General features: G+C 34.0%; 1 protein-coding gene across 1 annotated transcript; it reads right to left on the bottom strand.

Annotated features, from left to right (window-relative positions):
- Positions 1-23,994: 23,994 nt before the first annotated feature.
- On the bottom strand, positions 23,995-41,818 carry LOC134473530 (F-box/LRR-repeat protein 17-like). Its single transcript, XM_063238123.1, has 3 exons — positions 41,645-41,818; positions 37,878-38,135; positions 23,995-24,215 (listed from the first exon to the last, which is right to left on the bottom strand). The coding sequence occupies exons 1-3, from the start codon at positions 41,801-41,803 to the stop codon at positions 24,033-24,035; spliced, it is 600 nt and encodes a 199-aa protein (XP_063094193.1). The 5' UTR covers positions 41,804-41,818; the 3' UTR covers positions 23,995-24,032.
- Between the last annotated feature and the right edge of the window lie 30,271 nt (positions 41,819-72,089).

Raw genomic sequence — 72,089 nt, 5'->3', positions numbered from 1 at the left:
CAAGCTTTCTTACCTGTAGGGCTACAACTTTTTTTTTGGGGGGGGGGGTACTGGGCCTCGAACTCATGACCTGTGCTTGCCAGGCAGGCACTTATGCCACTGAGCTAAATCCCCAGCCCGGGGCTACAACTTTTGAATCACAAATATTTCCAAAAGATAAAATAAAAGATGGTGAGTTTTTCCAGACGCTAGTGATATACTATCACTTTAGTTCTGCGGAATCATTTGTTATACTACCAACAATTATGTAATAGATGTTCAAAAATAGGATGATGAGTTAGTAAGTACCATATCAATGCCTCCATAGTCACTAGAGACTTTGAAAACTTACTCTATGCAAGGCTCCTTGGAAAAAAGACTAAGATTCAAACTTTAATGCTAATGTATCATTTACTAATTGTGGCTTGAAAAATATACTGTACACATTACATGCAATGGGGGTCAACAAAAATTGATAGAAATTACCCATAATTGACACCATATTCAGGGATAAAAGACTACAAGCTTTTCCTATAACATGAGTAACAAGATAAGGATGCTCCCTTAAGCTACTTCTATTTAATATAATACTCAAAGTCCTTATGAGAGCTAGATACTAAAGTAAAAGACACTCAAATTTAAAAAGAAGAAATCAAATATTTCTATTATAATATTTTGAAAAAACAAAAGCCGAGGCATCACTAGGTATACATTATGCATGCACACGGCTCAGGTTTGATGCCAGCTCTGGGGTCTGGGAAAGAGAGAAAAAAAAAATTTTTAAAAGATCCTACATACATAAGGAAAGCTATTAGAACTAATAAATGGGTTTAGAATACAAAAATCATACAAAAATAGCTGCACTTTTAAACACTAATAATAAACAATCTGAAAAAAAAACACAAAGAAAACAATGCTACTTACAAAAGGAATAAAATACTTAGAAAAAACTTAACCAATGAAACAAGAGACTTGTACAGTGAAAACTACAAAATATTATAGAGAGAAATTTTTTTAAAAATTAGTAAGTGGTTTGTTACCCTGTGTTCATGTACTGTAAGATTTCAAATAGTTAAAATTATATCCAAAGCAATACACAGATTTAATGTAATCCTTACCGATACTCTCAAGGTCTATTTTTCAGAAAAAGAAAAATCTATCATAAGATTTATATGGAATCTTAAGGAACTCCAAACAGATAAAACAATTTTATAAAAGAACAAAGTTGGAGACCTCATATTTCCTACCTACAAAATTTACTACAAAACTACAATAATAAAAATAGTGTGCTACTGGAATAAAGATAGACATATGGGCCAACAGAATAGAGAATCTAAAACTAAAATTTCCCACATGTGGTCAAATGATTTCTGACAAGGTTTCCAAAACCACTCAGTGAAGAAAGACAAATCTCTCAACAAATAATGGTGGAAAACTCGATAGTTAACATGCAAAAGAATGAAATGGAGCCTTACCTATACGGAAAAAGGGACCCTTCTACAGGATTGATTGGAATGTAAACTAGTATAACCACTACTGAAATCAGTTTGGAGAGTCCTCAAAAAGATAATAGAAGCTCCATTTCACCCAGCTATTCTCCTTTCTCAGTATTTTCCTGAGTTAAAGATGCCATGTTACAATGGTACAGGTGTACCCATGTTTATAGCAACAACTCATACTAGGTAAGTCTTGGAGCTGCCTATATCCCCATCAACAGATGATAGATAAAGAAAAGGTGGTATTTATGCACAATGGAAGGCTACTTTGACATAAAGAAGGATAAATTTGAGTCATGTGAATCATTTGTAGGAAAATGCATGCATTGTGAGACCATAATGTCAAGTGAAATAAATCAAACATAAATCAAGCACAAATATTGCAGTTTTCAATATGAAAACACAAAGAATAAATTAAACAGCAAAATTAAAGATAGATGCAATGAGAATCATGGAATGAATTTGTGACCATAATTATAAATTAAGTTTGTGAACCAAGGCACCATTATGATAGGAAGTAAGAAGACAGATCTTTTACAAATGGTAAATAAACCAGTCACAAAAAGATAAACACTGTAAGATCTCATTCAGATGAGACACCTAAAGGTCAAAGTCATTGAGACAGAAAGTAGAATGGTGGCTGTCAAGGAATAAGGGGAAGACTTTCAGTGTCCTAAGAAGACAAGAGTTTTGAAAATTGATTATGCAACAATATGAATGTATTTACCATTACTGAAATGTACACTTGGGAACAGCTAAAATGGTCAAAATTCATTATGTTTGTTTTTTAATTTTTACCTTAAAAATTTAAAATTTAGAGGTAAAAGCTAATAGATAATCCCTCTCCATTTATCACCATCAAATTCAGTCTCTGTATCCAAAATTTCAGCAAAGAAGCAGAATACAAGAATTCTTACTCAAGAAGGACACAATTCAGAGAGACTAAAAACAGAATACTATAAAATAGCAAGATGAGTTATGCAAAAACTTGATCTTAAAAATTAAATTGGAGACCTAAAAATAAGTGAAATTTACTTCAACAGAAAGAAAACTCTGGGAAAATTAAGCAGAACACTTGAAAAATAAGTGACATTTATTTCAGAAGGAAGAAAGGTATTCTGGGAAAAAAAAGATGGAAACTATGGGAAATAAGAACAAAGTGAAGAGAAATATTAACATTATTCACTCCAGAGAAGAGAAGTAATATTACTGAGAAACTAGATGTATCTGATTTGTTTGAAACTGGTTATAGGAAAAGGGAAAGTTGTGGCATCAAGCAAACATAAGAGGACAATGTAATTCAGACATAAAAATAAAGAATCAATATTGATACAACCAAAACTTTTAATAGACTGAAAATTTATACAGACACTTCACCAAAGAACAGAAAAAGTGACTAATACATACATAAAAAGATGCTCACTATCACTATACATAAGGAATAATCAAATAAGATGATCACCACAAAGTCTTTCAGATTGGCTAAAATTAAAAAGCCTAACACCACCAGGTGTTGAAGAGGGACAGTAGAAATGGAGTTCTTAATCATTACCAACAGGAATATAAAAATGGCACATTTTTAAAGATGCTTTGGAAGTTTTTCATAAAATGTAAGCTAAGAATATATTTATCACATGACCAAGCCATTCTGTTTCTAGGTATTTCTCAAGAGAAAATGAAAGCCTTTGTCTTTTAAAGACTTGTTCATCAATGCTCTTAGCAGGTCTGTAATGTAACAGCTGAAAACCAGAAAACAACGCAAATATGCACTGATAGGAAGTAAATCTTTACATAAATTTTTAATGGAATACTTAGATATAAAAAGGAATGAATTATGATACACAAACAACATGCATTTAGGAACTGTCAACAATCTTTGAACCACAAGTGGATCCAAATGTAGATCAAAGGTAACACATTGGTAGTACAAAACTAAGCCAAGAGTCATATGGAGATACTGAATTAAATCAACCCTAAAGCTTGAACTAAAACAGTCCAGTTATAAGCCAATAACCTTATTTTAGTAAGCTGAGTTAGGTTTTGCTACTTGCAATCAAATCAATTATAGAGGTGACTACAACTTATACCTAATGATTTTAATACTTCTCATGTAGTCAGAAAAAAGTTTAACTTATGAATGATAATTCATGGCAAAGAAAATAATAGATACCCAAGGAAAAATCTGATGGACTGGAATAATCAAGTGGGTCAGCTACTATTAAGTAAAAAAAAAAAACTTTTAATTATAAAATATATAACAAGTGTAGGCAAAATTTGCAAAAAACAAGCAAACATTACAGGTTACAGGAGACTTCCAGAAGATCCCCTCAAATACAAAGGCTTATTGTATCCTCTCAAAAACATAAAGCAACTATCTCTTACTTCTCCCCCTTAGAGGAGAGAAATTCTTTCCAATTCAAACTCCAAGGTACTTTCTATATTATAATTACCTATGCAAAGAAGATATTTTAAAGGCAAATGCATTTATGTAAATACTTCTGTTGGTTTTTAGTATATTTCGCTTTCTTCCGAAAAAGAGTTGACAAAGAACTACTAAATGTGTTTACCTAGATTGACTACTATTTGTTTCTTGGCTTCTAAAACGTCAAAGCAAGGAGAGAAAAGATCTATACATCTTTATAAAATGCACAGTATTAACATAGTAAAGGAAAACAATTACAAAAAAGTCTATTTTTATAGAGTACTAATATCAGAGTAAACATTTAGCTGAGGTTTCTCAGTAGACTCTAGGATATAGTGGACAATGTTCTCAACAATAGCTTAGTAAGTAAACATCAACCTGATGGAATAATAACAAACTTCACTTTATTGTATTTAATTCTTCAAATACTGCTACACATCATCTATCCAAGCTCAAGGCAATCAGGTCTTTAACAGTAAATCTTCATAGAAAAGTATCACTGCAAGTCTTTGTAATAAGAACACTATGTTTCATACTATAAAAAAGCTTTTAATTTTAATCTTCAAAATAGTTCATCTTAAACAGGTAGCTATGATGAGATAACTTAGAGGTTATCATCCTAGGAAATTAAGTATTTATGTAAATGGCCATCATTTTCAAATTTTGACTCTTAAAATGTAGTACTTGGTATATGAGAGATTAATAGTCTAGGCTCTAGAAACATGGTTTTGTTTTTTGGGGGGTGTTGTTTTTTTTTGGGGGGAGGGGTAACGGGGGATCAAACTCACAAACTTATGCTTGCTAGGCAGGTGCCTGTGCCATTGAGCTAAGTCCCCAGCCCCTAGAAACATGGTTTTGATGGAGAATCTATCTTTCCCAACAGGAACACTTAGGTTGGTAAATACAAAAGAGAAAATGATTACTCCCCTTAAGAATTACTATAAAGGCCAGGGATACAGCTTAGTGGTATATGTGCCTGCCTGGCAAGTACAAGGTCCTGAATTTGATCCTCAGTACAAAAAAAAAAAAAATTACTATAAAGTAATAGACTCAGGCCAGGGATTTAGCTCAGCAGCATAAGTGCCTGCCTGGCAGGCACGTGGTCATGAGTTTGATCCCTAGTACCAAAATAAATAAATAAATAAACAAATAAAGTAGACTCATATGACACCTTTGAAAAAAGGACCTAGAAATAGAATCTTTTAAACGTTGTCAATCAGTATTTTAATGAGCAAATTGTAGACTGGATTTACAAACAATTATTGATCAATGAAGTTAATTAACCACAAAACAATGAGAATACATTTTCCAGGATGGTATCACCTATAACTATAGCATCATTTACTTCCTGGCTTTCAATACAATTTCTTAGTAACTATACAATGTAATTACTATCCCTTTGTTTTCTCACAAATATCATAAATCCATGAATGTTATAAACCACAGGGTAACTTTTCTCCATTAAATTATCCAAATAATTGATCTACACTGAGAACAACCAAAGGATTATACTGCTATATCTTTATAAAACTGTTTAGCACGTACAGGGAAGATAGTTTCGCATCTTTAGATGTGTCTCACATTCAGAAATAATGAATAGAGCTCAATGCAATGAAATAAGTGAAATTTCTCAAATTATCCCACCTGTATTAGTCATTCATAAGCAATTTCACAAAGATACATTTTTATAGCACATAAATTAATATTCAATATGAACCTCTTAAAATCCTTCATAAAACAATGAAGCAAAAAATAGTATTATTTAATATAAAGAAATAAGAAAACCAAGAACTTCCCTCCCTTTTAAACTCACAATATATTATTCTGAAACTACTTCATCCATTCATATTATTTTGTTAACCAACAAATGCATATAAACACAAATGCACGTGCACCCATACATGCATATTCATGCATGAACTCTCCATTTAGACTTAGAATCTCCTGAAAATGAAGTCTAGTAAAATTATAATTGAAAATTTATTGTTAGTGAAAACATTTATTCTTTATCCCATTTTCTTATTTTCTTGCTATGGAGTTCATACTAACCCTGAATTCACGATATAGCCGATGCTGGCCTCAAACTTTCAGAGATTCTCCTGCTTCAGCCTCCCAAGTGCTGGGATTACAGGTATGTGCTACCACATCCAGTTTATTCCATATTCTTGTAAATATGATAGATCATAATTTGTATCTACTGTAATCAAAGTTAAAATGTGCTTATTTGACTTCCCATAACAATTTATCAATAAGCTCACTCAGTATTTAAAAAAAACAATCACCACTCCAAGAACTATTCTTAATTATAACTAACTATTAATTATAACTAACAAACTATTAGTAGAAGTACAAAGGAAGATACGAACATTTATATTTATTTTACTAAGCCTACATGGTACAAATGGAAACAAGGATCTGTGGCACAGCTGAGTGAAAGACCACTTCCCTACTATGCATGAGGCCCCAGGTTCAAGCTACAGCACTACAAAAAATAAAAATATATGTTAAAAATTCAAACTACAAAAAACCTCATCTCTAGCCAAAACATATGGAGTCATGTATCACTTAACAGCATTCTGGACAAAGTCAGTAACACATTCAACAGTAGTCTCTTAACGTTAAAAAGGAACTAAAAACTTCCAATCATGTAGTGACAAGGCAGACATCATAATAGTATAACAAAATGCATTACTCAAGTTTGTGGCTATACTGGTGTAAACGAATCTATTATACTGCCAGATATATGAGTGTTGCACATACAATTATACTACATACTTGTTAATAATGACTATGTTATCAGTTTATAGATTTACATACTTTTTAAAGTTATTTTATAACATACTTCTTCCATTTATAAATAAGCTTACTATAAAATAGCAAACCACATTACACAGCCACCCATCTCATACATCTCAAGTGACAGACCCCTATTACCCAGTTTTGTGTTTTATGTTGTTCAATACACAAATATCATAGAGTCTAGTTACACAAATCAAAACAGCTATAACATCACTAAAAAATAAAATCTTACGGAATACTTGATGGTGTCAATCGTGGCCAAAACACAGTTATGTAGCACACAACCGTATCTGGTTTGGTTTGACTTCACCAGAACTGTGCATTAGAGGTTTTGAAATCAAAGGAAGTTTTAAAATCAACATCAATATTTAACATAGTTTCTCTTTCTCCCCCAAAAAGCTGTTATTAAATCAATTATGTTTCTGTTTATAAGGAAATTTAGTGCAATAATTTTCTCTATGAAAAAACAACACTGGTTGGACTTATTAAGTTTCTGATAACACTGTAAACTCATAAGTAAACATAAAAGTCATCTGGTAAGCTTAAAATTTGTTTACCTCTACTCTACACTAGTTAATCACTCAGCAATTAGATATTTCCTGCCTAACAACACTTCTTACCTAAAAGAATATAACTTTTCTAACTTCTACATCAAATCACCAGAACTGCTACAACTGCAGCAAATCAAAACTAAGAAAAAAAGATCGCATTTTCTATAAGTATGAATTATAAATAGAAGATACAAGTACAAGCGACCAATACATAGGTATTACATATTTGGTCTAAAGATCTGAAATAAGTAATATGAACATATAGTACAGAATATCTTAAGAAGTTCATTTGCATGGTATCAAGCTTAAATTCAGAAACATATTTCTCTTAACTTACTATACATCTTTCTTGAATAATATATTAAAATAATACTTTTACCAATTCACTAATGACCTCCTTAAAATTTACTTGATTAGGGCAGGGAATAGCTCAGTAGCACAGCACCTGCCTGGCAATCACTAGGTCATGAGTTTGATTTCTAATATAAAAAAAAACTTTATTAAGGTGAAATCTCACTGTTGTTCTGATTTATATTTCTTTTATGTCCAAAGATGCTAACATTGGTTCATGTTCTTACTGGTCTTTGTACTACCTCTTCGGAGAAATGTCTATCATTTCCACTGCCCCCTTTTTATTGAGTCTTTCATTTAAGGGGGAGGTCTATCTTTTTGAGTTCTTTATATGTTCCAAATATTTAACCTCTGTTCAAAAGCAACTGGTAAAAATTTGTTAGCGTTCCACAGGCTGTCTCTTCATTCTGTTCCCTTTGCCCTGTGGAAGTTTATAATTTAACATAATTTATCTGATAACTCTTGGTGTTGAATCTTGTATAAATGTAATCTCCTTTTCAGGAAGTCCTTGCCTATGTCTGTGTCTTCAAGAGATTCACCTATTATTTCTTCCAGCAGATGCTGTGTTTCTATTTTTATAGCTAGATCATTGATTTTTATTTTATTTTAGTACGAGTGAGAGATTCAGTTGGATCCAGATTCATCCTTCTGTTTGTGAATAACCAGTTTTCCCAGCATCATCTGTTAGGGACACTATCTTTTCTTCCTATGTTATTGGTCCCTCTGTCAAAAATTAGATGGCTGAAGATACATAGGGTTGTTTCTGCATTCTTTATTATGCTTCATTAACCAATACATCTGTTTTTACACTGTACAATGCACAAAATAAATTGGAAAGTTAAATATGATTTCTAATATAAAACTCGAAATATAAAGAATTATAAGAGCAAAATGACAGAAAGGTTATGCATTACTGAAGAGTTTATTACTAAAGCTTTGTAGTGTAACTAGAAGTCTGGGATAATAATGCGTCTTGCTTTGCTCTTCTCACTTAGGACTTCTTTTCCTATTCAGGATCTCTTCTGGTTCTATATAAATTTTAAGCTGTTTTTCCAGGGCTCTGAAAAATGCTGATGGTATTTTGATTGGAACTGCATTAAATCTATATACGTCATTTGGTCATATGACCATTTTGACAGTATTGGTTCTGCCTGTCCTTTCCATCTTCTAATGCCGTCTTCAATCATACCACATACTTTTATTATTGAGGTCTTTCACTTCCTGGGTTAATTCCTATACATTCAATTGATACGAAGTTATTGTGAATGGGATTGTTTATTTCTTCTTTGTGGGTTCACTGATAGTGTATAAGAACACTGTAAAAATGACTATCATCAAAGAATCATAAAACAACAAATGTTGGCAAGACAGTGAGGGGGGAGAAACCCTTTTACTCTTTTACATTGCTGGTGCACATAAACTATAGAATATATCTCTATACTATCAGTATAGAGATAATAAAAAACTAAAAATAGAAATTTCATTTGACCCCACCCCCAACTTCTTCTGGACATTTAAAGTTATAAGTTTTCATAGTACAGTGATATATGCAAGCCTGTATTTATAGAAGCACAATTCAAATTACAGTAGTGGCCTATATGCCCATCAATAATAGAATAAAGAAAACATCACATATATGCATTCAATACACACACACATACTATTCAACTGGAAGGGAAAAATCTGAGTCATCTGTAAGAAAATAAATGGATCTTGAGACTGCAACAGAAAGTAAAAAAAAATTAGACACAGAATCTTAAATGTCACATGATTTATTTAATCTAAAAATCCCAAAATATAAGTAATCACAAGAGCAAAACGAAAGAGTGATGAGTAACAAACAAGGAGCTAGACTCTGGAGACAGGAAGAGGGTCTGGGGAAACAGGGAGAAGGAACAGGGAAGTCAAAGTTCAGTATGTGAACGTATCAGTTCCCCAAGAAAAATGCAACCAGTACTAACATACACTAATAATAAATAAAAAATGAAAAATGAATTTCTTAAAAAATAAAAATTAAACAATTTATTGCTTAGGAGTATATATATACACACACACACACACACACACACACACTTTAATGGAAAAGATTGATAAAATTTGTGACAGTGTTCACTTCTCATTATCTCTTCTTATGAAGGAGAAAGTCAAAACAGGAAAGTATTACACAGATAGATGAAAATTACTGATAATACTCTTGTTAATGAATTTAATAGAAGGTACTTCAGCAAATGCTAAATCATTTTAGAGGAATTAATTTTTATAATAAAGTTAGATCATTCCTGGACTAATTACAATAGTATATCATAAATCAAAAAGTATGACTAGTGAAAGTTGTTAAGATTCATTTGAAAAACCTAGTATTTACAGAAATTCATCTTCCCAAGATGTTTCTAAACCTCAATCTGTTTAAGCAAATATTGAGAAAGGGTAAACTGAAGGGATATTCTTAGATTATCAAAATCCAGGATATGTCCTCATTAAATGAGATAATATTAACATTGGTTTTGATTTAGAACCCTTCAGAAGCATATTAGAGCAAACATGTTAAAAACCATGTAAAAACAAATATATATCTATTTATAACTCATTTTTAAAATATAGAAACTTAATTTACTACAAAAACAGTAAAATAATTATATCCAACTCCATGGAAATTTTAGAACATTTACATTGAACTACTATAAAATGAGAATCTAAACAAAAGATATTTAAAAGCACAACTGCTTTATGAGTCAAACAATAAATATCAGTTCTTAAAAGTATGTTCACTATATACTATGAAGTTTTCAATTATAAAACATATTTATAGTTCAAAGTGGTCTACAAACCAAACATTAACTTAATGTGAAAGGAATATAACATAATTTTATATGTAAATTTCTAAAATTTCTATAAAAGAAAAACATTTATGTTATCTCAAAGTATCAAAAACATGAGACTTCAAAGCAAAGTCGAATAGGTAAGACAAATTAGTAAGTTAACAATCACTTTTAAAATGCTGGGGCACTACCATGCTGTAGTTTTCTGATTGGAAAACAAGTAATGTTAAGTAAGTCATTATTAGTGCCATTTGTGGACAAAATGACTACTAATTATTTATGAAGTAGAATGAAATGCAGCACTACTTATATCAAAAGTTAAGACAGTCACTAAATGTAAAATAAAACAATAAAACTTTATAGAAATATGTTTCAATATCCTTGGAGACTTTATACTTCTAAAGATGAAATGGTACGCAAATATCATATATACAAAATCTAAATAAGATCTTCTCTTTAATTTTCCTTTCAATAGAATTGTCTATCTATGGTTACCTTAAAAGTAAATATAATAATAAGTACTTACATACAAAGTATTAACTTAAGTGTATTTGAGATTACTTGTGAGGTAACTTTTCAAAACTTAACAATGAGGGTACCTACAATGTGCTAATCTCAGCAGTACACATTCTATACACAGCACTATAATTATACAAATAATGTGCTACATACTTGAGAAATGAGTTTGATTACTTATAAAGCCAGTCTATACTGTATTAAAACATGTTTATTTATATTATCTTTAAATATACAGGGATAAGCTTTAACAGTGTGCATAAGCTTTAACATTTTATTCATCAGAAAATAGCTTCTATAAGGTATTTATAGGTAAATGAAGAAAAAATTTAAACACACAATTCCCAAGAACTAGGAAGTAAAAATCTTCTGTACTCCAGTTAAGCTTCCATTCTGACTTCTAATTCACTGTACATCAAAGAAAATCAACTTGCCCTGACACACAAGGACTATTCCCTTCAGTGATCAGGCAGGTGTTTAGGCCAGAAAAAGAGCCTATTTTCCACAGCCCTTTACCTTGTTTGATCACTGGTTACTTTTGATCTGACACTGCCCTCTCTCTAGTAATGACTTCCCTCTCATAGACCCTACCTCACGTCTGTCAGAAAGAATAAAGGGCATCAAACTGAGACCTGACAACGCCTATGGGCCATGCGATGTGCTGCCAACAGAATGTTCCCCAGCTCCCACAATTTTTAATTCAGTTTCTTTTGTTCTGGAAGGTACAGGGTTAGGGTACCAATGACAGCAGAAAGGATTATGCACCAACTGTGAAACCAAGCTTTCTTAAATGTGTATCTTTTATCTTTGTTTCTTCATATTCTTAAATGCTGCAAACTTCATGGTGGATACAATGAAATACATATTCAACAAGTGCAATAGAAAGTTTGTTTAAATCCTTTCCAGGAGAATACAAAGGATATAATATATAGTAATTCAACTATAAAGCTTAGTAAAGGCCAGCTGTCAAGCAGCATGTTAATAGTAAATGAAACCACAGAAATATTATGACCACTACTTAATGGACCACTACTAAGTGGGTATTGCCATTCAATATCTAAAATGGAAAGACCCCCTAAAATAATGCATGTACTCAAAAGAAGTAATCACTTCAATTGCCAAACTCACAGTAATTTGATGTATGAATAAGTTTAGTATTCAAAATAAATTCTATTAGTCTTGTTTGTGGTGAGTATATATAAGTTCTTGTGGGCTATTAACCACATTATTAAACATTAGAAATTAGAAAAAATGAACTCAAATACCACTTTGGTAAAATTTTATTCATAATTTTTCAACTACCACTAAATATTTTATGAGTTCTTGAATACAAATACCATCCCCCCCCACTCCATTCCACATACACACAACAAACAATAAAAGAGATTTATTACCAACTACAGGATAAAAGGATTTAGAAGAAGCAGATTTAAAGATCTTCTAAAATTACTTTCAAAGTTACAAAAATATTCTTTTTTAGGAAAAGAGTGAATTTCTTAACTTGGTAAAGGTTTAGAAGCAATTTTTGTAAAAGATTAGAAGTATATGATCAGTAAAATAAATAATCCAATTTAATGTAAATGGAGAATAGTGCACAAAAATAAATAATTAACCTGAAACATATACAAATATCGAAGCTCAAAGGTAAAAGGCAAGCGAGTAGTTAAATGTTGGTTCTAATAACTAGAGAAAACTGATTTCTACAATACTGGAGAAAGATGTCCTTACACAGAAAGAACAGGAAAGGGTACTTGTATCCAAAATACTAACCTATGAAACCAGGCAACTGCATACAACAAACTTAAAATGATTTACCACTATGAAAACTAGTTGCAAAATACTTCCTATTCTTATATTAACCAACAATTTGTATAATTACATCCTTTTTAATAGCTGAACTTAAAAACGAAAGCATTATAACATAAAGTATAGAAAAAAATCAATTTTAAATAGATTTGGATATATGAAAAAGACGATTCCTACATTCTTGAACTAACTGTACTCTTTAAAAAAGCCACATGAGAATAGTAGAAAAAGGTATCACTTCAAAACAGGGAAAAAATGCACCTTAATTCAATATAGCTGACAGAACCAACGCATGCCCAAGGTATATCTCCCCTTCCTCATTCCTCCTGACCCCTTCTCTTCCTTTCTCTCCCTCCCCTCCCCACCCCATTCTCCTTGACAAAATGTCACTTAACCCCTTTCCCACAAAAAATGAAGAATCAAACTGCATTATTCTGCCAAGACAATTATTTATGTGTTTACAGAAGGGGGCATTCTTTTCCCTTGATTCTATAAAACTATTAGAACACAAAGTAAAAATAAAATTTAAAACTAAGAAATTAAAAATGTTTTAAAGCACCTGTCTATAATTTCTGCAAGGTATACTATTCTCAAGATATACAATATTAGAACTGATTTTAAGGCCAATCTGCTTGCTGCATTTTGCTGGAATCAAGCAATGATTTACTTTTTTCTTACTGCAATCATATACTAAAGCTCCTCTAAACACAATCTAAGAAACAACTAATTGTATCTTTTTAAGAACCAGGTAGCAAAAGTATAACTTAGCAAGCTTAAGAAATTTTTGTTAGCTTTTTCTGAGAAAAAAACACACTCACTGGATTTTGTTAGCTTTTTCTGAGAAAAAAACGCACTCACTGGATACTAAAAACCAAACATCCTCAATGGGAAGTAAGCCAAGAAATGAAAATATACATAGGTAATTTACACTTTTAAAGCCATGAATTTCAATTTTCATTTTTAAGAAATCATTCGATTCAATATAAATGCTACATTACTTAATTGTTGAAAAAGATACAGTTACTTGGGGTTACGTATCCTTAAATTATCATTGCCATTCTTTTGATATGAACACTAATGACTAAATCACTTAACACCTCACTATAGTAGCAAACATTTTTCACCAATTCAGGGGCTCATAAAGATAAATTTCTTATAGCTGAAGATATAGTGTATGTATTAAAAAAATATAATCACATTTAAGATTAATGACATGAGCCTCAGTTAAAATAGGACCTTGAAAGACAGCTATGAAAGCCATGAGCATTCCTCGTATTGAAAAGAATTTTCCCAGAACTAAAACAAAAATTGACTTAAATATATAATGGTTCATCTTTACTGAAAGACATTTTTAGAAAACTTACAAATTTTGTACAGACAAAACTTCATTTTTAAGAAGCTCCAGTAACTTTCCATTTAGTCAAAATACTGAAGAATACACACATATACACCTACTGCATAGATTTAAGGAGGTAATCTGGGAAATATGACTAAAGTGAAACCCTCAAACCCACAACAAATTACCAGTGAATCAGTCAGACTACAGGAAGCTGATAATTTGGAAAAGTAATAAATGTGGTGGACTTCTCAAAGAATATTTGAGGAAAAAACTACAATCAGTTGAGCCTGATGGTCAGAGAAAATGTAGGACAAACAGACAAATAGTAAAAGTAACAACATGAACACTGTGACTAAAGAATTCTTTAAAGTGACCCACTACACATTTCTGAATTGATGATAATACTTATTTTAGCAAAGATATTCCCAGCTTCTAAATATAAAAAATAAAAGTCAGCCTTTGAAAATATCTTATATCATGAGTGAATTCAGTATAATATACCTTTACCCTTCATATACTTTTCCATGAAGTTATATGCTAATAAGCTTAAAACAACTGTAATTCATAGAATGCATATCAGATTATATAATGGAATTGCCTACAAGTACCTATGATAAAACATACTCCTTAGCAGATATATGGAAGGGTGGGATAAGTATGCATATGAGTATGTGTATAAAATTGGACCCTACACCACTTAAAATTTATGAAACATCACACTACAAAATTATCTTCAACTTATTAACATAAATATTAATCAAGTAAAAAGACAAGGCAACGTATTTTGATTTCTCATTCAGAGAATCTACAAATCATGGCTTAATGATCCCAGAGAACTCAAAATGAAAAGCTAGCAAAATGTGATTCAAATAATTTTATAATCACTAGACATTCGCACACGCATTTCAAATACCAATGAATATATGTTTTTTCTATATTCTCAAAGATATTTAATAAGAAGAAAATAAAAGATAATTACCCAACTTTGGTTCAACTAAGAGGACTATGATTTATAACTGCCTTCCTTTGGATTATACATTTACTTGTACATCCTAAAGTGTATAGTAAACACTTAGATTTTATGCTCAAAATCAGCCTAAGAAAATCTGGTAACAGACACTGTAAATTTTCAAATCCTAAAGTCTCCTATGGTAACGTAACTCCTACTACTGTCATACCTCAAGAAACCAAAAGTAACTAAGTATAGTAGCCACTAAAAAAAATATTGCAAACATCTTTTCTGCAACCTACAAGGTAACATAAAACAAGATGTGATAGGATGAGATGTCAAAAAACTTTAAAATTAAAAGGAAATATCAAACTGCTACAGACTTCACCTAGTTTTGAAACATCTCAGCTCCTAAAATCCAGAACACACCATCAAAAATAAGAAAAAGAAATCACTCCAACATTTCATGATTATTGATCCTTCTGCTGACCATAAGATAACTTCACATTCAGACCTTTAATAACAATTTCAAGACACCAAAAGAAGCCAATGTAACTATCATAAATAAGCAAAATCTGCAGCAATAATAGAAACAGTTCATACCACAAAGCTTTAGATAAGAACACAGTAGCTTTTGCCTCAAAAAAGGTTCTTCTGGTTAAAACCTACGTGAACAGAACTTTCACAATAATACATCTTTTTTTTTTTTACAATAACAATAAAGCGATGAATCCTGTCATCTCTAAGCTAGATACAACTATAGTTTGTAAACTGTATTCAAAAGCTCAATCTTGAAAAAGAGAAAAAGTAAAAATTAATTCTCCAATTCGTCCCTTAAACCTAATCATTAAAATAATAAATGGATAAGTCCTAAATAATCTAAAACCTTAGCAGTTCATTACTACAGATAAAGAAAAGCATCAGCAAAAACTCTCAAGATCTAAAGAGTATACCATACTTGTTGATTAACAGCCTAGAAGGGTAGGAACGTGTACTCATAAATGACAGGCTTGACGTTCTCCCAAGTCTCCCACTGGCATCTCACCTTATAAAATTTCTATTTGCTAAATCTAATGATTCAACTCTGTATCTCAATCCACTATTACCAACACTTGTGCATAAAGCACAAAAAAGCACTTTCATACTGAAGAATTTAGAAATAATTTGATTTACTCAAATCTGTTTCTGATTTCTAAAAATACATAATCCCCAACAAGAGTAAATAAAAATTCAATATGAAAAATAGAACTGAAAACTACACAATATACAAAAGCTATCAATTAAATTTTTAACCCAAAACTAGTAATAGAGAACTTGATCTAGGTTATCTTTTTTGGTAGATCAAAAATGTGCAGAATGTGTATTTTGTATCAATACATGAAAGAATGATTGTTAAATACTCTTCTCCCTCAAAAGAGCTGACAGTCCTTTAACCATGATTTCAATTACTCATAGAGAACAATATGGTAATGTGTAGAAAAAATTTGAAAATGTATACATCTTAGTACCCTATAGCTGTACTTTTAGATACATATTTAGAGGAACACTTAAAGATAAGTATAGGAGACTTACATAGAGTTTTTTGGTAAAACTTCTTATTACAGTAAAACACTAGATTTTTTTTTTTTTGTCTTTTTCCTTTTTTATCAGTACCGGAGATCGAACTCACAACTGCCTGCTTGCAAGGCAGGCGCTTATGCCGCTGAGCTAAATCTCCAGCTCCCAAAACACTAGATTTAATATGTGTCCTTCGACAGGAGATACATACTTGTGACAGGACACTAACAGTTAAAAATAATGAATTACATATTCATTACATGCTCTTCACAAAGTGTAGACTGATACATTTGCAGTCCAAATGTTAATACTTGCAAGACCAAGTATTAACCATATGATACCACATACAAATTATATGTAACCACAATTAAAACCCTATAATGTCCAAAGTTATTCACATGTATATAAAGTATTTTTTAAAGAATTTTAGGTCATTGGGCCAGAGATTTAATTTTGTAGCTCAAGCGCTTGCCTGATAAGTGCAAGGTCATGAGTTTGATTCCTAGTATCAAAAAGAGAGAGAGACACACAGAGAGAGAATTTTAGATCATCATAATAGTTGGAAAGAAACAGATGATAGCACTGCAAAATAGGGATTTAAAAGTTCATTTGCTTTATCAATCCAAGAAGCATCAAATTTAACAAAATGTTAATTTCTGAATGATTCATTACTTGTCTAGTATTCTACATTTTTCTTACTTTCTGAATATTAAAAAGCTACAACACCCAAAAATGTTACCACAGTTCACATTTTCTGAAACCTCTTGCTATAATCCTCATTATCTAGAGATTTCAAAATTCCTTATTACATTCTAAGAAATTTAAAAACCTGGTCCCTGCTTTGCTTTCCAGACCACAATATAAACATTTCTCTCACCATTCAGTCTATCTACATAATACCATTGCAACATGCACCACTTATTAAATACTCCACATATTTTCTAATGTCTTATCTTGGTTAATCCTGTTTTCCATAATAGCAATCATATCCTCCCCCAAAATGGGCATAATCATATCACTATATACCATTCAAGACTAGTTCAAATTTCATACACGATTTATAGGATTATCTGATTCCTCTCTTACCCTTTGCCAAGAAGTAACTCTCTTTGCCACTGTTATTCCTATAGCACTTATCTTTAGAACAAAAGCTTCTCTCTTTGTCAGTACAACTTTGATTTCTCCATACTTTACATTGCCTGGCACACAACAGGTGATGAAACAGGTATTAAGGAACAGATAACCCATTAAACCATTTAAATTTCTATTAAATCTGTCAGACAAAAATAAAATGGTACTAGTATGTAAATCCAAATGTCACAAAAATATAAAATACTAGGCTTGCAAAAGAGAAAAATAAGAGTGCAGTTTTATCATTAAAATGACACAGAATGAAGATCAACATTAGCTGAATGTAGTGATGCATGCCTGTAATCCTAGTTATTTCAGAGGCTGACTTAAAATGACCACAAATTCATGACTATCCTAGACAACTTAGCAAGACCCTGTTTCAAAAATTTGTCAAAGTGAAACACAAAGGATTGGTCAGATAGTTCCATAATAGAATACCTCCCTAGTGGTTCAACTTCCAGTACCAAAAAAAAAAGAAAGAAAGATTAATTCTACACTATATTTCAAAGACAACAATATCAAAAGATATCCTCTTTGATATTTTGGTCAATATTCCGAGAAAAAAATTTCAATATATTTCTATTGGTACATAAAGGTTTCTCTGAAATAAATGATCGTTTTAGCAAAAAGATCTTGACTGAATGCTTATAATTATTTCTTCCTTTGATGTCTCACAGAACCTGTCTCTTAGTGTGTTAAAGACAAGCAATGTCTGTGGGAAATTACTGTTCAGTTCAAACCTACATGAGTTGGTGGTACCACCTGTGAAGTGCTCAAGCAACTAAAAGGGATGGAAAACATGGTACAGGAATCTTAACTCATATGGGTTAAAATCCTGACTTTAACACTTATTGTTACTTAACTCTGAAGGTCTCAAATTTCTCACTTGTAAAATGAGGCAAGAACAATTATATCAGCTGGTGTTTATGAGGATTAATTATGTAAAGGAGCATATAGCCAATATCATTAAATAGTTCATAGCATCAACAAATGACAGCAAAATCCTTTAAACTACTTTGCAGATAACAATATGCAATATATTTACCATTGAAATTCTGTATCGTTTTTATTGTTTCTTTGCTTTCAAACAAAAAAATCCTGTTCATACTATAGTCTAAATGTTTGTGTCCCCCAAAATTCAGATGTTGAAACCCTAACCTTCATTCTGATGGAATTAGGAGCTGGGGAGCCTGTACAAGTGATTAGATCATTAGGCTGGAGCCTTAATCAATAGGATTAGTATCTTTATATATCACATGAAGGCATAGAAACAAGTCATCTATATATCAGAAATTAGGCCCTCACCAGTACCTTTATCTTAGACTTTCCAGCTCCCAGAACTATAAGCAATAAGTTTATGCCTTTTATTAGCTGTCTGGTTTACATTATTTTGGTGTGCCAGCCCAAAAAAAGACAGTACTGCACAATAACGAAATGCTAGTATCGCTAGGTTACCTTGTTTAGACAATCAAGTATCACTGTTCACTGTAAACTACCACTCTTCAGGTATAACAAAATGGTCATCCATTAAGGGAACAAAAGACTATTATAGGAGGCACATATCTACTCTAGGCGATTTTAGAGGCTACATGGCATACTTTAAAAACAGAATTCTTCACAGTACAAAATATTTATGTCTGGGGTTGCAGGTAAATTTACTTTATAAGAAGTGTTTAGAAACTTTATCACAAGTACGGTGGAAAAATGGAAGAAAGAAAGCAACCAATCTGAATAAATTAACTCTCATGTAAGAGTAACAATCCACAAATGTAGTTTCACATAATGCTGAGCTAGCTACTGCCATTTAAGCTTTGGCACAAATGTTTATCTTACATACTATCCTAGTTAACGATCAACATAGCCACTAGTCTAGTTACCTAACTGCTGCAACACCCTCATCTACGCAAACTATCAGGGGCTAAATGAGTGAAAGCAGACCATAACAGGTGACAGGAAGCCCTGATACAATCCAATTCCAGGCTGCAAAAAGCAAAGTTTGAAAGGAAGAGAAAGAAACCCTGGACTGAAGCCTTCCTATGTTGGGGCCATGAAATATATTTGTTGTTTAACCTCTTCATGTCATGCAGTCTGACATTGATAAGAACATGTTTCAAGTAGTACTATATTCCTCCTGTGAAAAAAAAAGTAAAGCACAAAACTTAAGATAACTAAACTAGGGGACATTAGTAACAAAAAGCAGGTCAAGGTTTCGACTCAGTTCAGTGTGACTGAAATTGGCATTTTCTCAATGTTTTCTTAAAAAGCTTTCAGTATGGCAGAAGAAATCATAGAGATGTAAATTTAGTCCTACCTCATCCATCATCCATGTAAGCCTCCAAAAGATAATAAAGTTTAGAACAATATTATTATAGTAGCAGCCAAAGACTTCTAATAAATATCACAAAATTACAAAACTAGTCAACTACCAACTGAAAAATATAACATCAAAATTAACTTTCAGGAATCAAGTTTTAACTAGAATACCCCTATCATTTTCCTGAAACTTTCTAAAATCTATTCATAATACATTAGTATTTTCTTGATGATTAAAAAATCTATATGAGTTCCCAGCCTAGAGTAAAAGGTATTTTAAAAAGATAGCAGGCCAAAGACACATAACATGTAACAAATATGTTAACCTTAGGAGTTATCACAGAAGCTATATTTTAAAAAAATCATGAAATTTGAATACTTTAAAACATCAAGCTATGTAGCAAATGACAAATAATATCTGACCTCTTCATTTTATAACCAAATAAAAAGCCATTCTAGGGGCTGGAGATTTAGCTCAGCGGCATAAGCGCCTGCCTTGCAAGCAGGCAGTCGTGAGTTCGATCCCTGGTACCGATAAAAAAAAAAAAAAAAAAAAAAAAAACTGAAAAAGACCAAAAAAAAAAGCCATTCTAAGAGCTTTTGTATCCAAAAAGGAGGAAAGCATAATCTGATATGGGTGATTAAAAAAGCCAAAAGGTTTCCAAGTCACCAGTAACTACATAACTGCAATGGTTTGAATGTGAAGCCCAAAGTTCTTACACTGAAAACTTAATCTCCAATACAATATTGTCAGGAGATGGGGCTAAAAGGTCATTAGAACTTGTCCTCTACAGATTAATGTTGCTATGACAAGGATCCACTACCTACCACAAGAGAAAAATTGTTATAAAAACTACTTTGACTTTGCCTTGCTAGTTTTTCATGCTTTCTCACTCTATAACCTCACCTTTCTCTCTCTTTCTCTCTCTCCCTTGCCTTTGTACCTTCTGACATAGGATTATATGGAACTAAAGCTCTCATCGGCTATTAGACTCTTGGATTTCTTGCCTACAGAACTACAAATCTCCGTTTTTTATAAATTATCCAATGTCACGTGTTCTATTATAGCACAGAAAATGAACCAAAATAAGGTTCTAACTAAATATAGCTTAAAAATAGCTTTCTGGCAAGTACTACACAGAAATGACATAAAAGATACCACTAGAAGACAGATGCATACAATATGCTATATTTTCCACTACATTTGAATTCCTCAAATCTATTTCTAGAGTCTACACAAGTTTTATAGCAAATGTAAAATTTATCTACATAGGTGCATGGTACTTAGTCAAAAAATGACTAAGACAAAAGCTTAGTTTCTTTTGAGAAGAGCAGATGTGTTGGGCCTTAATTGTTTGTTTCACCATAACTCATTTGAGTTTTAAAATGCTACAATCATTGCCCTCATTTGCCACATGAGAAAATTTCTTCCTCTGATAAACACTAGAATCCCACACCTATTTTAAAATTTATCCTACTTAATTCAGAATTAAGAATGTTCAAATATCTTGCTACTTCATGTAAAATGGTTAAGTTCGTCCTGTTGATAAACTAGATACAATTAGATATTTTTCCTTTTTCAAGACCAGCTAAAGGACAAAACTTAAAAAGGAAGTATAACATCAGCAGAAACTGTACAAGCATTATATCTCTAGCTATATCAAGGACACAAAAGCTTTATCACCAAGATACACAAAGACAATGCTGCCATCTAAAGGCCAAAATATAATATGAAAAGATGTTTGCTAAATCAAATACTGCCAAAGTACAAAAACCAAGCAATCTCCAATTTCAATTCAACAAAGTTTATATTTAAAAAAATGAAAAATGCCATGTTATGATTTTCTAAAAACTATTAAATGAAGCTAGAGAACTTGAAGAAAACAGTTTGGCTAGCAAAAGTAGAATTCTTTTGGTATTCTTTCAGGTATACTTCTAAAAACTTTCCTTAGTTGCTAATATAAAATACCTGTTTTTAAGTGATCAATACTACTTCTCAAAATGAAAATAGCTAAAATGCTAAAAATTGCAGTTTAGCAAGTTACTTAAATACTTCTTATTTTGCAAATTTTAAAAATAAAATGTAAATTTCCTATGGGAGATTGGTTATCAATAATTTAGTTATCCAATCTAGAATCCAATTTAGAATCTTACTGAATTGACATTTAAGATTTTGTCAAATTGCTTCAAATTCACAAGGAAATTAAAATGTTTAAAAAATTATACTAAATTCTGAACCAATCCCTTTAAGTTAAGATGTTAAGCAAGTAACATCTTTTTAATGTACAATATTAGATAAAAACTAAACTGAAAGTGAAGGAAGACGTTCAAACAGTTGCTTCCTTTAGGAAACCACCAGCTAAAAACTGTTTACCAATAAAGAAATATTTCTCCATCTTTACACAAGAAAACAAAGACTAGCCAAAATGAAATATTTTAAAGGAATAGAAACATGTTAAGTTGAGGGTTACTATCCTTTAATTTACCTTTAGTGCAAAGTAGAAACCAACAGTTTAACAAATTTAGTTGTAATATCATAAAAACTATTAGGTTTTTAGTAGTGCTAATAAAACAGAATTTATGCTATGTGATTTGAACAAAAAGACAAATGTCAATAACTTCTCCATTCATGAATGAGGTTTAAAGATGTTAAGCAATTTTTCTAGGATTACAATACAGTGAGTAGACACCAGGAGTCAAAATTCAGCATCTCTGACGCAAAAGACCTAACATAATCATACAACCTCAAGTGAGTACATTTAGATTAAATGTAAAAATGTGTATGAAGTAACTTCATTACCAATGTTCAGGGTAAAAATATTCTATGTGGTTTTAAAAAATCATTTACTTTTAATCATATTTCAATTTTTCTAAAATCCTTTTTTAAATAAGTATTATCTCACTAGAAGTACTAATACATCAAAGAACCTTTCCAAACTTAAATTTATATATTCAATATATTTATTAAATATTATCAAGTGATATATAGTAATTCAAAATGGCAACAAAAATATCTGTATTTTTGAGATGCACTTAAATTTTCTTTATAAATATGCTACACACATAGGACCAGCCTGGCAACATTTTAATTACACTATTTTTCAATATCGAGAATTTCTACTCAAGCCACCTGTATGACAGTTTTTCCTGATAATTTCTATGGTATATTTTCTAATGAAAATCAAGTGACTTTTAATATTATTTAGCCACAAAAAGGAATGAAACTCTGATACAGGTTATGATATCAATAAACCTCAAAAATATCATGTAAAGAAAGAAACCAGACATCAAGTACCACATATTAAATCATTCCATTTTTAGGAAATGTCTGGAAGAAGCTAATTCACAGAAACAGAAAGGAGATTAGCAGCTGCCAGGTACTAGGAAGAAGGAGAAAGCGGAATGATGATTACTGGACAAATTTTTTTCTAGGATAATGAAAATGTCCCAGAATTAGTTACTGGTGACAACTGAACAACTTAATGAGTCATATACTTTAAAAGTGATTCTTATGTGAACTACATCTCAATAAAAGAAAAAAGAATATTTTTAAGACTATTAAACACAAGTGTCTGAATTACAAATGTGTTTGCTTACCAATAAAATCTAGGTAATTATCAAGACTATCTGTCCCAACTTATTGAATCCCATTTCTATCATGCTAAGTAAAAAGCTCTATTTCACAAATGTATACTCCTAACTTTATATTAAATCTTATCTAAAATAACTGTAATTCTGAGAGCAATCAGAAAAAAATTGTAACTACAAATATATTTGGTAAGCCAATTTTGTATTTTCCAACTTGCCTACAATTTACAAAAGACACATTAGCATATGTTTAAGGACTTTAAAATCAAGAACCACATACAAGCATGTATTTGGCTTTAGAATAATTTATAAAATCATTATTTTGAGAGGATATTTGTGTTTTCAGTAAGTAGTATTTGTCTCTCAACTACCAAAACAAAATGCATTAGAAAATGTACAACTAAAGTTTAAAGAATTCAAAGGTCAGAAATTAAATGAACAGCATGAAGATAAAAACAGGTACTTACTAATTTGTTTTCTTGCAGGTATATTCTTTGTAGTTTCAGACAGCCCTTTGCTATGACGATCATGCCTTCATCTGAGATCTTGTAACACTGGCCAAAATGAATATCTTTGAGTTCTCTGCACTTTGATCCCAGCTGTAAACAAAGGGATTTGGCTGAAAGCTCAGAAAGTAACAAAAACATATACTATACTAGGATTTTAAGCATTATCTGAAAATCATACCAGAGATAAATACTTACTTATAAATTACTTTTAAAAGGAGATAGAATAAATAATCTAGAACCGAAAACAGTACAGTATTCATCTTTTAACTTACATGTTTCAATAACTTCATACTAGATGTCCATCAAGTACTTAGATTCCTTATCATTCAAATTCACATTCTATTTCTCTTGAGTCTTAATAGTGGAGAAAGACGATGGGAGGAACAAACTAAAGGTGTAAATTACAGAGTATTCAAAAAATTTAATATTATACTACCATTAAAATTCAAATAAAAATTGAGAAAAATAAAAAGTTATTAAAATTTTAAATTATAATCCAATTTTATAAAGAAACGTATATTTAAATTTACATTCACGTATGAGAAAAGAGACTGCCAGGTTTACCAACAAAGTGTTAACAGTAGTTATTCCTGATGAGTGACTATGCAGGCTATTTTTTCCTTTCTATCAATCTCTAATTTTTTAAACAAATAATTTTTTAATGAAAATGTTTCAAGTTCTATTTCAAAAAAAGTGATGATAGTAGAATATATAAACTCATTTACTTTTCTAGTGACAATAATAAATACAAACTAGGCTATTCTAATGCAGGCTATACTATAATCAATAAATCTTCCTTTGAAATATAAATTCCATGAAGACAGGAATTTTTCTGTTTTATTAAATAATATATCTGTGGTATCTTACACTTATCTAATATTTAATAAATATTTGTTGATTGGGTGAAAATGCTAATCAGGGTCATGCGTGTAAAGAGTTCTCTTGACGATTTTTCCTTCAGTGCTGGGACTTGAATCACCCAAAGCCTTGTGTACACTAAGCAAAACTGCACCACTGAATACATCCCCAGTCCTGACAGCTTTCTTAAAATGAGTAAACATAGAAAACTATGATTGTGGTTTCACATACCGCTATGTCCTACTCAATTCATAGATCTAACCTGGGTCCATGGACAGCGCTCAAGTTCCCAGGAGAGGTGATAAAGAATTTGAATTTATCTTCACATTCTCGGTTAGCTACATTTATGACCCTAAACAAATCAAATATAATTTCATATTTCACTGTCTGAAAATATCTAGCAATATCATTTTTTTCTTATTAGTATTCATCACACTCATTAAACCATCTACCCGATCTTAATTCATTACAAGTGGTACATATATTTCCAGAACTAATGTACATGACTTAGATCTCAAAAGGCTGAATCCAAAACCAATATTGGCAAAATCAGAACAGTAAGTATGCTACAGACAACAGGTTCACATACGTCGGGCTACAAGGTTGACCCTGGGAATAAAACCACTACAACTCTTGAAAATCAGCTTAAGTAGCAGTTAAACCCTCCAATTACCTCTCCATTACTGCAAAGCCTGACCTTGCACACATCACATAATGGTCAAAGACTGGAGCTCCTGGGGAATTTCGGACTGGTGTACATCACACATAGCTGGGAACAGAAGCATACTGGTGAAAATGTGGGGATTACGCAAAAGTCTATGATAGTGAAAATAGAGTAGTCCAAATAAATAATTGTATTCAATTTTCAAGGATGAAGGGATATGAACTTCCAAACTGAAAGAGTCATCCAAATGTCTATCACAAATGATAGACTTATGGCAATGCAAATTATCATAAGACTCTATAATCCTAGCTATCAACAAGATTCCATGAACTTCCAGAGAAAAACAGATTTCATGAAAAGGATTTCGACTTTAAAATGCTCCGAACATCTTACCAACAGTAAAAGCAACAAAGCAATGCCATCAAATTCAAAAAGAAAACTATTTCTAATATAAATTGATTTAGACCATGAATTAATCATGCTGGTAGAATTCAAGATATTTACAGATACAGAAGTTCTCAGAATATTTATTTCCCATACACTTTTTATTAAGATGTAATTAGAAATTGTGCTCTACAAAACATGAGAATATACCAAAAGAAAGAGGACAAGACCTCTGCGTAATGAGATCTACCTCAACATCAAAATAAAGAACAACTCTGGTTAATGCTGGAGGTAAAATATTAAGATGACTTATTAAATGCAACAACATTTACATGTAAGAAGTCCAGACTAGTACCAGGCGTGGTGGCATATGCCTGTAATCCCAGCACTCAGGAGGCTAAGACAGGAGGATTGTTGCAAGTTCAAGACCAAGCCTGGGCTACAAAGTGAGCTTAACGACAGTATAAACTGCTTAATGAGATCCTGTCTCAAAAAAAAAAAGGAAGCCCAGACTAGACCGCAAAGGTAAATAGATATACTACTACAACTGGAAATCTTGGAACTCCGTGTTAAGAGAATACAAGGAAGCTAAAGAAAAAAAAATTATTAATTCCAATAAAACAGAATTTTGTAGATTGAAAAAATAATGGGCAAATGATTTTGAAATGTGAATACAAAATACTTAACAAAATGAAAATTATGACGGAATTAGAGGATAAAGAGACAGAGAAGGATAAATTCACTAAATTCTTCCATGGCTAGAAATCATCTATAGCCAAAGTAGACTATTTATAAAAATACAAATAAACATGACAAAAATACTTTCTCCATCTGGAGGAAGTCCTGTTAATCTAATTCCTAGCCTTAGCACTAATTTTTATTTAATAAAGGAAACATGTTCATTCATCTCCACACCTCTCTTTAGCAACAAATTGCCCAGACTGAATAAGTAATCCTCACTTCTTTAATAGGAGCCACTCTGCTGGTCTGGTCTAGTCAATGACTAAGTCATCTGGTCAAATTTCAGAGTCAAGTTAACAACCTCATTTAGCTCCATCTAGTAAGCAACATTCTCCATCTTAGAGTTTCTGAGTAATAAGGTTTGTGTTTTTTTTCTCTATCACTATTTCTCTTATTTATCAATTTTACCACATCTTGTGCAATAAAAGACAGATCTCTTGAAGAACTCAGTACCCAGTATGTCAGTAATAAACAATGAGAAATAAAACAGAATAAACATGTAAGAAGTAACTGAGCTTTTCGGCTGAGTCTCAGACAATACTGTGTGCACAAGTTGGTAGAACCTCATGTTAAGACCTATAAATCACACTGTTATAGACAGAAAAAAGATAAACTAATTACAAGATATGCTGACATCGTATGTAGTTTTGTTGGCTTTATCCACAAAGAAATTACTTTTCAGAGGCAAGACACATTGCTAATTATACAAAAATAGGACCATGTGCACGATAGTTGCAAAATGATCAGCATACATGGTAAAGCTAATAATGAAGATGCCTCAGAAGACAAGTAATTATGACACACTACTACTGAATATAAATGTCATTTAATATCACTACAGAAACTAATGTTTCATTTTAGATATCACTGGAAAAATACATTACATTATCTTCTAAGTAGTCTAAACTCTAGACTATGCAGGCACATAAAGTCAATAATTACACCCAATGTATTCTCAATTTTGCTGATAACTTTCAAATCTCTACCTGTTTACAACCCTCAGAAAAATATTCAGATGGCTGCAAACAACCCATGTGAAAAATATCCCTGCACTGCATACAGGGCACACACCTGTAATCCCAGAGCTCTGGTAGGCTGAGGCAGGAGGACTAAAATATGAAGCACACCTTGGGCAATTTAACTACTTAGCAATACTCAGAAAGAAAAGAATGAAATGAAATGACAAGACCCATCCAACCCGACCTGACCCAACCCTGGATAGGCTAGGTGGCTATTAGGGGTTTAGCTCAATGACAGCACTTGCCTAACATATAAGACCCTGGGTTCAATCCCTTACACTACCTAAAATACAAAGAGAAGCTACAGTAATTTCAGAAAGGATAGACTTCATCACAAAGAAAGTCTGCAAAGAATAAAAAAAAAAAAACCATTATATTACACTCCAAAAAGACATGGCAATCTTTAGGGTATGTACACTAAAGAATCAAAATAAATGCCAGATGTAATGGTACATACCTATAATTTCAGCATTTGGGAAGCTGAGGCACAGGATCACTATGACTACAAATTCAAAGCCAGCCTGGGCTACACAGCAAGTTCAAGGCCAGCCTACACATGTCAGAAACTTGTCTCAGAAAATAAACAAGATTCAGAGTATGTGAGGTAAAAAATTAAAGAACCACAGAATAGTTAGATGAATTCGCCATAAAAGGTAAGATCTCTCACTATATGATCCAGCAATCATATTCCTTGGTTGAAAAATTATGTCCACACAAAATCCCGTATACAGAAACTTATAGCAACTTTATTCATAACTGCCAAAACTTGGAAGCAACCAAAATGTCCTTCAGAGGTTGAAAGGATAAATAAACTATAGTACACACATATAATGGGATATTATCCAGTGCCACACACACATATATATATATATTTACTATGAAAAGACACAGGAACCATAGGATAGTTAGATGAATTCATCATAAAAGGTAATACCTCTCACTATATGATCCAGCAATCATACATGCATATTATAGCAATTATAAATGCATATTACTCAATGAAAGAATCCAATCTGAAAAGACTACATATTCTGTGATTCCAATTAAAATCAGAGTTATTCTGGAAAAGTTAAAACTATGAAACAAATTTAAAGATAAGTAGTTGCCAGAGGTTAGAGAGGAGTACAAAAAAAATAGGCATAGAACCAAGGACTTTAAGGCAGTGAATATACCTCTGCATGATACTATAATGGTACATACATGTGATTGTATATTGGTTGAAACCCACAAGACATGCAGCATCCACAGATAAACTATGGACTTAGGGAATAATGCTGTTTGATGCCAGTAAATGAGCTACAATAAGTAAGTTACACTGATGGGAGATGCTGATGAGGGAAACCATGTACGTGTGGGAACGGGGAGTATATTGGAATCTGTGCCTCTCTCAATTTCCCTATGAATTTAAAACTGCTGTAAAGTAAGGTTTTTTTTTTAAAACTATCTTTAAAAATTAGGACTATTTCTTTTAAAATTAGGCAGCAAATAAAATTTTTAAATTAAAATTACTTCCAAAATGATTAATCAGGCATAAAAATTTCCCAGTAATACTATAAATTAAGAAAAAAATTCTTAAAAGCAATCCTCCAAAAATGTAAAAATTATAATTACTAACTTTAAAAAATTATAACTTCAGATAGAAAAGAAAAGTTATCAAGGGTAAACATACAAATAAGGACCACAGTTCAAGAAGACGTAGTAACTCTTAACATGTATGTACCTAAAAACAAAGTATGTGAAGCATATGTGAAGCAAAACTGACTAAACTGTAGGAGAAAAATAGATAGATCTATTATTATTGATGGAAACTCTGATATCTTATTAGAAATGAACAGATTCAGAAGGCAAAAAAGAGTAAAAATATAATTCAATTCCAACACCACTAACAATGAACTAGACATAATGAACATCTACAGATTACTTCATTCAACAACATCAGAATATACATCTTTCTCAAGCTCACATAGAACATTCAGACTATATCTTAGGACATAAAACACACTTAACAAATTTAAAAAACAGAAATTGTGCGTATCTGCTCTCAGGCAGCAGTGGAATTAAACTGGAAAACAATAACAGATCACCAGAAAGTCCCAAAATACTTAAGAGATTAAACAACAAACTCCTAAATGTGTCAAAGAAATTTCAAGAGCAATCTTTTTTTTTTTTTTTTGTCTTTTTGAAAGTCTCACTATGCAGTTCAGGCCATTCAGGCAGACCTTCAGCTCACTTTGTAGCCCATGCTGGTCTCAAATTGCAATGATCCTCTTGCCTCAGCCTCTCAAATGTTGGGATTACAGGCATGCACCACCACCCTCCTTAAAGAGAAATTCTAAAAATATTTTCAACTAAACTAAAATGAAAGTACAATGTGTCAGAATGTACAGAATGAAGCAAAAGTAGCATTCAAACGGGAATTTATAACTAGGGGTATTACAATAAATGGAATTGTTAGAGTTACATTCAAGTATGTAGTATGTAGAAATACAACTAATTTTTTGTAGCCTGGCACTCAACTGAAAAGGTTATTTCAAAAAGTTTATGAATTATGGTTTTGTATACATAAAAGCATGACATCTAGAAATAGAAATTATTTTACTTCTAATTTAAAGTATTTTACACCTCTTGTCAGATTAGTCTGGTTTGAGTTCCTAGCACCATGTAAAACAGAAGCACTAAAAAGCAAGTGTCCTTGTCTTATTCCCGACCTTAAGGCGAAAGTTTGCCATTTTCATCACTGTATCAACTCTGGTTTTGTTACATGGGGCTTTTAATACTGTTAAGGAAGTATCACTTTATTTCTTGTTTGGTAGGTACTTTTATCATGAAACGGTGTTGATTTTTCCAAATAATTCTTCTCTACCAATTAAGATGTTTATGTTGGTTTTTCTCCTGAAATCTGTTATTGCGGCATATTACAGTGACTGGTTTTGTGTACTGAATCATGCTTCTACATATGGGATAAGCTGCATTTGATCATGATGTGTAATCTTTTCAATATGCTGCCAGATTCATTTTGTTAGCACTTTACAAGCAAGTTCTACATAATCATTAAAGATATTGTCTATAGTTGCCTTCGTTTATTTTTGGTAGTGTCTTCATACGATTTCAGAATCAAGGTAACGAAGGTCTCATGAAAGTAGAAAGAGCTGCCTTCAACTTTTTGCAAGAACCTGAGAAGGATTACAGTTAACTGCTCTTTAAATATTTGGTAAAACTAATCAATACAGATATCTGACGCTTGGCTTTTCTTTTCTGCAACGATTTTTTAAGTGAACTAATTGTATGTCCTGACTTTTTATAAATCTGTAACTCTATTCAGATTTTTTTCAGGTTTTCTAACTCTTGAATCAATTTTTAAATCTTTGTTTTGTTTTTTGAGACAGCATCTCTCAGGCTGGGGATTTAGCTCAGCGGCATAAGCGCCTGCTTTGCAAGCACATGGTCATGAGTTCGATCCCTGGTACCAATAAAAAAAAAAAGAGAGAGACAGCATCTCTCTACACAGTTCAACCTGGCCTTAAACTCACTTTGTAGCCCAGGCTGGCTTCAAACTCACAGCAATCTTTTTGTCTTAGCCTCCCAACTGCATGGATTACAGGTATGAATCACTCCAGCAGGCTTGTTCAATCATTTTTTATAGTTTTTGTATTTCTAAAAATTTGTCCACTTAGGCTATCCAATTTGTTGATGTATAGTTACAGTTTTTTAATACAATCCTTTTTATTTCTGCAAAGTCAAGAGTAACACCCACTCTCATTTATGATTTAGTAATTTGAGCAATTTGTCTTCTTCCAGTCCCATAGGTCAGTTTAATTAAAAGCTTGACACAGTTTTTTTTTTAATCTTTTCAACAAATTTAATATGTTTGTTTTTTTCTACTGTTTTGGTCTCTATTTTATCTCTGCTGTGATCATTATTGTTTCATTTATTTTGCTAGCTTTGGATTTAGTTTGCTCTTCCTTTTCTATTTCCCTCAAAGTATATTTAGGTTACTGATTTACAATCGTTTTTAATATAAGCTTTCACAGCTACAAATTGCCTTCTGAATGTTGATTTTGCTACATCCCACAATTCTGTGAATGTTTTGATTTTCACTCATTTCAAGATTAATTTCTAAATTCCACTGTGATTTCTGTTATGAACCATTGGATGTATAAGTCTATGTGGTTTAATTCCAACATATTTTAGTAATTCCTAGTTTTCTGTTATTTTCCAGATTTATTCCATTATAATTATGATAAGATGTATCACATGATTTTACATTTATTAAAATATATGGTCTATTCATAAGAGTGCTTCATATGCACATGAGAATATGTATTTTGTGGTTCAGCAACATATATTTCACAAGTCTATTACGTGTATTACTGTATTGTTCAACTTGTCTGTTGCTTTGTTCATCTTCTACCTGGTTGTTGTATTACTGGAGGTGAATTACTGAAGACTCCAACTGTTACTTGAGAATTCTCTTCTTTCAAATTTTTTGTTTTTTGCTAGAGAGTCAGCTGTTAGGGTCATTTATGTTGTATCTTTCTGATGGATTGTTGTATCTTCCTAACTGAATTTTATCAATATATAATAACTCCCATTTTCTCCTGTGAATTTTAATTTAAAATCTATTTTCTGTTAAAATTGCCATTTTGGCAACTCTATGTATGAAAAAATTTTTTCCACTCACTCCTGTACTTTCAATTTCCATGTGGTTACTTTCATCAATCTCTTTTGTATTCACATAGGTTTGGCAAGTGTCTAGTGTTGCTTTACTTCAACTTCAAGTACTCACCTTAGCATTTCTTGCAGGGCAGCTCTGTTACTAACAAACTGTCCTAGCTTTTACTTATCTGAGTATTTTTAACATCAACCTCATTTTGGACAATAATTCTGACACAAAATTACTGTTTGACTTATATGCCAGCCCACCACTTTCTATCTTCCATGGTTTCCTTTTCATGAGCTGTACTTTACTTCTTTATATGCCTTCACGCTCTACTGAAAACCTGATAGAATGTTAAAATATAACATGGCACTTTAAAAAATTAAGATTTTTCTCCTCTTTCACAGAGTTAGCTGTTTTTGGTTGTAGCTTGTACTTGGCAACTGTGTTTCACTCTTCTTACAATGCCCAAAGTCATGTCTTGCTTTTTAGGGGCACATATTAATTATACAGAATAAATTTCATTGTGACATTTTTATATATGAATGCAATATACTGTGATCATATTCACCTCTCCATTATTCTCCCTTGCCTTCCCCTCCCTACTCATTTCTATTTCTCTAATAGTCTCCCTTCTACATTGAAGTATTTTTTTCCTTCATTTTCTTGATTCCACACATGGGGGTTAAGGTAGAATATTTGTCTAAGGCTGGCTTACTTCACGTAACATAATCTCTAGTTTCATCCATTTTCCTAAAAACAACATTACATTGCTCATTATGGTTAAATCATACTTCCATTATGTATATAGTATCACATTTTCTTTAATTATCCACTGATGAGCCACTGTAAATAGTGGCACAATTAAGATGGGCATCCAAGCATCTTGGTCAAATGCTAATTCTGCTTACTTCAAAAAAACACTGGGACAGTATAGTTGGATCATGTGGCCATTCTACTTTTGATCTGGAGAATTTCTATCCTGACTTCCATAGTGGTCATACTAATTTAGGGATACAGTTTTTCTTCATCCTCACCAGCATTTATTATTTTTTATACTTTTGATAGCCATTCTGACTGAGGTGAGACAGAATCTCAATGTCGTTATGATTGGTATTTCCATGATGGCTAAAAGATGTTAAACAATTTTTTCATATAATTCTTAGCCACTTGTAACTCTTTTAAGAAGTTCTGTTCATTTTCCATCTACTGATTGGATTGCTTGTTCATTTGGTGTTCAGTTTGTTGAGTTCTTCATAGTATTCTGGGTACTAAGCCTCTGTCACAAAAGTAGCTGACCAAACTTTTCTACTATTATATAGGCTGTCTTTTCACTGTTATTTTCTTTGTTGTACAGAAGCTTTTTAATTTGATGCAATTCCATTTGCCAATTTTTGCTATTTTTGTTGAACTCCTGAAGTCCTATTTAGGAAGTCACTGTCTACACCTGTATCTTGAAATGTTTACCCTATATTTTAATCTGGTAATTTCAAAGTTTCAGGTTTTCCATTAAGGTGTCTTTGATCAATTTTTTTGTTGATTTTATTCAGGGTAAGAGACAGGGGTCTAGTTTCAATCTTCTACATACAGATAATTCATTTTTCTCAGAACAATTTGTTAAAGAGTCAGTATTTTGAAAGAAATTTCTATTAAATTCAAAAGCTTAAAAACAAACTATGACAAAACAAAACCTTTTGCCTACTCTTTCTAGCTAGTTCTGTGGTGGGTCTAAGTCATCCATGGCCTCAGTGGTTAGTTATTGTGCACTGTAGCACAAGAAAGATGAGTATCTGGGTATGTATCTTGGTCAAATGCTGATTTTGATTCTGCTTTCACCTTGGTCTCTAGATCCTGTTGATACTGAATTTAACACCCAATGATGAATGTTTATAGTCTTTTAGTGTTTTTTTTTTTTTTTTTTTTAAACCAGGAATTGAACTCATGACAACCTTGTACTTGCTAGGCACGCACTTATGCTACTGAGCTACTTCCCCGGATCTTATGTTTTTCTAAGCATGTGTCCTACCTCGGGCATGCATGTGGCTTTCTAAATTTTCCTGTACATACTAGTGCTCTAAATGCCTTAACTACCAAAGTGTCCCTCCCCCGCCAAAAAAAAAAAAAAAAAAAACACTTATCCAGGACTCGGGCTTTTTCCTAGGCCTCAGGAAGTCTACTGTATGTCTCACTGTAATTTTTACACAAATCAGCTGCAAGATTTTTCATTTGCCTTATGTTTCTAATCAATGCCCACTTGCTTTTTATCCCTGACAAAGTTCTAAATTAGGTGACACAGATACATAAGTACTAGTCACAGCTCTTCGGGTAGCTTCCAAATGTGTTAGAAAGCCAAATACAATAATTTGCAAATACGGTTTAGCTTGGCACCAGAGACCTAGGTCACACACTAGGAATATAAGTTGCTCTCTTCACATCAACTGTCAAGTTGGGAAAAGGGTGCAGCAAAGACAAGCAAAAAAGTCACAATGCATTCCTGGCATTTTTTAGTTACCCTTTTCCTGGTTCAACTTTTCCTTGGTTGCTATAAACTTCTGACTTATTTTCCAGAGTTCTGACAATGTTATTCTAATAGTTCTGGCTTGTTTTTCAATGGTTTTGTAGAGAGACATAATTTTAAAGCTACCTAATAGACACAACACTTTGCTGACACCATTCTAAATCTTTATTTTTAAAAACTTGAAAACTCATTGTATAGCTAAATTGAAATTTTTTTTTTGTCTTTTTCCTTTTTATCGGTACCAGGGATCGAACTCACGACTACCTGCTTGCAAGGCAGGTGCTTATGCCACTGAGCTAAATCCCCAGACCCGCTAAATTGAAATTTACTAAGGCAAAATTTATTCTTTTGAACCATTTTAATCTGGAAAATACCTACAGTAACACATTTCTAGAAATTTTTACTGAGATCCACAAATTAAACTGATGTGCAACAGTGAGTCACATACAATAGTAACTTAATGGATGTAATTTCTTGAATTTAATATTGTACTTTTACTATTATTTGATTTCTGACAAATGCTAGATAGTTAGGATATATCAGAAAAACTAAACAACTTATTACTTTTAGGTAAATGCTCTTTACACACACACACACATTCCAGGTATATAACTATAGTTTTATAGGATGTTTATGATAGATATACAATGCACTAATTGTTCCACTAGTCAAATTATTTGATATGACTTTTATGGAAATAAAAGTATTCAAATTTCAAGGTGGTACTTTGCAAAAAAAGACAGTCTAATGTGTAGGTGCTTCACAGGTTTGTAAAGCACTGTTAAAATTTTTTCCATTTTTTTTTGTTTTGTTTTTTTTTGGTAGAGGAATCAAACAGACACTTGTGCCACTGAGCTATATCCCCAGCCCTTAAATATTGTTAATCAAAATCCAAAACTTTATTTAAAATCTTAAACTATAGATCCATTAGCACTCAAAATGAAATGCTTTGTTTTTTTTGCAAACTAATAGAATTCAAAAGCAAGCAGATCAGTATTTGCTAAAGTCAATCAAAATCATAGCATTTAAAACCCTACTATATTTTAAAGTCATTATCAATAAACTATATACCATTCTAAAACATTTGCCAGTTTTTACTGACAGTAAAAATTACCAGTAGAATTAACAACTCAGTCAACTACCAAGTTACTGAGTTAGGAGAAAATAATAATCTTAAGGAAATGTATGCATTATGAATAATTTTATTCCTGGCTTTTGCAACCTTATTATACATCAAAGTTGTCAGCTTACTGAGATCATAACAAACTCTTACAGAAGAGTTTATCAAATACCAATGGGTCATAAAGCTAATACAGAGGGTGGAGATCAAGGCCCAAATTTAACATAGTATCAAAGAATAAAACAGATATCAATATACTTGCACATAAAGATAAATATGATAGTCTTACTATACCCATAACACTACTCCATCAAGAGAAGTATCTAAAATAGGATATCTCTTCTTACAGCACAGCCTTAAGCACAGGAAAATATTACTATGTACACTTCAATGAGATTCCTGTGAAATTACTGAAGAAAAATATTGAAGGGGTATTGTTTTATTATTTCTCTGCGAATACTACCTCATATAGTTTATTCATAATTTAGAAATCTTGAAAATCTGAAGTAAACATCTAAACAATTTAACAAACCATAATGCGTCATACGTTCTTTGAAACTCATTAATTTCAAACTAGTAAAATTTACAATGCTTAATTGACACACTAAGTAATGATCTTTAAGAACATTCTAATTTCTCCTTACTTCGACCATAACTATGCTAATAGTGTATTTCACAAATATTATACGGAACATTCTCAGAAGTTTGCTAAACTGGTACCTAGTGGTGTACAAAGATTTAAATATGTAACACACTTAATCCAGTTCATGCTGCATAAACCTTTATAGAAAATGTTTCACCGTAAAACTAACTTGCTGAAAATTTCTATCAAAAAAAGCAAAATCATGCTACATTCATAAAACGTGTATTTCCTCATAAGTGATTGCTTTAATATATTTTAAAACTTCATAAAGCATTTCACTCATAAATCATTCTATAGAAAGCAGAAACCGACCAGGAAAATTATTAAAATAAGTGACCATAACTGGACAATTTGCCTTTCGTAAATTGGTAACATTCTCAATACACAAATTGAACTGACAAACTCAGTAGTCAGTAGGACAGAATTAGGACAGTAGCCTGAGGTTCTTCTAAATACTGAGTTTTCAATGAACTCATTAGGTTTAAACTTAAGGATCTTCACTGGTTCAGTGAAGAAGCTTTAAATCCCACTTCTAAAGGAAAGTATCTCAAAAAGAAAGTACATATAAATCTACTTTCAATAAAATTATTAGGCCACATATAGGTAAATACCACGTTTTTACTGATTTTATACGCTTCAAACTGGACCTTCACTTCATGTCTTAAAATACTCAGTATTTTAAAGCATATAAGCAGGTCATCTAGTAACTGAAAGGAAAAACTGAAACTTAAATTTTAGCTCTACCCAAACTGCTGACCCAAACTACATACTGTTACTTAATGTAAAACATGACACTAAATCTTTTTTTAAAAACTCGTAAATTAGTAAAATTGCTGGCCACAGAAGCTGATGCACTTACTACAAAACACTCTAGTTCACAAACCCAAGTAAATATTCATGGTGTGTAAAATGACTCACTTTAGGCTTTAAGCATTTTTTTTTTTTTTTTTTTTTTTTTGTCTTTTTCGTTTTTATCGGTACCGGGGATTGAACTCATGACTGCCTGCTTGCAAGGCAGGCACTTATGCCGCTGAGCTAAATTCCCAGCCCCTAAGCATTATGTTTAATATGAAAACTTTTTAAAGTGTTGCTTCAAAAGAACAGTTTGAATTGCTGAATAAATTCATTGTATAAGTGTTCAAATTTACCTGTTTGAGTCCTTCATCAGTAAGTTTGTCCTGGTTGCCTACATGTACTTTTTGAAGTAAAGGACAGTGAGAGGCAACCGCAATAATAGAGGTGTCAGAAAGCTGTTTACACCTGTACGCTGTATACCTAAGTAGTCCAGGACACTTAAATGCTAGAACACAAACGCCAGTGTCAGACATACTGCGACAATCAGAAATGTTGATTTCTATTATATTCTGACTTCTTGATGCAATTTTTTCCAATAATTCATCAGTGACCTAGGAGAGAAAGAAAGCAATAAATTTAAATTGTTCCTAAAAGCAGAAAGTTACATTTTATATTTCTCTCATAATATTCATTAGATCATAGAATAACTACATAACAAAAAGAAAAACCTTCATATTAAAGCATAACAAGAACTGTGATATGATAAAAATATGTACTTTTGCTCTCTATCCTCCACTTTCTGACAGAGCTTCTAAAACTCTTGTAATTTCCTGATTGCTCATGTCATTGTTATTTATAACAAATCCTTGGACCACACCAGTTGGTCAGAACTAGCTGCCTCAGAGTCTGCCACTAGACAGTGCTTCACTATGGGGTTGGCTACCATAAAAACTAACCAGGTGAACAAAGGGTGTTGTTTTTCAGGAGGGGCTATATCTAGGTAATAAAAACTCCTCAACAAGGATATTCAAAGAGCCTCTAAATTGAGAAACACATCCATGTGCCAGGAGGGTGACATACCCCATACCTTGCCTTATGAGACATTTCTGTTTGGTTGCTCCTGAGTTATATTCACTATAATAAATCAGTAAATGTAAGTTTTTCCTGAGTTCAATATGTTTAGCTCCTTATAAAACCTGAGGTCTCACTGGAGGAACTCTTGAAATTTACAGCTCTTCAATCAGAGGTATAGGAGGCTCCAGAGATTTGCAACTGACATCTGAAGTGGAGGCACTCTGTTAAGACCCTTAACTTGTGAGGAATATGCTAACCTTGGCACATAGTGTTGGAAATGAACTGAATTGGATGCTCAGGTGTGTAATATTGGTTATTAATGTAAAAGAAGCTATGCCTTAGGTGTCAGAAGCAATGTGAGAAAATACCAAGGAAAAATATGTGTATTAACTTTCAATGAAAGCCAAAAATTTTATCCTTTTTGGGGAAAAACTGACTTTAGTTCAAATTTAAAGCTTACCAAAAATTTACCACAAACAAAACTACATTGAGATTTTAAATGCGATGTTTTCCACTTTTAGATCAGCAAATGATGTACATCAGTCATGCTATATGAACGCTGATTTTTTATACATGATATCACATAATACTATAGGTTTAATTTCAATTGCTTTACTACTATCAGGATACTAACACATATGTAATTAATTCATAGCATAGAAAATATACATTGTATTTCAAAATACTAAAAATCCTATAGAAATGTCCATGTCAAAAAAATGTATTCAGAACATAATCAATCTTATAATTTATCAAACAAAATATTCACACAGACATCAGAATTTTTTAAAAAGTCAATCTCGGGGCTGGGGATTTAGCTCAGCGGCAAAAGCGCCTGCCTTGCAAGCATGTGGTCATGAGTTCAATCCCTGGTACCAGTAAAAATACAAAAAAAAAAAAAAAAAAAAAGTCAATCTCTACATGTTCCCTGACCAATCATCACACTTGAAAGGGAACCAGAGTTAATGTTACTTAAGTCCTTGGGGTAAAAATAACAGAAGGAAAATTCACATGAAATTTAAAATGGAAAAACAAAAACAAAATAGACAGCTGAAAAACAGAAGGAGTCAGAGTCAAAAATAAAACTGTTTATGCTTTCTGAAAACAGCATCAGTGGAAACTGCTCCCTGAAAGATTAAAAGTTTGATATACTTCTCCTTTTATTTCTTTTTTTTTTTTTTTTGTACCGGGGATCAAACTCACGACCTCATTCTTGCAAGGCAGGTGCTTGTGCCCTGAGCTAAATCCCCAGCCCCTCCTTTTATTTTTTCACCTCCAAATCTTACTATCAGCAGAGGAAAGTCATTCTTAGTGTAATTTTGCTATAAACAGTTTTGACATCGAAGAGTAATGAAGTAAAGGGTAAATGGATTATTTCACAATTTTTTTATTCTATTAGACACAACTGACATCATTCTCTCTATACACAAATTTCATGAACTTAAGCAATAACTAATTCTGTAATTGTTTTAAACTCTTACCAACAAGCAGAAAACAAAAACTGAACAATTTAATATAAATGCTCAGGAACTTGTCTGTTCAAAATGTGACCATCATACATAAACTACCAGTGGTGTAGAACTGACTTATACTGATTCAAGCGCCTAAACTGTGAGCTTCTTTCCAAATCTAAATTCAATGGCATCACATACATAGCTTGAAAATAGCCATGGTAAAATGATTTATATCATAGAATCAGACAAGAAGCAAAAATCAGAACATTTTTTGTAAGCTTGTTGTTAAATATCTAACCACACTTCAGTAAGGTAGTAATATTGGAGGCATTTAGAACAGGTTTATTAGTCCAAAAAAATCCTATTCTCATCGGGTATTTTTATGTATTTCTAATGCTAACTACTATCAAGTTTTAAGTATGAATTCAAAATGTTCCAAAAAACTGCAATAAGCACTGTAAGTTCCAGGATTCCATCAACATGAATAAAGAAAATGTGGTATAAATATAAAATGGATTAGTATTTGGTCATAAAGAATGAAAACATGTTATTTGCAAAAAAAAAAAGGATGACATTTGAAACCATGTTAACTAAAATAAGTGAGACACAAAGTTAAATTTCATAGTTTCTTATGTGAAAAACCAAATATAAATTTAAAAAATTAAAGCAAGCTAGTATAAAACAAAAAGGCAACATTTCTTTGTGTGTGTGAGGTGTTTTTTAGGAGGGGTTGGGTTTTTTGTTTTGTTTTGATTTGTTTTTGTCTTTTTGAGACATAGTCTCACTATGCAGTTCAGTCTGACCTTGGTCTCACTTTGTAACCCATGTTGTTCTCGAACTTGCAAACAATTCTCCTGCCTCAGCCTCCCAACTGCTGGAATTATAGGTATGTGCCACCATGCCAGCTTTTAAGGCAGGTATTTTGAGAAGCTAAAAGAGGTTGGGGAGGGGGATACAAAGGGAGGCAAAGGAATTATAAATTATCCAGTGTAATAGGAGAATTAGAAAATTTGTCAAAAGGAAAGTTTTTAAATAAGAGCATATGTTACTTTCATTTCTTCAGCCATGAAACACTGAAATAGTACCTCTTCATAGCTTTGCTCTGAGGATCAAATGCGTTACTATGCATGAAGCCCTCAGAATAGTACACAGCACAGAGGCAGAGATGCACAAAAAGTTTGCCATCAGTTTCTACTGTTAAACTATTACAACCTCTCCACAAAAAGGAATTGTTTACTAATTTTAAAAAGTCAAGGCTGGGGATATAGCTCAGTGGCACAGTGCCTGCCTGGCAAGCACAAGGTCCTGAGTTCAATTCCCAGTACAAAGAAAAAAAAAAGTCAAAGGAAAAAGAGGAAAGACATAAAGGAATATGATAAATATTTTAAAAGACCTAAATTACCTAGGTATGCTTAAAACTATCTTGTTCACTATAATAACCTAGCTTCAACTTTAATTTTGCAAAACTACATTAAGAAAGCACAAAATTGTATACTGTAGCCATTTGAACTACCTTGAACAACATAGAAGAGATTTTTTAAGAGGAAGGAGTTTTTTTAAAACTCAGTAGGTCAAATTGAGTATTTCCATACCTGTTGACGACTACTAAGATCCAACTGCTTCCAAAACTGGAAATCTAAACAAAGGTCACGCCAATACTTGCAAACCAATGATGCAGAAAGGCAACGTTCATCCAGGGACAAATTGGAAAATATCTGTAAATAAAAAGAAAACATACATGTAGTAAACATTTCCCAGGCATAGGAAAAGGCTTTAATTAGTTAGAAAATTATTTAAAATAAGAAAACCACCTTGAATACAAGTAGCCATAGAAAAGTCATTGTTAAGGGTTACTCTATACAGGAGCTAAGAACAGGGACTGAAGAGGGAGAGAACGAAGGGATACCAGCATGTATGTATGCATCTGTGTATTTGTTTGTATTTTTAAAAGATTGGAAGGATAAGCCAAAAACCAATAAAGACTGCTTATCTTTAGGGAAAGAGAAAAAAGACTAGGAAGAGGACTAGAATGAAAGTGAGATTAAAGATCTCTGATTTGACCTTGGAATTATCTAAACATTTTATATGCAATTTAATAAAAAAACAAACAAATCATAAGAAAAGCACACTATCTCTACAATATCTTTTCTAGAAATCCATAATTCCAATCTCTTACTGGGAAAAACATACACACCTAATGTGGGACATTCTACAAAACACCTCGTCAAAACTCCTGAAAATATTCAGTCTTGAGAAACAAGAAAAAAACTGAGGAACTACCACAGTCCAGAAAGATTAATGCAAAATGATAAGTAATGCAATCCTGAATCAGATCCTCGAACAGAAAAGGACATTAAAGGAAACATAGGTGAAATCTAAATAAAGCTGGAGTTCACACAACATAATACAACAATATTCATAGTTTCAACAAATGTACCACAGCAATGAAAGGTAATAAAATTTTGGAAAACAAACTGCGTACAGAGTACAGTGATACCTCAGTTATCCACCTCAGTTTACTCCAAATTCATGTTGAAAAACCAAGATGTTTGAGAACTAACTAAAAATGGAAAACCACTAGTTCTGAGATCCAAAAGTTACATTTATAAATTCATTTTTCCAGAACATTAACAAGTTTTGTAATGATTTCTTTAACTCTTGCTTTAACTCTACATGGTTCTCAAAGTTTTCCTCTAAGCTTATCGCTGGTATCACCAACTTTTCTCAGCACCATGGCTATGGTATTTTACACAAATACACACATACATCAAAGAAGCCCAATGAGGAATGTTTTAATGCATGAACACAAGCACCATATCTTGTATGTGCAGGAACAGCACTTTGCACTAAAGTGTTACCCCTTTGTGTCCTTGGTGAGAAGTGCCATGTGACTCAATCTCAGCCTTTACAGGTTTTTTTAAGTCAAATTTTCAGCTGGACTATAGAGCGAAGTTAGAGTAAATTCTTTTTTCAAACTTCTCTGTTTGAGTAGTGGCAAGTTCAACCATGAAGCTTTTGATACTAGCAGACACTAGCTATTATCCTTGCACCTTACCTAGCAGGGCCACTGTGCGAATCTGAGAGTACAGTTTGTGAACAGTTCTGAAACTGAGAAGGAGTAGGCAGAGCATAAACAATTGCTATTATAACTATGCGCTAAAATGCCTTACCTCTGTACAATCAGAAAATATAGACATCTACTCTAGAGTATCCAGTACGTTCAAATCTTGAGTCTTAGGAAAACAACTGCCTGAACTTCCTAAACAAAGGATCCACTGAGAAGAAAAGAATATGCATAAGAATCTCCTAATGAATGCACCTGATACCAGCAAACATGTAGTAAGCCTATTACAGTCTTTCACTCACAGTTCTTATAACTGAAACCGCTGGACAATATACTAAAAACAAGTACCTCAAGACCAGAAGAGTTAATAATGGGTGGGCTACAGAGCAGAGCAAAAATCTGAAAAATGACAGAAAAACAGGAATGAGTGTTCTTGGTCTGTCTGATAGTTTGTTCATTTGTCTGTTTTTCCTTTTCTCTCCTCGTGGGAAATGAGGGTAGTCCCTTGCAAAACTGTACAGCAGGTACAACAGGCAAAAATTCTATATAGAAAGCCCACCTTGCCCTAAATTTAGCTCAGCGGCATAAGCGCCTGCCTTGCAGGCGCACAGTTGTAAGTTCAATCCCTGATACCAAAAAAAAAAAAGAGGCCACCTTTCTGCACCAAAGGACCACGAAAATGCAGCTCTGCAAGACACAGAATGTGAGTAGAATCTTCATGTTTTGTTTTTTTTTCCCTCTCCCTTTTTTCTTCCAGCTCTCATATCCTAAACGCTACCTCAGCAGAACTACAATGTGGCAGCTGTGCAGGAACCTTCTGGCCAAAAGAACAAGGAAATAGAACTCTGTGGTCCAAAGAATGTGCAAGGACTCCTCATTACTTTTTTCTGATTCCTTCATCAAGAAAGCAGCCCCAGTCACAGAAACCTACATAGCAGCCAAGGTGGCTATGGATCAATGACAGAAATCCCATCTTTCTAGCCAAAAAAAAATATAAAGTTTTACTGCATACAGCCTGGCATAACCCTTTTATGCATGGCTATGTGTTGATAAAATTTTATTTACAAAAAACTGGCAGCATATTTGGCTTGCCCAGGTCTACAGTCTGAGGCCTGTGTCTTACAATACATGCACTACAAGTTATGCATTCCTTCTGACACTTTAGCTACATCTCATAAATTTTGATATGTACTGCTCAGTTTGAAATATCTTCTAACTTTTCTTGTAATGTCTTCTTTGATAAAGTTTATTCACAAGTGTTAAATGACATCAGCAAAAATTATAGAAGAGAGAATTTCAAGTCTATCCTTTAACAAAAACAGCATAAATTGACAAAAACTGTCATCAACTACTACATTAAAGCCTTAGAACGGATACAAAATTTATAGAAACCAGGAAAATATTTAATCAAGAAAAGGCAACTGAGTTTCAATAAAGGAATCCCTGTCAAATCACGAGTGAATTAGTAAACTAAACAAAGACTTCAGAGACTACATACAAGAACCAGATGTCATGAAATTAGTCCAAAGAAGTCACTAGGAAACAGCAGAAACCATAAGCAGCAATAATAAATCCTAGAGAAGGGAAAGAACTTGATTCACAGAATTGTTTTACTATAATATTTAGTGTCCGCTTTAAAACATATATATGACATACAATTAAATATATGTAACAAAATTAAATCAAATTATCTATCTATATCTATCTGCTTAGATAGATAGATAGGTACACTTATATGAGAGTTATGCAAAGAACAAGTAAGCATGACCTGGTCACAAGAGGAACTTAATAAAAACTCCCTAGGAGGAAATTCAGTTATTGAACTTATTTTGACAAAGACAATAAAGCAACAATTAAGACATAATCAAAGAGGTAAAGGCAACCATGTACAAAAAAATTAAAGGAAGACTGGGCATGAAGCTCAGTGGTAAAGTGTTTGTCTAGCATGCATTGGTTCAATCCTCTATACCACAAGGAAGAGAAAAACAGAAAAGAAAATCATGAGAGTCAAACAGAGATGTACAGATATCCCATCAAATACAAAATATGCATAAAAAGTAAAAGCTGTGGGAAAAAAACAAATTCTGAAAGAGAATCATACAATAAACTAAATTCATTATAGGGATTCAGCACAAGATTAAAACAAGTAGAAGTCTTAAATAAGTAAGCTAATGAAGGTCTACGTATATTGGCATGCACCACTACATCTGACTAGTTAGACATTTTTTTTCTATAAAGTTGTAGGGATTGAACTCAGTACTGCACTGTGCTACATTCCCAGGCCTTTTGATTTTTTTCAAAAAATTTTTTTGGGTCTTGGTAAATTACGGAATCAGGCCTGCCTGGATCTGTGATCCTACTGCCTCAGCCTCCCAACTAGGATTATCAAATGGGGGGAGGGGGCTTGCTGATCTATCCAATTTTTAAATCTGCCTTGAGAATGACACTTGCTTTCTGCTAGACATTCTCAGCATCTCTAACTATCACCCACCCTCACATATACAGACACATAGTTTTTACAATAAACCAGAATGTGTGGAGAGATTGTCCCTTATGGTTCTCTCATTTCCAGTCTGCCTAGTTGATTTATAGCTAGTCTTCCACTATCAGCACACCCTCAGACTAACAAATACGTGGTTTGAATTTGTGTGTTTCCTACATTCTTACCACTTTTAGCAGACATACACAGATTTTTTACTCATTGTCATAATATGAGTTAGTCCTCTGGCAGCAAAGCTGCTGGCTTTTCAACTACAATTCTTGCCACAAGGGCTGACATAAGAGGTCACAGTAAAGGCCCCATGCGAAACTGTAATGGACTTTCACTACAATATTCTTACCTGAAGCTCTGAAAGTTTCCTAACAATAAGTGCTTTCCAATTTTTTGTCTACCTTTGGTTAACTTCCAGAACCTTAATACTTTCAGGCAATTGTGCCACTTTATACTTGCCTTCTGTGGTAAGGATAAACTAAATTCTTCATAGCTCTAAATCCTGCTCATTCTCATTTTATATGAGAAAATAAAGCCTTTGGGAGACTAGATTATTTGTTTAAAAGACAAGCCTTCAAAGACAAATTTATCCCTTAGTAAATGGTATGCAAAGCATGGTCCTTGTGTGTGAGCAGCACCTTGTTTGCCTAGCTTTTTCTTTGTCTTCTGTAAACATTTTCTCTTTTTTTAAAAGAGTAGTATCACAATATATACATCATTTACTAAATTCACATAGATCTAGAATAATTTCATTCATTCAAGAGAAAAAGAATTCAGCAAGTAGATGATAAGCATAAAATAAAATATATGATCAAAGATTAAGCCTCTGCTATGCTAATATGAAAAACCCTCACTTACCCTTTCTCCCTTTCCCTATCAAGAATACAACCTGGTACCCCAAGTTGAAAAAAAAAAAGTAGCAACAGCTACTCAGGACAAAGCACCAAAAATGACAGAATTCATAAATGTGAAGTAAACAGATGAGATCAGATCCACACATAAATGGACAAAGAATACACACACACATATATAATAGAGTACTATTCACCCATAACAACAAAATTTTGTCATTTGTGGGAAAATGAATGAGTCTGAAAACCATCATTTTGAGTGAACTAAGCCAGACTCACACAAATATTGCATGTTCTCTCTAAAGTGTAGAAATTAAAACACAGGACAAAAAAGTAGAAGGGGGACTACTGGACAAAAGAAAGGGAGTCAGAGGGAGGTGGGGTGTAAGGGTAGGTAGTAAGTAGGATCAATGTGAACTAAAGATAAGCACTGAAACTCCCCCCAAAAATGCAAAACTAGGGGGAAAAGCAGGGCAAATGGAGTGGGAGGTGAAAATAATCAAAGTATGTGCACCTACAAATCTACTAAAACAAAATCCATCAATCTATGTCACCAATAAAAAAGTGAAAAAAATGAGAAGTTAAACAAACTTCACTTCTTCGCAGACTATCCTCTGGGAAAAAAAGGACTATAGGGGCTGGGGATTTAGCTCAGCGGCATAAGCGCCTGCCTTGCAAGCAGGCAGTCATGAGTTCGATCCCTGGTACCGATAAAAACGAAAAAACCAAAAAAAAAAAAAGGACTATAAATCTGACTCTCAAAAGTTCATTTCAGTATTAACCATTATTCATCTCTTCAAGGTTAATTTGGTAAACAGAACCTTAAATCAAGCATTCATGAAAGAGTACATATTAACCTAATTCTTCCTCCCACTTACTGAAATCTACACTTTAAAAAATGGGATTATGTTTCTCCTTTGACTTTCATTTCCACATACATTTGTTCCTGTTTTTGTATCCAGAAAAAAAAGATAGATCAAGTACTTAAATTTTCCTTTAAAGCACAAGTCTCTTATAAAACTTCCTTGACCACCAAATCAACTGTTGGTTATAAACCTATAGAAATAAGAATTCAATATCTACTGAAAATATCAGGGGCAAATGTTTGTGAAATAGTTTTCTAACAATAGTGATAGATTTTAGATCTCCCCGCTCTCCAAGCTTACTTTAGAAAAAAACAGGTCTGCTGAAAGAGTGGGATAATTTAAACATAAAGCACCAAAAAAAAAAAAAATCTCTAATATTTAAATGTAGGTCTCAACATACCAAATTACTCACACAGAAACTAGGTAAGAAAAAAAAAAAAAAACAACAATTCGTTGCACTGTACTTCTGCCATATGAAAATCTAATTGTAATTTCAGTATAGGTATAGTTGCTCAAGTTACGTAAGCAACAAGTAGCAAAGGCAAAAGCTAGCTAATTTGATGCAAAATAATCTAGTATCCAAAGACTAACAGGTATAAACACTGAAGAAAAATGCTACTCCCACAGCTGACCTTTGAAGAGCCATTCTTTACTTCTCAGATTTCTGTATTTAAAGGCCACATTTAACCCTATAGGTCCAATTATAAAATTAATTGCATACCAGTGGTTTAGAAGTTATGTGGCATAAGCCCCACACAATTCAGGAATCCCTTTCATAAAATCCCTAAGAGAGTATACAAGGCTTCATAAACAATACTTTGAAAAGATCCCTAAACTTGGAATCAGTGAGCTGGGATCCAGCCAAAGGGTGCCATTCACTATAAAGCCTTAGGGTAAGCAAATTTACTTAACCATTCATATCTGTGCATGCATTAAAAAAGAGAGAAGTGCTATGAAGACTTTATATAGGACTTTCTTCAGTGACAGAAATGTTCTATATCAGTACAGTCCAGGACAGTAGCCACAAACCACATCTGACTATAGATTTCTGAAATGCATTAAAACTGAAAAACTGAATTTTAAATTTTACTTTACTTTAAACTTAAATACATGTAGCTAATGCCTAATATACTAGACAGCACAGGTCTAGAAAAATAATCTAAATTGTTAATAGTGGTTACTTCTGGAATAGAAATCACTGGGAGAGTAGGGGTTGGAAGCAAGACAAATTTTCACTTTACCTTCATTATCTGGATATTTCAAAGTAAGAAATTTTATTATTTATATAAAAAGAAAAGGAAAAAACCTGATATTGACTCAAAATTAGCCTACCAAAGTCAACAGAATTCAGTTTTTCTTTTCTGTCATACCTGGGAAAAATTAAGCAAATAGCTGCTTTACTTCAAATTACCCCTTCAAAAACTACATTTCCTCTTGTTTCTCTCCCAAACTCTTCTGCTTCCTCATTTTTATAACAGCAGTTATCAATTTGCCTATTCATAAGAAGCAGTACCATAGGGAAGGCTATTAAACCTTATCAGGGGTAGTGAGGTATGCTTTCTAAAAACATTTTCCAACGTAGGTGAGGGATCTATGCTTTTCTATGCAACAACCCTGCTAATACTGGGAAAAACTTGTCACAACTCCCTAACTCTTGTCTTTTCCAAGCCAAACACCTCCAATCCTGACCAAAAGCACAAAGACGTCTTTCACCATCATATGGCTCAATTATAGTAACTCAAACACTAACATTTATCAGAACTTCTCTTAGTAATATGGCACAGTCACCCAGTCTTACCCAGATTCTAAACTCCTGATTTATTCATTCATTTATTAATACTTACTGAATACCATATAGCAATGAATAAGATCGCTATACACAGCACCTCTGCTCTCTGAAAGTTTTACTTGGTTTGGCAGACACTTGACAAGTCTTTATCTCAACTCATCCCAGACAATTTAACTCACTTCATATTGAATGTCACTAGCATCACAAGATTCAGAGAATGTTTATTCAAGTTTCTAATAGGTATGTGGAATGGAAATCTATATAACATGTCCAATAACCCAACATAACAGTGCAAGTTCATGGATAATTCCTAACGTTCCATAGGCCAAGTCTGCAACAATCCACAACAAAAGTGCAAAAAAGAACAATGTAATAAATAGGAAAAATTTACTCCATAGTACTCTTTATTATGAGATTGCGTCCATTCGGCCATCAAACCTTTCCTATAGTGGCCTTTATCTGATCATAAGTATGTCCTATTCAGAAAATCCCCCTTTCTGAGCTTAATCATAATGAAATAGAATTCCAAGAAATTTAGAGGCAAAAAATTTGTCGAAGTATTTCACACACATTCACTATCAAATGTGCTGCCAAACTACATTTACTTATAGGTATCTCCACAACTTTCCTCCCTCCGACTGTGTAAAAAGCTCTTATAAAGCCCCAGATTTCCATTGGTGAGTGGCAGAGTTTGCTTAAGACTTTATAACAGATCCGTTGTCATCTCTTCTAGGCTCCATTTTGATCAATTCTAAACAGTTTATTACTTGATGCCAAAATTATGTGCTTCTCAGCTTCACATAAGTCAAACATATATCTACACTGTGACCTAGCAATCCCACATCTGATATATATCCAAGAGAAACAAAAGCATATATCCTCAAAAATACTAGTACAGAAATGCTCATAGCAACTTTATATATAGTCACCAAAAAGCTGCAAACATCCTAGGTGTCCATCAGTGGGAAAGTAGGTTAAAAAAAAAAATTAGTGTATTCATCCTGTGAAATACTACTTAAAAGAATAACATGAATGAATCTCAGAAATGTGTGCTGAATCATTCACCTTAAAGTTGGAATCCTGGAATCTACTTGATTTTTACTAGGTTTGTAATATGATTCTTGTACAGGCTGCCTTTCTCTTTCCTTGGAGACTCATCAGAACTATACATGCAGTTACTCTGTAACTAATTTTCAGTCAAGTGAGGTAAATTCTTACTCCCAGTTCCTGAACTATTCTGATATATGTTATCACCATCTCCCTAGCACTCCTCAGAAAAATTACAAATTCCTTGATGTTTAGGAACATACCTGAATTCACTGATCCCTCAACTGTTTCTCTTTTCTCTGTAGTTTATTATTACATGGTGTATGTGTTTGGTTCTTTGTACTAGACTGAACTCCATAAGGATAGGGACTTTTTTCAGTTTTCAGGAAAATAATCTGTTAGCCATAAAGATGAAATGGATTAGGAAAAGGTTCATAGCAGAAAGACTAAAAAAGAAGCAATGAAGAGGTCTTAGAAGCATAAATTGTGGCATACTGAGCATAATGAGCAGGGATGGGATTAAATAACATTTTTGGAATGTGGGCTTTTCAGGATTTAGTGAATTATTTATCAATGGATAGAGAAGAGAGAATGGAAGGAAGTAAGGAATCTGAATGGCTATTTCTATGCGCCTATAAGGAAAATGCAAGTAGCTGTAGCAATCAAGAATAACCCCAACCTGATAGCAAGAAAACAGGCCCTCTGTTGTACATACTATAATTCTTAATTCTACCAACAAACACATATGCTTAGGAGAAAGCCAGCACTACAGAAGGGATGCCATGATTTCAGTCTCGTGAAACTTGAATTGAGAAGCTAGCTGAGTACATAATAGGGCTTCAGATTTACAGCACTATGAGAGTAAATAGTTTTTATTTTTCTATAATTTGTTTTCACAGGAATCGAAAATATTTAAACAGCTCTATGAAAACCAAGATTGATGTAATTCTAATAGCAAACAATTATCCATAACTCCAAATATTAACTCAAGCTTATAAAAGGAAACAGCTAATCAGAACTTAATATAGATGGTTTCCCAACTTTTATATAAATTATTGGGATAATTAAGGCAGAAGTGTAGTTTATTACTTGACTCGTTTAACTTTCTTCCTTTACTTTTTTCTTCTTTAAATGAAATTGGTGCAGCACAAAAATGTTCTGCAGTCTCTATTTCCTCAATTCTATGCCCAGCTATATCCTATAATTTTATTCTCATTTTATTTTTATTTATTTATTTATTTACTTATTTTTGGTCTTTTTCGTTTTTATCGGTACCAGGGATCAAACTCACGACTGCCTGCTTGCAAGGTAGGCACTTATGCCGCTGAGCTAAATCCCCAGCCCCTCTCATTTTCAGTAGTGTTTTGAGAAAAACAAAATTGCTGTATATAGGACTAACCAATTTCATAGTTTTTCCTCCTAAGTTTAATAACATCTGGGTTTCTTACATAATTTTAAAATGGTTGCATACTTAATAAGCCAGGACCAGATATTAAAACTTTTTATTAGTGATTACAAAGTGGCCAAGCACTTTGACAACTTGTGGTTTTAAGAGATGTCTATGCTCCAAACTTGCTTACTCTGCCCAAGTCTGATGCATGGTAAATTGCTGGTTCCTAATTCATTCCTATGTCTGAAAATAATTCTAACCAGGAAGTACTGAACAACCCATTTAAGTTACAGTGTATGTATACTCACTCGGCGAGCAAATGGGGGACAAAAGATGGGTGGCAGGGTTGGTAGTGTGAAGGTCATCTGGTCTCTGCCTGTGACTCAGCTCTGATCCTGTATGTTAACAGTGGAGTTACTCCTGGATTACAGAACTTTTTCCTCATTTACCAAGTGATGAGTCTTTCATCTTTATTAGTACTTAGAGAATGGTTGTTACATTAGGTATACAAAGGAAAAAGAGAACTGTTTATTCCTTAGTTGTTTTTCCTCACAAAAATAGAAAACTAGAGTCACACCCACCTGTGAAAGCAATGGAAGAAGTGACCTCAGAATCCGTTCTCTGTAAACTATAAATTCCCCTAGCTGTCTGGAAAGACACTTTATTGTGATATCACCAGTGTTGAGTAGCCTTGGTTTTCAGTTCTGTTCTGCCTTCTTTTCACTGATACATTATTGGATGTTTCTCATTTCTAATTCAGTTTGTTCTGTGTTACTCAGCCACCCTTAACAGTATGCTACATACAATAGATCAAGCTCTCTTGGGATCCATTGTTACCCACTAACTATACATTAAGACCTGGGGTTTTAAAGCATAACTGTGTATAACTCAATTGTTAAAGTAGATGGGTATGCCGTCCCCTTAAATTTATTCAGAAATATCTGTTACTGAACTGCCGCTCCTATCCCCAATTGAAAATTGAGAATGAGAAAGATAGGAATGGGAAGGTCTTTTCCTCCCTTCTGGGGAACTTATTTTGAAAGGGTAAAAATCATTGTTGTGGCTAATATATTGTTTTTTTATAACTTCTTTTCCTTTCACAGCTGCCTTATATCTTCATTTCAATCATGTTTGGAAGTGTGTGTATTAAAGAAGAGTTTGGGGAATCACGATTTCTTCCAGTTCTTTTGCCAATAATTTTCTCCGAAGTCAATATATTTCCTCCTATTATCTTCAACATTTTTTAAAAGCAGAATACATTTATTGAGAAAAAGCTTCTGTCTCAGAGACAGAAGGGGTCCCCAGTGGATTGTGCCCCCCCACCCTGCCTTTTTTGGTTTTGTTTTTTTTGTTTTTTTTTGGTATCAGGGATCCCACTCACAACCTTTTGTTTGCAGGTAGCCACTGTGCCAATGAGCTATATCCCCAGCCAACACTTTTAAAAATTGGCATTAACATTAATGAATTTTTGTTGTTTTGGTTTTGGTTTGGTTTTGTGTTTGTTAGTTTGTGTTTGAGACAGGATCTTGCCATGCAGTTCAGGCTGGCCTTGAATTTACCCCCAAATTGGCCTTGAACTGACAAGGATCCTCCTGTCTCTGCTTCCCAAGTACTGAGGTTACAAGAGTGAACCACCTTGTAAACACCTGACTAACATTAAAGAATTTTATTTTTTAAATTTAATTTTAAAGGGAATAAAACAGCAACAAATCAAAACAGTGATAAGACAGCAGGACATCTATAATACTTAATATATTGCATATTATTGTTCTCTAAATAGTTGCTCAGCTTTAGGCCTGCAAAGTCAAACAATACAGTTCCTGCAAATCAGCTGGTTGCTCATAGTGGAAGGAGGGGGGAGGGGTCTATTCTCTCCCCAGCCCCTGCAGTGGCTAGCTGCAGGTGGGGCTTAACTTCCTTGTTCTCCCTGATCGGCACTCCAATGGGCTCACAGAGTGGGGCCTAGCTTCCTTGCTCCATTATTGAATTCTAATGCATCTTACTGCACTGCAAATCAAAGGTGTCCATTGTTGGCTTACTAATTGGTAACAAGACTGTAGATAGTGGCAACTCCTGTTTTCGTGGTCTATGGGTCTAAAGGAACATTATTTCTAAAGTAACATCATTGTATCCCATGTCAGCTATAAAAAGATCAATAATATTCTTCCTATCACCAACAATGCATGTTCTTATAAGTAAAAAAGGAGGAAAAAAACTTACTTTGACGCTATTAAGAGACTAAAGTATGTTGGGAAACTTCACTGAAAAAATTGTGGGGTACTTAAATCATTGAAAAGGAACAACGATCCATAAAGAATGCAAAAGAAAATTTGTTGTTTCTAAAAGAATTGAATTCGAGGGACATTAACCCTAAAAGCTGCTTTAAGTTGTATTGCCTATTCGATCCTTTTTCATCAATTTTTTTTAAACAATCAGCCTTCTGTCACCTCTGAAATATCTCTTTTCTTGTCTTTATATTCCTGGCATGTGGTCATTGTTGAGGATTTTTCAGAGGTGGCTTGATCTAGTGTGTGACATTGGAATTGATTCACGGTGCAGTGCTATCTCAGTGGCACTAGGATTTAAGATGTCAGTGCTACCTGCCCTAAGTAGCCTGGGTAAGATAAAAGGGCAGAAATATACTGCTAAGGTCTCTTGTAAATGTCTTCTGCTTGCTGTGAACTGGTTCTCCTCTGCATTGCTCCTCTGTGGAGCCACCCCACCTTGGAGCCAGCCAGTTATGGGCTGAAATTTCCATAAACTGCGCTAAATAAAACTTCCTTCTTTAACTTTTGAGTGTCAAGTACTTTATCTGAACAACTAGTGAAAAGTAAGACGCGGCATAATACTTTCTGAGTGTATAAGAGGTTTTTTTTATTATTATTTCTAGCTAGCTAGCTCAGTGACAATACTTTCCTAGTGTGCAGAACACTGCAGGACCAAGCCTCAATCCAAAAAACCATTTTGTTTTTATCTTCATTGAGTGTGTATATAAAAACTCATGGATTTTGAATTATATAAATTATACCTTGCTTAATAATCCTGACCCTAAGAAAGATATATAACATATGACAATAGTTTTTATGTAACCTAGACTTTTCAAACTCTCAATGTCCTGGGAAAAGTAAAGTAGGGTGTCTGAACTACATCTAAGGAAACTGCAGAAATTACACAGCCAAAGGAAATGAATGAGCTTGAAATGTACTGTGGTCTGAAATAATTCAAGAAAACAATAAAATAGTGTTTGTACAATTGGGAATATTTCTGTGTGAACTAAATGGTTGAATATGGACTAATGTTACATAATTAGGCTGAATTTTGGAACATTAAATGGATGGTATGCTTATGCAGAACAATATCTTATTAGGAGACGCATACTGACATATTTAAAACAAAAAAGTTTTTTAGAACTTAATTTCAAATGATATTTGAAAAAACTTACAGGGGCTGCCATGGTGGCACATGCCTGTAATCCCAGCTCTAGGGAGACTGAGGCAAGAGGTTCACTGCAAGTTCAAGGGCTACAACCTGGGCTACAAAGTGAGCTCAAGGCAAGACTGAACTGCATAGCAAGACTCTTGTCTCAAAAGGAGAAAAACAAACTTGCAGAAGAAACATGATCATTTCTGAAGTAGTTGAAGAATTTGTAAGCACACATTACATTCTCTTAATGCTTTGATTTGAAAAAGGACCTTTATTATATACCAAATTTATATTTATGGAAATGTCTATTTTGCTCTGTTAATGCTATACTATTTTATTAATTGTAATTATCTGCATTATTTGCTTTTTTCAAATATTCAGAATTCAGTTCATTAAAGTCTCAAAATGATTAGAATTATTTTGTCAATGTCTTATTCGGACTTGGATTAGTGCTAAATTGTATTTATAAATTAATTTGTAGAAATAAACATAATTTGAATAGGACTGTTTCTTTGAGGGACATGATATGTTTCTATATTTACTCAAATTCACTTTTGTGTGTCCCTTAGTAATACGCTTTCCAAGACATTCTCATTCTTTATATCTAGTTAATTTAGTGTTCATGTTACTAATCGACTTTTTTCTATTATGTCTTTGAGTTAGTAATTCCAAGTATATATAAATGTAATGTTTATTGTATAATTAGTTTATTACAAGCTAGTTTAATGAATTTGTTTTGTGAGTTTTTTGTTTTGTTTTTGTCTTTTTGAGGCAGGGTTTCACTATGCAATTCAGGCTGGCCTTGAACTTACTTTGTAGCTAGACTTGAGCTTGTAGCGATCCTCCTGCCTCTTGCCTCAGCTCTGGAGTACTGGGATAGGCATGCACCACCATGCTGAGCTTGGCTGTTAGTTTGAATGAAAATGTACTTAGGTAGCAAATCATCTAGCCTTCAGTTAAATGATTATCTAATTTAATTCTTTTCCAATATAAGTAAATTTTCTTTATGTATGTATCTTATTTGTATAAAATTACCAAAACAATATCAAGTAATAGCAATGAAGCACCAAAATTAGAATGTACCTGAAATTTTTAAAAGTTAATAATTCTGAATTGAGATGGAAGCTCAGTGGTGGAGTGCTTGCCTAGCAAGGTCCTGGGTTCAATCCCAGCTAACAATAATAACAACTCTGGTGCTTCCTAAATTGAATATAATTTTGGGTGTTTGAGATATCTTTGGCTTACATTTCTGTTTTCTTTATTTTGAAAACCAACTGTGGAAATTGGATACAATATTATGGTGAGATTGGCACTTATTGTATTACTTTAATGTGAAACTCCAATCTTTTTTAATTGTTTAGGTTTCTATATTCATATTTGTTAGTTTAATTGGTTTATAGTTTTAGGTATTTTTTCACTTAAAAATAAGATTTCTCATTTTGATATATAGACATTGATCACTGTTAGAAGAAAAATGAAAAAAAACAGCCTTCTAAGCAATCCAAGTAAACTAAATCTCTCCTGAGGAAAGTCACAATTTTTTTTTTTTTGTCTTTTTTTGAGACAGGGGTTTCACTATATGGTTCAGGCTAGACTCAAACTCACCTTGTAGCCCAGGCTGGCCTTGAACTCACAGCAAACCTCCTACCTCAGCCTCCCCAGTACTGGGATTGCAGGCATGTGCCACTATGGCCAGTGAAATGTATATTTTCATATAGTTAGTGGCACATGAACACATTTTAAAGATTGACAAAAAGTAGATGACATAAATATAATGAGTTAATAGCATTCGTATTTAAAAGATTTCTAGAAATTAATAAAATCTAATAGAAATATGAATTTAAAGCAAAACATAAAATCATTAGCAAAAACATGAAAATTTGTTAACCTTTACTGTTTGTGAGTATGTTAGTTCGTTTTCTGATACCAGGAAAAAAACAAATCTGAGACTAGGAAGTACATGAAATAAAGGAGATTTTAGCTCACAGGTTTGGAAGCTGAAAGACCATGATGTGGTGTCCATTGATTTAGCCTCCAGCAAGGGCTCCTTTGGCTTCCTCACAGCATAGGAGAAAATCAGAAAAAGAAATGAGCACATAAAAAAGAACAAGAAAAAAACTAGATGTGTGATGTGATAACAGCCTTGTCTCCCAAGAGCTAACTCATTTTGTGAGGCCAGCATTAATCCCTTCAGAGCAGCACATACATGACCTAATTACTTTGCATATGAATCTCTGGGGAACACAGAAAAAATAGCATTGAGGAAAATGCACATTACCACAATAATGGAATTCTGTTTTCACCCAATACATTGCCAAATTCAAAAGATTCATATAATTAAATATTCCTGAGCATGTGGGAACTGATACACCTTGATAAGTAATCATTTCCTATTAAATAATTAATATTTCTTTTTTTTTTATCAGTATCAGGGATTGAACTCACGACCGCCTACTTGCAAGGCAGGTGCTTATGCCACTGTGCTAAAGCCCCAGCCCCAATAATTAATATTTAATAATTAACTAATAATTAACTACTAAAGTTAAAAATGTTATCTTTTTCTCCAGAATCTATCCAAAAATAGTGGCAAAAGATACAAATTATATAAATGCAATGATACCACTGAAACATTTTTCTTGTTTTGCTTTTGCTATAGCAATAGATTGAATCAGTAAATGAATATTAGTTGGAGAATGATTGAATAAATCATGAACCACAAAAACTGAACAACCTTTAAAATAAAAGAAGCAAATCTTCCATTCTGATTACAGATACTTCTAGAAAATAGTTATGTGTGAAAGAAAACTGTAGGCAAATATGTCATGATACTAGGTTTTTAAATGTGTAATACACACATAATTATGTATAAACTCTGGAAAATAGGATGTTGATATACTATATCGTTAATAGCAATTTGCACTTATGAAGCAGAGGAACAGAAACCAGGAGAAATTCATTCTCAGTGAAAAATTCATTTAGTATGCTGTATGTAATACTTTATATTGCTTCAAAATGCTACAAGGCTTTTGAATGATCTTTACTTTGGCAGAAGACTGAATGCAGGTCTTAAAAAGATCATCAAAAGCCTATTATTTTTTGAGCCTTAGTCTCATATCTATACAATGAAACTAAAATTATTTCCAAAAGACTTTTGACCCTTTTTATAATTAAATCCTCCTTAAGTAAATGAAAACCTACTAGATTTTCATAATAGTGAACTTTTACATTTCAAGGCAAACGAAGAATTATAAACCTTTTCAGCAATGGCATCATTGGAAAAGAATGTACTCATTCTTTGTCCATGTACCCATATAGGCAGTTTCCAGTACAGAAACAGCATGTGATTATTAATTGGGATACGTCATCTTGACTTAAGTAAGAACCTCCTAGTGGATTAGTAAAGCTCTGGGTATGTTTGTGGGTGGTTGACAGGCAGGCCATGAACTGAAGCTTACAACCTGAACAGAATAAAAAGAAAAAGAAGGAAATCATCCGTTTTCTTTGGGGAAGTGTTGTTCTTTACCACTGCCTTTAGACATCAGTTTCCAGTTACTGCTGGCTTCTAACACAGATTCAAGTCTTCTAACAGACTCACACTGGTGACTGCCGCAAGTTTTGAGGCATTTGACCTTGACTGCTACTGGAACTCTGACTCTCCACTCTACAGATAGCCAGTGTGAATTCTTTGGTCTCTGATCTGGCAGAGCCATTAGGATTCTTCTGATTCTGATGCTGTAAGCCTACCTCTTAAATATCTTGTATGATCATACATATATTTTATATCAAATCTGTTCCTCTAGAGAACATTAATATACCAAGTGATTAAAAAGTCATTTGCAAGTTGCTACTAAACTTGGTAGTGATTAGGAAATAGGAGAGCAATTTGCTTCTATTTGAAAAAGCTGAGGAAATATTACTAACTTTTTTATATAATCTCTGAGTTTGCTTGAAACATACAACATGTTTTCCCATAGCAACACTGTTAAACATGTCTGTAAATTCTGAAACCAAACTGGAAAGGTTTGTTCAACTCAAGTGTGACTAAGCTATAGTACTAACAATATATTTGTTAAATATAAATATTGAGTAAGATTGAGTAAATGGATACATCAATAGAAAGGGACAGAAAGTTCACTGGATTGTATACTCTGGGAGGAGAGAACTGGTCTTATTCATGGTTGTATCCCCAACACCCTGCCAAATGGCTAGTTCTCGGTAAAGGTTGAATGAATTATTAAAGAGCTATCCTCATTGGGTATGGAAATAGACTTCTACAGTAATTTATGCATGTTTTAACCCACTATGAAAGCACAACCTTTTCAAAAACAATTACTTTGTAAAAGATGTGTAAAGAATATTTTTATTCAGTTACTGATAGGAGAAAGGGTAGGTAGCTAATCCAAGGAAATTCCAAAGACAAGATAGAAATAGAGTCGATCAGGAGTGTGAAATGAACTTAACAGATGCAAAATGGTCGAACTCCATAGGGAAATAATCAATTGTATCTTCACTAGCAGAAATAATTGGCATTACTAGGTGACTAAATAAAATAGTAAAATAGCTCAAAAGCAACAAAGTAACTAATAGTAAGGAACAGTGGGTTAAACAACACCTAGCATTTCATGGAAAAACAATACTTTTTTGTAATCTCAAAGTTTTTTTATAATTTTTCCTAATTTCCTGTCCTTGTGATAACTTCAAAGGTTGTGCTTCTTTAAGCACAAAAAGGCTAGCTGTATAACTTTCTTTCTGATTATTTACATTAGTGAAGCAAGGGCATGAATCAAATTGCAGCCTGTTTACTCAAAGTCTGATTTTTGTATCTCCTCAAAGCTAAGAATAAGCTTTGCATTTTAATAGTTAAAAACATGAAAAGGTGAAAGTTTTCTTTTTTTTTTTTTTTTTTTCATCTGTACGAGGGATCGAACTCACGACCACCTGCTTGCAAGGCAGGTGCTTATGCCACTGAGCTAAATCCCCAGCCCCAAGATGAATAATTTTTCAACACATGAAAATAATATGAAGTTCACACTTCAGTCTTATTGAATGTTTATTAGGCACTGCCACATTTATTTATTTATGCAGTTTGTGGCTGCTTCCTTTCTACAATGGAAAAGTCACAGAGATAATATGGTTTAAAAACAAGGCCAAGACTAGAATGAAACTTTTACAAGCCTATCATAAATTTAAAAATTATAAGTCAAAAGTGCATTTAATACACCCAACCTACTGAATATCGTAGCTTACCCAATCTACCTTCCTTAAACATGCATAGAGCACATGCATAACCTACAATGGGACAAAATAATTAACACAAAGCCTATTTTATAATAAAGTCTTAGATGACTCATATAACCTATTGATCAAAATTGAAAACACAGATTTTACTAAATGTATGTCGTATTCATAACATAATAAAGTGGAAAAAATCGTAAGTGAATCATTCCACACGGGACCATCTGTATATTTTAAAACCAAAAGAAGATAAGGAAGCAAAATCAGTTAAACAGACAAGATCAGTATTACTGATTATTTTCCTTGATAGAGATAGAGCTCAGAACACGCTAACCTGAAATGTAGCACCTTGGAATACTGAATATTTTAACATGAAGGAATTTAAGAAAAAGGCAGAAATAGGAAGACCACTCCAATCTTCTCCAGACCCTTCATCCCAAAAGTAGATCATAAGGACTTTGTACAATAAGTGCCCTTTGTATGTAGAAGAAACAGGCATCCTCAGCTTGAAAGGCACTGTCTTAGTCACTTTATGCTCGTCGCTGAGACAAAATACCTGAAGCCCAAAGTTGGGAAAGGAAAGGTTTATTTCTTACAGTTTTTGGAGGTTTCACTCCACACTCAGTTGTCTCCAAGACAGGCAGGCATGGCTGGACTGCAGTTCATGGCGGCCGCCAGCAGCAAATTCGAACCAGCAAAAAGAGAGACATACCTTCTTCCTGCCATTACATCACATCCTGGATCCACTCCTATGTGGATGGAGCACTGACACCATCAATCCAAGCACTAGACAATGAACGAATCACAAATGCACAATTCAAACTCATGAGGCCTGGGGGACACAAACATAATCCATGACAGGCACACACCAAGAATCTGAACAAAAACACTTTGCTAGATTTCCCCTAATTTATTGTCATGAGGTCAATCATCCTCTTTGCCCTACCCTGTCTCTATGAATGTCCACTATTCATCAAACCTGTTACAATAAAACAACTCAAGAATTACCGTCTTTGAGCCTTTATTATGATGCCTTCCCTGTGAATACATTTACTGCTTTTCTCTTGGTAATCAAGTAAACATACATTAAATAAATTTAATGTTCTTCTCTTGTTTATCTGTCTTTCCTTATAGGGCCTCAGCCATGAACCTAGAAAGAGTAAAAGGAAAGATATTTTTCCTCCTCTACAGCCTAAGGCTCATAGTTGGCTTGGCATGGAACAACTGCATCTCGTGCACTTCACTTTGGTCCTGGCCCTGTTGCAAAGCTTAAAATATTAGCTTCTTTCAGAAAAGTTTAGGAAGAGAGATATAAAAAAACCATATATGCTTCCTTGGCTTTGTTTTTCAAACTTGAGCACTAAGTGGTAGCATCATAAAATAAACTTGTTTGGTTCTTTCTCAAAACCTCTAACCTTGTATGAAATTTTTCATTTATAGTGTGTATTGTTTCCCTTAAACTATTGATTTTTTTATAGCCTCTTGGAATTCATTGGTATTTTTTGTTTGTTTGTTTGTGCAGGGTCTTCTTATGTAATCCAGACTGTCCTTGAGCTATGTACATCAGATTGAACTCATGACAATCCTGCGTCAGCCTTCCAATTGCTGGAATTATAGGCATGTTCCACCAGCCACAGTTATCATTGGTATTTTTAGAAACCATTCTTCTGAATTCTTTATCTGATATTTTATATGACTTAATTCTCTAGAGTCATTTGCTATGGAATTATGAACTTTTGGAGTCATAATTTGCCTTTTTATTTTCTTGTGTTTATGTGTTGAAATTAGCATAGTGTTGTTTGGAGATATCTTCTATCTTTATGTGAGGCCCTTTTTAGGAAACAGCTTGTTTTTGATGATGTGTTCTTAGATATTCAGTTATTGTGAATTGTTGAGTGTATTTCCAAGTGAAATAGAATAGTTTCCCTTGTTGCTTCTTTGGTGGTCATTAGTATATTTTGATGCAGTACACACTTTGTTGGAACCTGAGGATCCTGCTTTCTACTGTATAGGTGTGAGTGAGATCTTTCTCTTGGACCTGGAAATTATAGTTACTATAGTATGTATGCCATGCCCTCTAATCTTGTCAATAATGTGCATTCCAAAAGTATGTAAGACTGATACTTGCTGACTCCTCTCATGTGTGTTCTCTGTTGCCATAGGTCTTGAGGTCCATGATTAGCTCTTCAGACACCTTCTCCCCAGCTTCATGTCCACTTTGAATCTAGCCATGGGTTTGGGGGTTTTATTTCTCAATTCTCTGAGTTAAGTATTTGCTGAAGTTTGAATGGGACTGGGTTGCACGTGGAACCGAGGTGTGCTGCTTTTGACCTGTGCTTAGAGAGTAGCTCAGGAGCAGCATGTTTATTCAAAGTACTTAAAACTGTTATGCTTGATCTCTAGCACCATGTAGAAAGAGTGTAATGATTAGCAGTAACAACAACAAATAGCAGTGAACCAGATACAGCAAGGAAAAAAAATCCAAGTTCCAATTATGACATCCTAACAGCATCTATAGGAATGGTGTTATAGTCAGGGGTTGTACAGAAATCAATAAGAATCAGGACATGGAGTTTATAGTATTATTTTTTATAATGGTCACCAAGAGTTAACACAAGAAAATGCAGGAAATCTATCCACAACACCAAAGACAAAGAATATTTAGCCAAGGGCCTGAATCCCACAGCAATGTCCCACATGAGTCCAGATGAAGACCCAAAGCTCATGACAGTGCCTTCCATGAGTCCAATTGGAGGTCCAGAGCCCACAAGAAGGACTCATGCCAGTCTCTTACGGATCCGTGCTGGGAAGGCCCAAAGGTCAGCGGTGGAAGCCAGAATGTCCATGCCAATGGAATGAAGGAGCTGTGCTGGTGGGACAAGGGTTCTATGCTGGAGCGGAAAAGTCACACTCATAACAAAGACCAGGGCTGTCCTGAAAAGCACCACAGCCATCCTCAGCGACACGGAGACTCCGAGCTCCTCGGATGATAAACACAGTTGAGTACATGCCAGGAAGCCAGCATGACAAGTTTATCCTGGACACCAAGCAGCACATATCTTCCCCTCCAGAGCCAGGAAACAATGCTTGATGTGAGGACTGTTGTACTCTAAGAAAATAGCTTCCTTATATGTGTATTATAGCAAACCTGCAAACGTGGCTTACTAAATTTTTTTTTTACCCTTTTTCCCTAACTGATATGTTAAGTGACCTAGTTGATATGTTGAGCAATACTCTTCTCTGTAAAGAATTGCAAGAATCTCACCTAATTGATATGTTAACCATTGTTGCCCTCTCCAAACTACAGAAGTTGTGCTAAAACAAGCTATCAAGGGTTGTTAATCACTGTTAGGTGCCTCTATTCTCCGCTAAAGAGCTAAAGAAAACTAGAATGGCCCATTAATTTATACTTATTTAAAGTAACCTGCTTGTGTGCAGAGAGATTTGCGTATGAGTTTAACCCTTTACCTGACCTTGACACATAACCACCGTTTTCTGTTCTGTATGGCGCCTTATTGCCTCCCTCTCCCCTCACCTATCTATCTAGGCCATAAAGAATTTGGGTTTCTGGTGACCTCTTCCCAACCTGGTGATGATCTGTCATAAAATGAGCCTGCCCCAATTTTAAGAACTGTTTAGCTTCAAAGAAATTACCGGGAAATACTATGGCCCAAACCCCAATCGGTGCTTTCCTTTTGTTCTGTATGCATCAAATGAGTTAGATATCAGATCTTTGTAAAACTTAAGTTTCAGCTTCTTGTAACTCTTGACCCCTTCGCACCCACTAGCGAAAATGAGCTGTCCTGGGATAATTAAATTCCCCATTTCCTTCTCCAAATATTGCTGCAGATGTGCCACTCCGAGATAATGTCAGTCTGTAGGATGGGAGTAATTTGAGAAACACCAGGAACTCCCGAGATTGTCAGAGCTAAGTGGACAGCAATACAGTTTCCAGACTCGGGTCAACAAGTTTGATGGCTCTACAGGTTTCTTTGTTTCTGCCCCCACCCTTTTCCTCCAGCCTCTTTTTAAAGTCCTCCCTTCAGTCTCTGAGGGACAGTCTCCAAATTGGCTCCCAGAGACTGGTCGCCAGGCCTGGAAATAAAGCCTTTGCCACCTAAATTTTCGGTCTCTTGCCTTCTTGGATTTTTATACCGGGGCCCAAGTTATAACAAGGACCAGAGCTTCTCCAGGAAAATCAATGGCTCAAACAGCAACACATAGGAGAACCCACAATGCCTCCACACCTTAAGGCCTACCTTCTCCTTCTCCACGTCTCTATTTATGTTGGCAACTTTCCTCAGGTAGAACATCTACCCTCAGCACCATGCTGATGTAATCCAGCTGGCATTAAGTTGCCCACCAGTTCTTAATCCATGACAAATGGTAAGGGCAGAAATAATATATTTTAAATAGTGATGAAACTGTATTTAATTAAGAGAAGAAAATGGCAGAAGGAAAGCAAAGAAAAAGAAATAAAACCATTTTTTTGTTGTTGTTGTTGTTGAGTCAGGGTCTTGTTATGTAGTTCAGACTGGCCTTGAATTCACTACATAGCCAAGGCTGACCTCAAACTTGTGGCAATCCTCCTGCTAGGACTATAGGAATGCACTACCACACCCAGCTAATGAAATTTAGAATTTAGAATATTCAAAAAACTAAACAAGAAATCAGAAGAAAGGTAGAAAGTGAAGGCCACCCAGGAGGCCAAGGCAAGGCATGAGTTCAAGGTCATTATGGACAATCCTAAGAGACCCTGTCTCAAAACAAAATAAAACAGTAAGTAACAGCTTGCTAGCTCAATTGTGGCCTAGAATCAATCAGTCTATCAATCAATCAATCTCTCTTTCTCTATCTCTGTCTCCCCCCAAAAAAAACAAAAATCAAAAAATTTTAAATAATAATCAAATAAATACAATGAAAGTAAAAGAATGTTAACTATTAAAACAGTAAAAGTAATAAATGCATGAAAGTATAAAAAGAAAATTTAATATGTATGTGAACTAATCAGCAAATTAATGAAAATGAAATAATCATCTCTGAGGTGGTCAAACGTGTACAAGACTGGATATTCACTACCTCTGCCAGTCTCTACTGCTTTTCACACCTTAGACTGTGCATGCCTCAAGGAAAGCAAGGCTGAAGGTTATTTACACCTTCCTTTTGTACTGTTCACTTTTGTACTGGGGGCTGGAGCTGACTGGAGAGACTCTTGGCTTCATTGTTCACCAAATTCAGGTTCCACAGAACAGGACAGTCTATGGGCAGGAGTTTGCTTTGAACAGATTAGTTCATGAACAACAAAGGACAGGCTGATGCCAAGCTATGTTATATGTTTGGGCTTCTAGTTCCCTTTGAGAAGCCAACTCAGAGGGCAAGACAACCAATTGCTCTAGCTAAAGGAGCACAGCAGGTCCCATGCAGTCTATCACCTAAGCTAGGACTTTCCATGGCCCAGTCTTTGCATGCAGTCACATTTGTTTAGCTTCCAGGTCCTTTTCAGCTGCTGCTTACCAGTCTTAAAGGGCTAGAAAGCTCCACTTCCATTTAGTATTCTGACCCCAATCTGTACTATATATAGATATATAGATAAAGATATATATTCCTTAGTGGGCCTGCTTTAGTACCAATTCACTGGAACCACACCAAGCCACAAGGTAGTGGCTAGCCATAAGAACACAGCAATATTGCTGTGATTACCATGGGAAAGGAAAATTTAAGGGTGTTTGCTTCCCAAAGCAGCAAGCTTGCACTTGACCTTCACAAAATAGTTTCCTGCTTAGTTCTCTGAACCTGTAATAACTTCCACTATTTCAGCACTAGATGGCACCCTAAATCTAGGTTTGCCTTGAATCCATTGTTAATAGGTTGTCTCTCCTTTAGCACTAGGGGGCAATCCTAGCCCAAGTTTGTTCCAAGTCTGCAACTAGTGTGTTGTTTCCACATGAACTAGGGGAGGGCCTAATAAGGGTAGTGCTTTCCTGCAAGCCTTTCTCTGGGGCTGGGGTATGCCCAAATGCCTCCCACAGTTACTGGCCTAGAGTCAAGTCCTGGGATTTTGCTCAGCTCAGGTCAGAATCAGCATGGAGAGACTAGCCCCAGGCTCCAGGGCCATGCCTGTGGTCGACAATACTGAAGGCTGTGTCACACCCTGAACTTACAGTCCACCAAGGCCAGCACAACACCAGAGAGGGACCAAGACCCACACTGCTATGAGCTGGGTGCTAGTCTCAAGGTAGACTCTGGGACCTTGGCCTTGTCCTATCTTTGACCTGCCTAGCCCAGTTTTAGGAAGAATTCTGCTAAGTCAGTTTAGCAAGTATCCCTCTCACTCTTGACATTTGATCAAATTTCTCATCCCTCACCTTTGTAGTACAAGTTTTTGGCCTATCTTTACCAATTAGGTCAGCTTAGCAAGAATTTCTCTGTGTTTTATCTCTCCTTTTAGAAATTTCCACCTAATAACCCCTCACGCTGTCTTTTGCTTATAAATCCTCAGATGTCTTTGCAGTACTGCATTACCCCTGCTACCATAGTCTTGACCAAAGTCTTTCTTACCATGTTCACAAGTATCAGGATAGCTTTGTTTTAAACAGTCTTAAATCTTATAGAGGAGGAAAAGTAGATATTTCTATATCCATTCTAGATTTATGACTGAAGCCTATATATGAGAAGATAGATTTACAAAAGAAAATCATACAAGAAATAGAGACCCAGGGCTGGGCATGTAGATCAGTGGCATAAGCACCTGCCTGGCAAACAAGGTTGTGAGTTCAATCCTGGTACCCCCCCAAAAAGGGAGACCCAAAAAAACAAGTAAATCTAACTGTTTCTTGTAGTAGGTTGGATAGAGAATGAGCGGTTATGGAGAAACATGGCAGGTGAACGAAGGGGTATGTTCTAATGATAACAAGTTAGGAGAAACATCGGAGCTGTTTGTTCAGACCCCTTTCTTGTGTTCTTCTTCCTAGAGCAGATATTCTCTTTTTCTACCGTTACTCAGTCCAAACTCAGAAACTCCAAATGTAAAAGGGACTTTATTTAGAGGCTGTTAGGGATTGAACCTCAGGAAACACAAATTCAAATTGCTTTAAATCATTGTTCCAAAGAAGGCAGGGAAAATGGAAGCTTATATTGAACAAATAACATTCATTTGTTTAATGTGGTACAGGGATTGAATTCCTGGTCTTTGCACTGAGCTACAATCCCTACCCCGCTCCTATCTCCACTGATTATATATATATACATATATATATATATATATATGTATATATATATATATGTTTTTGTTGTTGTTATGGGGATCAAACTCACGACCTAATGTTTGCCAGGCAGGCACTTACCCTGTTGAGCTAAATTCCCGGCTCCACTTAAGAGCCTCTACATGTCACTAAGTTGCCTAGGCTGGGCTTGAACTTGTGATTCCTTTACCCCAGTCTCCCGGAGCACTGTAATTATAGGTTTGTACCACAGTCCCCAGCACATTAATTATAAGGCAGTAATAATTATTTTGCTTTCTGTTGGAAATTGTTGAAAATAGTTGCTATGAGTCAAGGCCTTCAAAAGAATGTATATATACTCAGCAAAAGTTTCCCAAGTCTGACACCCTGTTGATACACATCTCAAGTCTCTGGCATCATATAATCTGTTCTACATGTTCGTAGTAAGAATGTAACCAAAGTTAATATTCACGGGCAGCAGCTGAAGTCATGCCTAAGCCCTGCTGCCTAATGGCCGTGTGATCTATTTTGAAGAGCTCTTTTGGTATTATCTTCATCGTGATTTTTCCTTTTATTTCCACATGAGGAGGGAACTGCTTACATTCTGAGGATTCTAAAAAATCAGTTCTGGCCACTTACCACCCCCCCCAAAGAAGCTAAACTAAAATAAGTATAGCTAGCTATACATACTGGGAAGACAAGGAGACAGGTGTCCTTACCTTGGGGGGGGGGCTGTTAACATGAGTAAAGGGTGGGGGAGAAGTATGCATAATTAAACAGTCTTGGTCAAAGTGTAGTCTGCTTAATCACTGTCTCAGGACCATCAGTAATAAGAAAGTTGTGTTGCCTAATGGGTAATTTCAACTCTCCTCACAAGATGTTTGTCCTATCATATCTGTTCCTGGAATCCAAGGTAACTGCAGTGGAGAATGATTTGGAAAAAGGACAAGTCAGAATAAAGGTAGAACTACTAAGGTTTTTATCCTGCTTTTAGTTACCTGTTGGACATTTGCAGGCCTAGGTGAAGTCGATACTTTTTAGCAAAACAGCCTGTAAGTCTTTGTTTCATAAGGGTCTTATGACTTCAGGTAAAGGCCAGATAAATCTATCCTGCTTCAGTGGACAGGATATGGGGAAATTGGGAGTGATTTTAATTTTTCTGCTGCTTTCTCAAATGCCACGTTTCCATATTTTGGGGCTAGTGTGTATCAATCTTCCTAATCGTTATTCTTATTATTTACTATGTTCAAACAATAGAATTCATTTCCTGCTCTCAATTTCCTTTCTCTGTGCCCTGTTTTTGTGAGGAAGTATCAGAGGTACTGTATATCAAAGCATAACACACATTTTTAAGCATCTCACAATTATTTTCCTCAGACAGAAACTGATGACCCACTTTGGTTGTGTCAAGAAGGTACTGCCTCCCTTGAAATTTCTATCTAAATATTCCTAAAATCTTACAGGAAATCAGTTATATCTTAGAAAAATGAAAAATACCAGTTTTATTTTTCTGCAAATCTAGTAGAAATCTTGAGGCTGAATATAACAAGGCTCGTTCACTTGATAATAATCCTGGGTAATGGGTTAATGAGAGGGAAACAAAGAGGAAGCAGAAAAAGGGAGTACTGAGGAAAGGAGTAAGACAAGTATTTTGGAAAGACAGAAAAAAGATCAAGTTAGAGATATTGAAGGAAACAAATGTTTTGTGAAGATTTCACAGAATGGAGCAGCTGATTGTTTTTTTAAGGATGACAATGAAAATGACAATTCACTTTTGTTAATGATGTGTATTTAAATGCTATGTTGTGGTCTCAGGCTGGACTGAGAAATGATTTTGGAAGGGCAGTTTGAATCCAAGTTCTGTAAAGTCTTAAATATACCCATGGACCCAGCATTAGATATAAAAATCCTAGCCATCTTTTTTTTTTTAATTTTTAAAAAAATTTTAATCCTAGTAATCTTAACTAGCAAAAATTATCAGACAAATCACTTTACATTCTCATATGTGCTGCATCCCTCTCTTCTCAGACTAATGTTTTTGTCTTCTTGACTGCTATAGGCAGCCACCTCTTAGCCATATCACTACAATGAGTTTTGTTGCCCTTCAACTGTTGTGGCCTAGCTTTAACCAATGTGCCTCCTTCCTGTTCTGTATGCGCCGTTTCAATAGAGATTAAAATTCCATTTCCAGTAAAGACTTAAGTTTCAGCTCCTTGTAAATCCTTCCAACCCTCTTCTGCATGCTTCTGCAAGGTGTGCCATTCCAGGAAAATGTTTAACTGCAGAGAGCATTGGAATGTACCAAGAATGTTATCTGAAATAGGTTGATAGCTTTGCAGTTTTTAGCTACCCCACCCCCTTCCACCTATCTGTAATAAAATGTGCTGTTCCGTAAGAAACGTTTAATTACAAGGAAGTTACAGGAAATACCAAGAAGCCCGGGTGCTCAAACTGTGTCAAAGTTCGCAATATTCCTGTGGTTTTTCAGCTTTAAAAACCCAACCCTTTAGCTGTAAGGCACGCAGTCTTCCATATTGGCTCCCAGAGGCTGTGTCACCAGGCCTGGCCTAAAATAAAGCCTTTGCTCCCTAAATTTTAATTTTTTGCTTCCTTGGATTTTATTCCAGGGTCTTAGCTATCACATCAACAATTCCATTTTTCACAAACAATCAAAAAAATACACATTACTTTGTGTGTATCAATATTTTACTTTTTTCAAAAGTACAGGAAAAAGTGTAGTAAAAGGGTTTTTCTTTTTTCATGTTCATGGTATGTTAAAAAAATTTTTTTTAACCAAGGTCATTCTGGCTTTGTTTTCCAAAAGTTTCCATTTTGATTCCACCTTTAATTACTCTGCCCCATATCTTGTACTTCTTGCACATGATTCTCTTTCCTCATTTGAATGGTAACAGCACATTTAATGGACTGAAAGGCAGCTATTCTGAATCCCTCAAGTAAAGATGGGGATCATCCACAACTCAATGAGCAAAAGCTCTTTTCCTAAGTCCCTGCTATGCAAAAGAAAAGTACATTTAAATGAACAATTGTCTGATAAAATCTCCTCTGGGCCATAAATATGCTAAATAAATGGATTCTAATGCTGGTTATTAAGAAATCAACCCTTCAAACTTTTCATCTCTTCCATTTAGTTCCTTTCTCCAGACAACTTTCAGTTTTTGACAATGTGTTTTCTCTGTTTTGACAAAATAACTGAGATACGTAACATAAACAAGGATAGTTTCCTCTTACTAACAGCTTCAAGGTTTTTAGCTGGCTCCAATTCACAGTGGTGGGCATGGCAAAGGAAATCTGGTATGTCACGGCAGTTGGTAAGCAATATGAGAGAGCATGTGCTGGAGGGCTTCCTCCTCCCACTTTTGTTCCACCCAGGCCCAATCTTTTAGGATGATACTGTTCAGATTCAAGGCAGGTCTCAGCAGCCCTATAAGCCTCGGTGTAAATACCCTCACTCACACATTCATCTGACACATGGGAAAGAAATTCCCAACCTACTAGATGGCCAGTATGAGTTCATGTTCTCTAAAATTAAAGATTGAATTCTAGGAACAATAGAGGTTAAGAGCAGAATATATTTATTGGGGAAAGAAAGCCTCTGTCTCAGAGAAAGACAGAAAAGGTCCCAAGTGAGCTGTCAAGGACCCTGCTTTTCAAGGGATTTTTATAGAGCAAAACCACAAGGTGAAGTGGGTTAAAGGTGGCGAAAAATGGGAAATTTCAAAATGGGTGTAAGGTAGGCAAAACTGGCCAGCCAATAAGATTACAAGCATAATTGCTCTGATAATAATGATCAAATGGGGATCAAGTCAAATAGCAAGTGGGCATGAACAGAACCTGGGCTTTTCCTGGAGGGGATGGATCAGTGGCTCTTTCTGGCTTTCCAAGGTGACTGATAACTATTTAATTTTTTAATTTTTTTCTAATAACTATTTAGAATATCAATTAGTGTTGTTTATTCCTAGGGGACATATGTAGGTGCATTTGTTTCAACTTTTGTCTTGAGGTGCAGCCCACATTGGATGTGTCTGTAACTCCATAGTTGCAATGTATCCCTTTTGCACTGGCTCCTTCTAGGCCCTATCTCTGTATGACTTTCTAGAGTATTTCTATCTAATTTAGCTGTCTATAACACAATCAATTTGATAATCAAGATTAACATCACGCCTGGGTGTGGTGGTACATGTGTGTAATCCCAGCACTTGGGAGCCTGAGGCAGAAAAATCAACATGAGTTCAAGGCCACCCTGCACTACAAAGTGAGACCCTGTCTCAAAATCACCAAGGGGGGGAAAAATGATTAACTATCACAGAAAAAGATTAACCATCACAGAAAAATTCCTCCTCTGTCGTATTTCCATAGGAAATTTTTAGGAAAAATTGTAATATTATATTTTAATGTCCTTTATCTACATTTTCTTCTTTGAAGAATTCCAATTACAGGAATAATTGTTTTCAAAAATATCACCAATGTATTGTTTTGCTATTTGGCAGCCTTATTGCCTTTGAAAGCCACTAACTTAGTTGTACCAGTAATTTATATACATGATAAAGCCCACCCCACAGGCCTTTTTGTTGGTTAATGAATTCTTGTGAGTGAGACCCACTAACACACACTCAGCAAGTCACAGTCATTGTTGGTTCTGC

This window comes from Cavia porcellus, unplaced genomic scaffold (genome assembly GCF_034190915.1).
Source record: "Cavia porcellus strain 051 isolate PalLab524CR breed Dunkin Hartley unplaced genomic scaffold, mCavPor4.1 scaffold_27, whole genome shotgun sequence".
Classification (NCBI taxonomy): domain Eukaryota; kingdom Metazoa; phylum Chordata; class Mammalia; order Rodentia; family Caviidae; genus Cavia; species Cavia porcellus.
The sequence above is the reverse complement of the archived record's forward strand: the minus strand, read 5'-3'. Positions and strand labels throughout refer to the sequence as shown.

Coding starts and splice junctions, on each gene's coding strand:
- LOC134473530 (XM_063238123.1), bottom strand. CDS start 41,803: ATGTTTACTACATGTATGTTTTCTTTTTATTTACAGATATTTTCCAAT. Junction 38,136..41,644: donor ATCTTAGTAGTCGTCAACAG/GTATGGAAATAC, acceptor TTTCTCTCCTAG/GTCACTGATGAATTATTGGA. Junction 24,216..37,877: donor CTGATGAAGGACTCAAACAG/GTAAATTTGAAC, acceptor CTTTGTTTACAG/CTGGGATCAAAGTGCAGAGA.